We start from the raw sequence: 71,856 nt of genomic DNA, 5'->3' as shown, positions 1-71,856 counted from the left end.
ATTTTGCAAACCAAACAGAACAGAGTGGATGAGAAGCAGCCGGCCAGCATAAGAGAGGTGCTTGCTAGACCAGGTGAAAAGTTTAGTTCTCATTTTTTGAACAATTATCTCACAGTCCGAGTGCTTCCATTTAGTAGGCCTTAGAGGGACCCCAAGATAATGAAGAGGAAAGAACCCTTCAGAAAGGGTCAATAGCTGACAAATCTCTGTTTTATCCTCTACAGGAACTCCTCCAAAATAGACCATAGACTTCAAGGAATTTATTTGTAACCCAGAAGCCTCACTAAACAATCCAAGAGCACCCTTAAGAACACTAACAGCCCCAATGGTGCCTTTGCAAAATAGAATTATGTCATCAGCAAAACACAAGTTAATCAAATTTATGCTCTTACACATCGGGTGAAACCGGAAATGAGGGGACCTGGATGCCCATTGAATGCTTCTAGTCAAATATTCCATAATGATCACAAAAAGGAGCGGTGACATAGGATCCCCTTGACGTAAACCTCTTTTCCCCATAAAACTGCCCTGAACCCGGCCATTTAACAGCAAGAAATAATTGGTATTTCTGATACAGTTCATCACCCAACCTATAAACTTCATAGGAAAACAAAACGACTTCAAGAGGTTTTCCAAAAATAACCAATCAACAATGTCGTACGCCTTGCTTATGTTTATCTTTATAGCACAGCGGGGGGAAGTTATCGCTCTACCATAATTCTTAATAAGATCTTGAAGAATCATGATATTATGAGCAATAGTCCTACCACGAACAAAAGCACCTTGGTTTAACTGAATAAGAGAAGGGAGCACCAAAGCCAACCGAGAACAAAGCAATTTAGCCATGACCTTATAAAGAGTCGAACAACAGGCAATGGACCTGAAATCAGACGCCTTAGCTGGACTAGAGACCTTAGGGATCAAAGAGATAGTCGTTTCATGCAGCTCCTTAGGAAACTTTCCTGTAGTAAATCCATGCTTTACAGCTGAGCAGATGTCCTGACCAATTTCCTTCCAAAGCAGCTTGAAAAAATAAGATTGTTTGAATTTAGTTCAAGAAATAATTAGAAGAAATAAGATTGGAATTGGTGGTTTATTGGAAACTAAATTGCGTGGGAATAAAATTAGGGAGTTTATGGATCTTAAATTTCCTAATTGGGAGTTCTACTCTAGTCCGATAATAGAAGGGCGATTGTTAATTTTGTGGAGAAAGGGGCTAGCTAGATTGACTGTGTTGGAAGATTCGCCTCAGTTAGTTCATTGTCAAGTTCAGATGGTGGGCGACAGGAGATGCTTCTTTGTCACTTTTATTTACGGTTACAACACAGTAGAGAAGAGAAGAAGCCTTTGGACGGATCTAACTCGTATCTCGCTGTCAGTTAAGGCTTGGATTGTTCTTGGAGATTTTAATGCACCCTTTTCTGGTGGAGAGATCTGGGGGTAATGCTATTACTAGTATTGAGCTGGCCGATGCTCTTGGTTGGAAAGTGAATGCCAATGTTGAAACTCTCAAAAGTACAGGGTCATTTTTCACCTGGACTGATAATCAGGAAGGAACAGCCAGGATTTTTTCAAAAATTGATCATGTTTTCATTACTGAGGATTGGTTAGACATCTTCCCTCAGACTTTGGCTAAGTTTCGGTGGGAGGTTGTGTCGGATCACTGCTCTTGTATTGTCTCTAATATACCTTTGGTGACTATGGGAAGCAAGCTGTTTAAATACTATAACTTCTGGTCTAACCATGCTGAATTCAAACAGGTAGTGTTAAGTAGCTGGGAGGTCCATGTTCAAGCAGCTGGTTTGAGAGCTATTTTTATTCGTCTTGTTAGGCTGAAGCACAGACTTAAGAGGTTCAATAGGGACTGTATTGGTGATGTGGGGTATGGTTACCAGTTAGCTTCGATGGATTTCCAAGATGCCCAATTTCAGGCCCAAGCTAATCCGCTTGATATCAGATTACAGGAGGTGGTGAAGGAGAAGGCTGCTGAGTTCCATAAACAAGAACAGATGTATCATAGTTTTCTTGCTCAACGGAGTAAGATTAACTGGATTAGGAAGGGGGATATGAACTCATCTTTTTTCCATGCTTTTCTAAAGAAACGTAAGACAGAGAACACTATCGTTTCTTATATAAATGATCATGGTGTTCTAATTGATGACTTTAAGATGGTAGTGAACCATTTTGTTGAGCACTTTAAGAATCATTTAGGCTCCTCCAGGCCGGCCTCTGGTTCAGTGGACCTGTGCTGTGTTGATATGGGTCCCAAGTTGTCTGTTGATCAACAGCTGTCTCTTTTGTCTCCCTTCTCTAACAGGGAAATAAAGAAAGCTTTTTTCAGTATTCCTTGAACCTTATTTTCAGTATTGTAAATTATTCGAAATTTTTTCTGAAAATTTGCAAGATGCTCTAAATAACTACAATGTACACAGTCATAAAAAAAATCATCAAAAATAATTCTCGAGCCAAAAACACCAAGGGATGCACTGGTGTGCCTCTTTTTAGGAGGTGCACGGGGTATCCTCTTAAGATTTATATATTTTTTTTAATTTTGTGTTTTGTCCATTTACCTATTTGCACTCTATGATAAATTATTTTTTGGACCTTGTGTTTTGTAAAATAATTCAAATAGATCTCTGAATTTGAGTTTGATGAATAAAAAATTAAATATAACAATATAGTTGTTAGCATAGGTGGACCCAGCTAAAGACTGGTTGGGGCCTAGGCACCAGCTAAAAAAAAAATATTACATATATAAGTGTTTGAATTTTTTTTGTTAAAAATAGTAAACAAACAAGTGTGACCCACCTGATTTGAACCTAGGTCGTTAAAGAGAGTGAGAGCCACCTTTGTCATCCCACCAATTGCTTTCTTTTAAATATGTAATTATGCCTAATATTTAATTACATGTAAACATGTTCCTAGCACTAAAATAAAAAAAATTACAAAGTCCCACATTGTTTTTAGAGTTAAAGTTTATCTAATTTTCATCTAAATAATCACCAAATTCGGTTTTAGCTTATCAAAAACACTTCTTTTGAAACTTTTATAGTTTTTAAGAAGTGTAGTTTTTTTTAGTTAATTTTAAATTATTATAATGGTCTAAAAAAATTGTAGTAGAAGAATTATTGGGATTTCGTCATCACTTGAAGAAGAGATATCTCTTCAGGTATGTATGTGTAATTATATAAAAATAAAATTGTTTCTCTATATTTATTTGATATTTTTACCAATATAAATGTGTATTTATGAATACAAATTATGTAAGAAATGTATGTGTATGTGTATGTGTGATTGTTCATAAAAAAAATTGTCCTATAATTATTTGCTATTTTCATCAATATAAATGTGTAATTTATAAATACAAATTATGTAAAACATTTGTTCTATATTTACTTGATAATTTTATTGATATAAATGTGCAATTGCATTTATGCATAAGAATACAAATTATATATAAAAATTTGTGCTATATTTATTTGATATTTTCAATTAATACAAATGTGTGTACTTGCATATATAGCATACATATGAATACAAATTATATAAATTTGATATTTTATAGTTATATTTGACACAGATATGGAAAAATATTATAAAAGAGTTTCAAATGTGTCACATTTTCCTGAGGTGGAGGTGAACAATTCGAAAAGACAAAAAGTTTCAATTATATTACATTTTCGTGAAGTAGATTTGACAATTCAAAAAGAAATTGTACTTCAAGTTCAATTGATATGACTAATCTTCCTATCGATCCTGGGTTGCGACCACCAATTTCCAATTACCACTCAAATATTCAAGTTGAAATTCATAGACATTATTATCTACAGCAAGGGCCTTGTCAACCAAGAAGTCATGAATTTCCTAAGAAATTCTATGGAGCAAAGGAACGTCGATTCAACATTGTATGGTTTGATCAATTTTCTACTTGGTTGGAATATAGCACAAGTAAGAAATCTGCATTTTGTCTGTGTTGCTATCTTTTTAAATCAAGCATTGGAAAACAAGCTGGTGGCAACACATTTGTTAGTAAGGGTTTTTCAAATTGGAAGAAAATGAGCCTACTCGAAGGCCATGTCGGAAATCACAATAGTAGTCATTACAAGTGTTACAAAAAATGTGAAGCTTTAATGGATGGAAAACAGCAAATTGAACACTTTTTTTTTTAAAGAAGAACATCAAAGATCGAATAAGTTACCGTGTTCAATTAATTTCTTCAGTTGATTGTATTTGCTTTCTTATACGACGTGGTCTTGCATTTCATGGTCATGATGAGTCCCAAGAGTCTAATAATCAAGGTAACTTTCTCGAACTTCTAACGTTTCTTGTTGATCATAACGAGGAAGTTAGAGTTGTTGCTTTAAAAAATGCTCCTGAGAATCTTAAATTGACTTCACCAAAGATTCGGAAGGCCATTGTACACACTTGTGCTATGGAAACAATTAATGTTATTATTAGAGATATGGGAGATGCTATTTTTTCTATTTTAGTTGATGAATCACGTGATGTATCCATAAAGGAACAAATTGTCGTAATGTTTCGTTATGGGGAAAAGAGAGGGTGTGTGATTGAGCGATTCATTGGTATTGAACATGCTCCTAATACCACTGCAATCTCACTTAAGATAGCAATTGATAAGTTGTTTTCAAAGCATGGGTTCAACATATCCAAATTACGAGGTTAAGGGTATGATGGAGCTAGTAACATGAGTGGAGAGTTTAATGGGTTGAAAAGTATTATAATGAAGGAGAATGAATGTGCTTTTTTTGTCCATTGTTTTGCTCATCAACTACAATTAGCACTCCTGGGTGTGGCAAAGAAACATGATTTAATATGTATTTTCCTTTTTATTCATGTTCTACTAATACTTGTTTCATAAACAATTTATATATATATAACGATTTATATTTTTATAAAAAAAAATAGGTATTTTTCTCACTGTAGTGTCTAATGTGGTGAATGTTGTTGGAGCCTCATCTAAGTGTCATGACATTCTCTGGGAAAAACAAGCTCTCACAGTCATCGAAGCCTTAAAAGGTGGAGAACTTTTGAGTGGAAGAGGCCAAAATCAAGATATTGGAATCAAGCATCCATGTGATACACGTTGGGGATCACACTTTGGTACTTTGGTAAGCTTTACTATCATGTTTTCGTCTATTATTGATGTGCTTGAGGAAATTACAAATGATAGATTGAATAGTTAGCAAAAATATGAAGCAGCTATTATGTTACGAATGGTGCAAACATATGATTTTCTCTTTAGCTTGCATTTGGTGAAGAATATTCTTGGGATCACAAATGAGTTGTCACAAGTCTTACAAAAAGGTGATCAAGATATTGTGAATGCAATGGATTTAGTCAAAATATGCAAGAAACAACTACAAATGATGAGAGACAATGGATGAGATTCTTTAGTAGAAGAAGTTTCTAATTTTTGCATGAAGTTTGATATTGATGTTCTTGATATGAATCATATGTATTGTCCTCAAGGGAAATCGCAACGCAAGGCTTCAGAGCTTACAAATTTTCACTATTTCCATGTTGATTTTTTCAATACAGTGATAGATTTACAACTACAAGAGCTAAATAGTCATTTTAATGAGGTTAATACTGAGTTGCTACTTTGTTTAGCTTGCTTATCTCCAACTAATTCATTTTCTTCTTTTGACAAGGGAAAGTTAATCTGTCATGCTCAACTTTATCCATGTGATTTTTCTACAATGGATATAAAGGTACTAGAATATCAACTTCAAACCTATGTTGACGATATATGTTCTCATGTCAAGTTTTAAGCTTTGAAAGGGATGGTTGATCTTTCTAAGAAACTAGTTGAGACAAAAAATGATAAGGTACATCCATTGATTTATTTGCTTATTAAATTGGCATTAACGCTTCCAGTTGCAACAACTTCGGTAGAAAGAGCATTATCTGCAATGAACATTGTGAAGAATCAAATGTGTAACAAAATGGGAGATCAATGGTTGAATGATAGACTCATTGTGTATCTTGAGAATGATGCATTTAATGCTATTGATAATGAGCTTATTATCCATCGTTTTCAAAATATGAAATCCGTCTGAGGACAACTTTAAATGTACGAGATGAAAAATTGATTTATTATTCTAAAATTTCATGACAATATGTATTATTTTTAAGTAATGCTTGAGATTTCTTGATAGTCGTTACTCGTAAAAATTAATCTCTAAAATTTTAATTAATTTTTTAACCTATTGTATTATTTGTTTTGAAAAAAAAAATTTGTGCCATTTTAACCAATTATTGGGTCAATCACTAGTTGTTAGGTAGAATGATTATGATTTTATTATGAGTGTTAGTTTGATAAATTATTTGGGAATTTAGTTAAAAAGAAACTCCGATTAAAATTGAATTTAAAGTATATTTGAATCATTTAAAAAAAAATTACAAAACAAACTGTACAAAAATATATACCCATTATAACACCATGTTGAATGCCATAAATGAAGTTTTCTCCCTTCAATAACTAAGCCGTTAGCAAAAAAGAGAACACAATCCGCCGTTAGCAAACTTATCGAACTTATCGCCAAGTGTTTCTTCTGTCTTTCTCTCTTCTCCGTCCCAACAACCAGCTATCCTTCCTCGCCTTCTCAACTGCAAAACCCTAACAATGGCGTCTTCCTCTGTTCTTCCAAATTCACCAAAATCAGAACCCCTCTAGCTCAATCCCAACCTCTGAACACACCTACACAATTCATATCTAGAAACAATGTCCTTTACTTCTCGGCATCTTTTCACTAATTCGCCTCCACGTTTGACCCTTTACTTCAATGCGATTCCTCCTAAGAACCCTACTCTCGTCTCTCTCCCAATCGCCTCCTGTCACCTTACCAACGCCTCGCATTTCCGTATCTCGAAGAAGCTTTCGAACCCTTGCTGTCTTGATTCTCTAAGGACTCAGCGATTTCAACTTAAAGCATTTGAATCCGATGGAGATTTACGGGGCGATGACGTTGATAACGGCATCGATTTCGGCTACTTGCTCGCCGTCATTGAAAGCCTGTGTATTTTCTCATCCGCAATTCTTTCGATTTCATTCGTGGTCAATTTCGCGGTTTCGAGCTCGAAAAAGGCAGTAATGGATGTAATGGGGAGCAAACTCTTTGCTTCTGGGATTGTGGTTCTGGTGGCCGCAGTCGGGATTGGGGCTTGGATTCGAAGGCGGCAGTGGCGGAGGTTCTGCGCCGGGTCGGTAAAAGGTACGCTGGAGGTCAATTTGCTGGAGAGAATTGAGAAATTAGAGGAGGATTTGCAGAATTCCGCGACGATGATTCGGGTTATGTCTAGGCAGCTGGAGAAATTGGGTATTCGGTTTCGGGTTACAAGAAAGACTCTGAAAGATCCCATTGCTGAGGTATTGATATTTTCCAAGCTATTAATAAGTTTAGTGTTTATCTTCGAACCATAGTTCATGCAAGTATATTTTAAGGAATGAAAAATAAAGTTTTTCCTTGAGAATAGTGAGTAGGGATTCTATTAACAAACATTTATACTCCATGGAAAATTCCACAATGTTCTCATATATTTTGAATTTTGTTTATGGCTTGTTCATATAAACATTAAGGGAGTAACCAAAAAAGAGCAAGTTAAATAAGGATGGATTTTTTGTGTGTGAATACAATTAAATATTGCAATTATCATGTTTGGATAGGGAAGAGGGAAACTTGCATCAATATTGTCTGAAATTTTGAATAGATTGGGCATAGTCCCATTCTATGATGTACATTAGGATAGCAGCTTTTGTTTTGCATTTAATTTAGTTAATGATAATGTCAAAGCCAAATTATGATTTTAATGCCTATTCAGATGTTCTTGGTTTGCATGTGTACTTGAGAATCTTTGTCATGTCCTCCTGAAGCCTTTGTTTTCTCATCCTTGTTAGGAGTTAGTTTTTTCAATTCTGTGTTTGTGTTCAGTGATTAAGGCACGGAACCACACTTGCCATGACAGGATTAGAATATAGTTTTGTCAAGAAAATGCTTTAAGATGAGAAGATTAGAGTACAGAATCTTCAGCCTTCACACCCAATTTGGATTGGGGAATATGAATGCTTCAACCTTCTTTTGGGAACTGTATTGCGCTCATCTGATAAAGTTTTATGTTTGTGCCTGAAGACTGCAGCTTTGGCCCAAAAAAATTCAGAGGCGACTCAAGCATTAGCAATCCAAGAGGACAACCTGGAGAAGGAGCTTGGTGAGATGCAAAAGGCATTGCTGGCTATGCAGGTGAGACAACGCTATCTCCTATGGCAATGAACTTAACTACTAGCTTTTTTTAACAATTGGTTTTTAAGATATAATATCTCTGGAAGCACACACCAGTGGGTTGAGAAATTCTTACTTGAGTTTTGGCGTACATAAATACTATTTCCATGAGTAATATATATTTGTGTTTCTAGCTAATGTTTTCCAGTTCTAGTTTGTTTTGTTGATTTATTGTAATATGGGTTGTATGATTTGAATTTGTTGCACTGACTGAAATATGCAGGAGCAGCAGCGAAAACAACTTGAGTTAATCCTAGCAATTGCAAAGACTGGAAAATTATGGGAAACCAAACAAGATCGTAATAAAGAAAAAGAGAGAATTGAAATACAGGATTCACGGGCAGATGGTTTAAAACAGAAGGAAGCCTACCAAGTATAAGCTTTGGATAGGTATTATAAGGGTATCGACTTATATATAATGAACAGTCCAGTTAGTGGATGCAGCTTTCACTGAGGCAATTAGACACTTCAATGTCTATGTTTTGGCGGCCTTGTATTTTCAGTCAAATGAAAATTTATAGTTAGATTTATAATGTATGTGTATATGTCATTCGGGAGGTTAAAAGGGAGCCCAAAGAAATGAGAATAAGCTTTCCTGGTTGGACATAAAATTGTATTTGTACCAATTAATGTACAAATGGTTCTTTTTCTTCCTTTTTCTTTTCATTTCTTTTCCATCCCTCTAAAGGGAATGGCCACTGACCAGGTTTATGTATGTCTTCATCCATACATAAAAAGGCCACTGAAAAAAAAAAAGAGGAAACTCTATTCAGTTTTTGGTTTTTTTTTTAAGAAATAGAAAAAATAGTCAGAAAATCCTATTAAACTTCCTTGTATGTAACAAGTAAATAAAGGGGATGACATTAATTTCATTTTTTTTCTTTTTCTACATCTTTTCTCACTCATTTCTGTACAAGTGCGTATTTTACAATGTAAAGTGTTGTTGCCACTTGAAGAAAAGGAGAAAAAGCTTTACCAAAGAAAGTCATTAAATTTACACCTCTAAATAATTTTTTCAAAAAAAAAGGAAAGAAAGAAATTGCATTACAATGTAAATATCTCAAAACATAAACATTTATTAAAATTCCTGTTTGTATTAAATTAATTTATTAGTTAGTGGAATGAAAGATTTTTTAAAAGCATATAAATATGCACGCTATTCGACATAATTTAGTTACATTAAATATTACAAATTTATGTTTATAAAAAAAATATATATTTGCGGCATAAATTGCATTTAAGTACCTAATATTTTATTTTTGCAACAAAAGTAGCAAATGTTCAATATATGTTAAAAATAAATATTTAATATTTTTTTTTGTCGCAAAAATACTCAAAATTACTAAAACATTGCTTTCGTCATAATCTTTTATGTTAGAGTTGTTAAGTGTTGACTCATCAGATATGTATAACTCCGTAATTTGGGTATTTTTGTCATCAAAATATGTATTTTTTAAATTAGAATTTTTTAAATGTCTTTATAATTAATTTTTCAAATCAATTTTTTTAAAAAAGAAATTATGAAATTGACCGATTACAGAGTGATAAATGTCTGCTCAGTCAACATGTTCAACAACTCTAATAGGGGAGGTACTTACATAAGCAATGTTTTAACAACTTTAGGTATTTTTGTCGCAAAGAAAAAATATTAGGTATTTATCTTTAACATATATTGAACATTGTGTATTTTTTCCATAAAAATAAAAGATTAGGTATTTGACTATAACAAGTGTGAAATATTTTGTATTTATGCCGCAAATACCAAAAAAAAAAAAATTACAAATTCATGATTTTACTATAATGAAAAAAGGAGACCAAAAAGAAGACCAGATGCTATAAATAATAAATAATTTTTTTAAAAAAAATTAACAATGTGTATGTGAAATCTTTTTATACTTATTTTCAACTCAAACAACATAAAAAATGAGGTAATATTCTCACCATTATTCTCTAGCCAAATAAAATAAAAAAAATGATTTTTTTTTTCATATTTAAGGGTTTTTTTTAGGTTGTTTTTAAAAAAATATGGATATTTAATTTTTCTACTTTTTATAGCTTTTTGATTTGGAAGTTCATATTTATGGTATTTTCATTCCTATAAATTTGAAAAAATATATAATTATGCCATATTTTTATCATAGTTATGTTTTATTTGATTTTGAATGTAATTTTTTTTTATTTTTAATTTTTTCCTTCATTTTTTATTATTTTTTTAGTCTTTTTCTTCTTTTTTCCCTTATTTATTTCTTCTTCTTATTCTTCTTATTTTTATTCATTTATCTATTTTTTTTCTTCTTTCATTTGTATTTTTTTTCAGTTTTCTTTCATTTTTTTTCCTTTCATTTTTTTTTTCATTTTTTCCTTCTATTTTTTTTAATTTTGTATTGATTATTTTCTCCTTCTAATTTTTTCTTTCTTTTTTCACACATATGAGCTTTTTTTTTTTCTTTTTTTTCTTCCATTTTTTATGTTTTTTTTTTCTTTTTTTTTCTACTAATTTTTTCCTTCTATTTTTCCATTATTTTTCTTCTTCTTCTTCTTTTTATTTATTCATCTGTTTTTTTTCCCCTCCATCATTTCTTTTGTTTTGTTATTTTTTTCTTCACATTTTTTATTTTTCTTTCCTCTATTTTTTTTCCTTCTTTTTTCTTCATTTTTTTCCTTCCATTTTTTCTTCTTTTTTGTACTTATTCTTTTCTCCTTCTATTTTTTTTTTCTTTTATTCACACATTGATTTTAACATTACATAATTAATTTACTATTTAATTATTTATTATCTTTTATTATTGTAGTTGTTTTTTAATAATTTTTTCTATTATATGTAAAAAAAAAATTCAAATTGGTTTTTTTATTATTTTATTTTACTGTAACCCTTATAGGAATATCCAAATTTGAAAAGAAAAACAATAAAAATATAAAAATATGAATGTGTAACAAGTTACCTTGATGAGAACATTCATATCTAGAAAAAAAAATTATATGAAAATGTGAATGAATAACTAGTTACCCTAGTGGGAACATCCAAATGTGGAATATATATATATATATATATATATAACTTAAATGTGTAACTAGTAACCCTGTAGAAACATCCAAATTCGGAAAGAAAAAAAAAATGAAAATGTGAATAGGTAACCAGTTACCCTAAGGGGAACATTCAAATCTGAAGAAAAAAAAATTTAATGAAAATGTGAATGGGTAATTGTAGATGTGATTTCCTACAATTGATTAGATGGGCACCGACAACCTGTCAAGAACAAAGAGAGAGACAAGAGTTCAATTGGGAGCACCAGTGGGGTGTCAGCCAAAGAGACTCAAACGGTCAAGTTAGTCGGATTGTAATGAAAACTAATTGAAAGTAACAAAACTATAACGAAAATAATGATATAATGATGGATGGATGAGTAGTAGGATGGTCAGAGTGACGACAGAGATGATGGCGAAATTCAACAATCGGGTCAAGTCCGGTCGGGTCAGACTAGGTTGACTGATTCAACTTGCTTGACTGGATCGCCTAGAGAGAGTAGTACTTCGTTTCAGTAAGAGAATAAAGTAGAGTGAAAAAATGGTTGTCTGATATCTCTTCTCAACCCTTGAGGGTCTTCTTTATAGTCTTTCTTTTCTTTCCGTTCTCCACTTGCTTATCTCGCCCGTCTGACCCGTTCTTAGTGGTTCCCTCCGATTTTCATGGGAAGAGGGGCATGTATTTTGACTGCTTCAATGTCCCTGACTGACTGAATGCACCCAGAATCGGGCCTGGGTACTAGCTAGCTCGTTTGGATGGCTGAGCCCATTTACATTGGTTTGGGGGTGTTACTTGCTTATTGGGCCTGGCAAGCTAGTTTGGCTGACTAGTTGGGCTTTAATTGTAGATAAATTTTGTCCACTATAGTTTATCCCTCACTCTCTAGTTAGAATTTATTCTAGCTAGAGAGTCTATAATGTTGAATTCTAAGCACCATGGAACCTTAAGGCTACCTGGCCAAACGGGGCGAGTGTCCAAGTGGCTGAGTGAAATGGTTGGGCCGAGTGGCTAGTGGGATGAGTGGTTGAGTGGGCTGAGAGGCTAGGTGGCCAAGTGGCTGAGTAGGCCGAGTGGGCAGGTGGCCGAGTGGGCAGGTGGCCGAGTGGCTGAGTGATCAAGTAGGCTGAGTGGCCGAGTGGGGCGAGTGGGTCGAGCGGCTGAGTATGCCGAGTGGCTAGGTGGCCGAGTGGCCTAGTGACCGAGTGAAACAGGACGAGTGGATCACACATGCTGGCCGACTGAATTGTGCGCATTAGCCGAGTGGTTTGTCGAGACGCCCATGTGCCTAGGAGAGATGACCTACATGGTCGAGTGGCTAGCCTATTTGGCCGAGTGATTTGTCTAGTGGTCGAGTGGCCTACTTCTCGTGAACTTCATTTGTCTTTGAAACTTTAGGTGTTTCCTAGGGAGAGTTGAGTACCTTTTGGTAAGGCCTTTTGATAGTTAACACTTGGCCCCCATCTAGTGGAGTTATATGACTATATGAGGGGAGTTTGTTTTTTTCACCCTTGCATTCATTTGAGGAAGGCTTGGAGGCTGAGATCCAGTGTCGTGTCGTAATGGCCAGTGAGTTTCGAGATGGTAAGACTAATAGCTGGGATATTCCTAAGTACATTGCAGATTTCGAGGAATTGGAGAGGATGAGGGCTGAAGAGATGACCCGGGCCGAAGAGTTAGCCACTTCTTTTGGCGTCATGACCTAGTTTCGAATGAATGACTCCTCCTTTGTTCAAGTTCCCTGTTGGGGGATGACTAAGTTTATCCATCTTATGTATTTTTAGTTGTTCTATGGACCTTTTCTTATGTAGTGTTGTATTCAAGACTTTTTCTATTATTTTTTTTGTTGTATCCTGACTAGTTGTAGCTTATGTTAGCGTTCTATTTTGTATCGGATGCCAGTTGGCTGTATGACTTATGAAGTATTAGCATCTTATTCCCTCCAATCTAAGTATGATTTTACTTAGTCAATTTATATTTAGATTTGTTATTTAATCTGTTTGTAGTATATGTAAAAAAAAATGGTTGTGATAGGGGGTTGTGCTCCGTGGAGCTGCCTACATACCCTTTGCAGGGATTAAGCCCAAATGTAGTTCTGACACTTCCTGCATGACAGTGTCAGTATGTTGCTTGAATGAAGATCCCGTGAGATCATTGATGAAAGAAAATGAAAGAAGACTGGATTGAGTTAAAAGTGGTACTATTTTAAGTGGATAGCGTTCCAGCTGTTGTTAATTCCGCGTCCCTCTTTAGTTTATAGCTTGTATGCTCCATGTCTGACTACCTTTGTGATCAGGTAGGGACCTTCCCATGTCAGGGCGAGCTTACCTGCTCCCGCTTCCTTATTGTTCTGGAACACTCTTCGTAGTACCCAATCTCTTACTTTGAATGTCCGAGTGCGGATGTTCTTGTTCTTATGTCTGGCTATGCTTTGTTGATAGGCCGAGACTCTTAAGAGTGTTTTGTCCCTTCTTTCATCGAAGGTGTCAAGTTCATGGCACATGTTTTCCCAATTTGCTTCGTCTGTCGCCAGCTTATACCTGGCTATCAGAAATTCACTCTCAGTAGGGATGACTGCTTCCATCCTGTAAGCTAATGAGAAAGGTGTTTCTCCCGTCGAAGTCCTGGTTGTGGTTTGGTAGGACCATAGGACTCCTGGTAACTCGCCAGCCCATCTTCCCTTAGCTTTTTCAAGGCGCTTCCTGATGTTGTTCATGATAGTCTTGTTGGATGACTTTGCTTGTCCATTTGCTTGGGGATACCTTGGCGTGGAGAAGCTGAGTTTGATATTCCAAAATTTGCAGAAGTCTTGGAAGTCGAAACTGATGAATTGAGAGTCATTTTCAGTCACGATCTCTTTTGGTACTCCATACCTGCATATTACATTCTTCCAAATGAAAGCCCTTTACTTCTTTGTCTCTGACTTGGTGCAATGAGTCTGCTTCGATCCACTTTCTGAAGTAGTCAATACTGCAAGCATGTACACCTTCTGTCCTAGTGCGGTTAGAAGCTTGCCTACTATGTCCATCCCCCATTTCATGAATGGCCAAGGGGATGTGATTGAGATGAGACGCTTTGGAGGTTGGTGGGATATTTAAGCGAACATTTTGCATTTGTCGCATCGTCTTGCATAGTCGGAGGAGTCGGCTCGCATAGTTGGCTAATAGTAGTCTTGTGTTAGGGCACGGTGCGCCAAGCTTCGTCCTCCAGAGTGGTTGCCGTACTCTCCTTCATGCAACTCAGCCACTACGTATTTGGCCTCTGCAGGGTTAATGCATCTCAGATATGGACCAGAAAAAGAACGTTTATAGAGTTTACCTCGTATAATAGTGAAGCGGGCTGATTGAGCCTTGACCCGACGTGCTTCGTTCTTATCTTCGGGAAGTATGTCCCGCTCCAAGTACTCGACTATTGGAGTCATCCATGTTCGATTGTTGGAGATGTCACTAACTTGTCCTTCTTCATCTTTCCAGAAAACTAGTCATTGGAGATATACTATTGGTATCATATTAGGGTCGGTTGTCTGGATTGAGGATCCAAGGTTTGCTAATGCATCTACATGATTTTTCTCCCCTCTTGGTACTTAGTTGATAGTGAACTCGTCGAAGTCTGACTGCAACTCTTTGGTCATGTTGAGGTAGGTTGTCATCTTGTTATCCCGAGCTTGATAGCTACCTTGCATTTGGTTGACTACCAACTGGGAATCACTGAAGATCACGATCCTTTTGACTCCCATGTCTTTGGCTAGTCCGAGTCCGGCTATTATTACTTCATATTCGACTACATTATTGGTAGCTTTGAACACACATCAGACTGCTTGTTCGATTACGTCACCTTGGGGTGAAGTCCGGACGAGTCCAAGTCCACTTCCTCTAGTGTTACTTGAGTCGTCTACTTGCAACTTCTAGATTCTGGCTGACTATCCCTCGGTTAGACAACAAAGTTCTTTTTCTGCCTGCACATGCATGTTAGGTGTAAAATCTGCAATGAAGTCAGCTAATACCTGAGATTTGAGGGAAGTCCGTGGCTTATATGTTATGTCGTACTCGCTGAGCTCTACCGCCCACTTAGTAAGTCTGCCTGATAGTTCCGATTTATGAAGGATTGTTTTGAGTGGGAAGGTGGTCAGGATCACTATTGGATGGCACTGGAAGTATGGGCGTAGCTTCCTTGCTGCGTGGATGAGTGCTAGTGCAAGCTTCTCCTGCTGGCTATATCGGGTTTCTGCATCAAGCAAGGCTTTGCTTACATAGTAGACTGGAGATTGCTTGCCTTCCTCTTCTCATACTAGGACCGCACTAACTACCGTCTCGGATACTGCTAGGTAGATGAATAGTGTCTCATTGTCTTTTGGCTTTGAGATGAAAGGCAAGCTGGTTAGGTACTGTTTTAGTTGGGCTAGTGCGTCTTCACATTCAGCTGTCCACTCAAAGGTTTTTTATTTTCTTAATGTATTAAAGAAGAGGTGACATCGTTCTAAAGACTTCGAGATGAATTGGCTGAGCGCTGCGATGCGTTCAATTAACTTATATACGTCTTTTATGCATGTTGGGGAAGGTATCCTTTTGATTGATTCTATCTGTGCTGGATTAGCCTCGATTCCTCTTTGAGTTACTAAGTATCCAAGGAATTTTCCTGCAGTTACACCAAAAGAGCATTTAATAGGATTCAATTTCATGTTATATTTTCTAAGAATGTTAAAAGATTGTTTTAAATGACTGATATGGTCCTCTGCAATGAGGGATTTGACGAGCATGTCATCAATGTAGATTCCATCATCTTCCCCAGCAAGTCGACAAACATCTTGTTGACTAATCTCTGGTAAGTCGCTCCTGCGTTCTTCAGTCCAAATGGCATAACCTTGTAGCAGAATATGCCCAAGTTGGTCATGAAGGCTATCTTTCCTGGTCGTCTGGATGCATCAAGATCTAGTTGTATCCTAAGTATGCATCCATGAAGCTTAGAAGTTCATGACCGGCTATGGCGGCTACCAGCATGTCTATGTGTGGTAATGGAAATGAGTCCTTTGGACAGGCCTTGTTGAGGTTTGTGAAGTCAATGCAGACTCGTCATTTTCCATTCTTATTCTTCACAATGACTACGTTGGCCAACCAGTCGGGATAATGCACCTCCCTCACGAACCCATTATCAATGAGCTTTTGAACTTCTTTGTTAATGGCTTTGTTTCTTTAGAGGGGTGAATTTTCTTCTTTTTTGCTTCCTTGGTGGGTTGTCTAGATCAACATGCAATTTATGGACAATTACTTTGGGGTCAATTCCAGTCATGTCCGCATGGGACCAAGCAAAACAATTATAATGGGCAGATAGAAAATCAATGAGTTTAGTTCCGATGTCAGGGTCCAATCGTGATCCGATTTAGACTTTGTGGTCTGGGAAGTCCGGATGTATCTGAACTTCATCTAGCTCCTCCACGTCTAGTTGGTCCATCTGGGAGTCAATCAATCTGTCTTGCTGTAATTGCTATAACTGAGCGGGTTTGGCATTTATGGTAGTCTGGTAACATGCTCTTGAGTCCTTCTGCTGGCCTTTGATTTCTTTTACTCCCCATTTAGTTGGGAACCTTAGAACTTGGTGGTATGTTGAAGGGACTGCCTCCATTTCATGTATCCATGGTCGACCTAGTATCACGTTAGAACCAGACGGAGAGTCTACTACCAGGAATCTTGTGTGCAGATTGACTCCTTCGGCATAGACAGGTAGCTCGATCTCTCCTAGTGTGTTCTTTTGCTCTCCACTGAAACCGGTGAGGATTGTAGTCTTTTTTATGATCTTTGATTCATCTATCCCCATTTCCCTAAGAGCACTTAAAAATAAAATGTTAACTGAACTGCCATTATCAATAAGTATACGTTTAGTAAGGCAGTTAGCAATGTAAAGTGCAATAACAAGAGCATCGTGATGCGGGCTGAGGAGTCTGGTTAACTTTGTTGTTGAGAAACTGATGGTTTGAGCTGGTAGGTTGATGGTATTCTTCTTTGTCCCACTGGACTCTCCTTTGATCCAATTGGTATGCCTGGCATGTCTTTTGGCTACTGAATGGGTGACTCCGCTTACCTCAGAGCCACCAATTATTACTTTCACTATCCGTTCATGAGTAAGTGGCTTCGGCGGGGTTACTTCTCTTCGGATGACTGACTTGTTTGCCTCCTGCTGGAATGTTCGTTTTCCTTTGTCTGTGAGCAAGTTAGTCAGGTGACCACGTCTTAATGGTTGGATACTTTGAGTCTTAAGGTAATGCACTCATCTGTTTGGTGACCGTGGTCATTGTGGAATTCACACCATCTTGTTTTGTCTCACTGGTCAAATGGAGTCCTCATCATTTCTGACCATTTCACTTTGTCTCCGAGTCCTTTCAGTAAGCCAACGACTTCAATTGGTGAGATTGAAAGATTGTATTCTGGTATCTTTGGTCCATCTCGGAGACGTGTCTCGTACGACTGATTGTACTCCCTCCTTCTGTTCTCAGATCTACTAGGATATGGGTATGGCTCGGATCGTCTCTCACTCTGCCGTCTGTCTACCCTTGAGTCTCTTCGAGTGTCTTTCCTTGGAGAAGAGTGATAATAGTTAGCTTCATCCTCCTCCCATTTGATCTGTGCCCAGGCTTTGGCGAGAACGTCTTCCATCGTCTTCCAAGGATACTTGGTAAGTTCTTTGTATAGGTCTGAGTCGTATCGGAGTCCTTTGCGGAAGGCTGAGATGGCTATGTCCTGATTACAATGGATTATAGACACATTCTCTTTGTTGAAGCAGCCTACGTAATCTCGTAAGGGCTCACCCTGTCGTTGAACTATGATGTAGAGGTTTTCTGCAGACTTTTCAAGTTTCCTACTATTGGCAAACTGCTCAACAAAAGTGTCAATCAATTGTTCAAAAGTAGAAATAGAATTATTAGGTAAATTAGTATACCACTGGAGGGCTGGTCCAATTAGACTGGAACCAAACCCCTTACACATGCATGCTTCCCTCATGTCGCGTGGGATGGCAACGGTGAACATTCTTTGCCTGTGTTGAGCGATATGATCATCGGGATTAGACGTTCCATCAAAAATCTTCATGTGGGGGAAGCTGAACTTTCTCGACATTTCGACCATGGCTATATCATCGACGAAAGGTGAGTCAGTGTAGTAGCATGCTGCACTCTTTTTAATAGGGGCTGACATTCTAGGAATCTGCTAGATGAGTGCTTCCATCTCAACCAATTTACGAGCCAGCTCAAGATCTTGGATTGGAAGTGAGTTATTATTGGTGTGGCGGGCTAGCTCGCTCATGGCTGGGTGATTCAATCCGATTGTCTGCTGCTCAGGTATATTTTAACCAGCTCCAATGATGGTCTGGCTGGCTCCAACGGTAGGCTGACTGACACCTGGAACCTGCTGCTGTCTGGGTCCAGTGGCTGGCTGACTGGCTCCTGGAATCTGCTGCTGTCCAGCTGCTGAGGCTGGCTGGCTGACTCCGGGAATCTACTATGGTCCGGACACAGATGAATGTTGTAATGACGCAACTATTTCTAAAACTTAGATCATTAACCTTACTAGACATAACTTCTACCTTGAAGAGAACATACATGAGAAAAATTCATAACTTTATTGAAAACTTTAAAATAATATTTTTTGTTATCCCCATTTCCTGCATGGGCTTGGGGCCTTCGGCCAGGCCCATTGTCAGGGGCCATGTAGGCACGCGGGCCCGGCCCGAGGCCTCTTGGTATGGAGAGTGTCCAAGGGGAAGGGTATGGACCGGGGATTCATGTCTGGGCCCGTTGGAGGGGTCCGAAATGTCCCTCCGGGTCCGCCCTCCGTGACGATAGTCCGGGCGGTGTACAAAGCGTTCGGACCACCGCGGCCTACGCGTCCAGATCCCGGACCCTGATATGGTCCGGGCCTGTGGTAAACGAAGCGGGACGAAGGTAAATGGACCCGGATCACCTCACCCCCGGTTGAAGGGGCCAAGCGCCCAAGACCCTGAAGCCGCCTCACTCCACGTGGGCGTTGTCCCCACTTTTCACCTGCAGAAAAGGCCACCTCGAGATTGCATGCCAATGTGTCAGGTCTGCGCAGCCAAGTACTCTGACTGGTCTTGTCCCCTGAATCGGCCTCGTGACTCAAAGTGGTCAGACCAAAAGCGCCGTTTTGTCGGGCGATATGTAGCCCTAAGGTCAACCTGTTGGGCCTTAGCTGGCTTGGAATTTATGTATTTTGTACCTTTTGTATTGGGCCTCCACTAGAAAGGCCACAGACATTCATTTCTCCGATGGGCCTGGGTCGGACTCGGCCCAGACCCGGTGTTCCCCTAAGCCTATAAATATAAGCTACAGAACGCTGTAAAAGGGGTCTCTCCTTCCAGAAAAAGGACAGGAACTCTGTCAAAATATAGAGAGAAAACTCCATTGCAAAAGCTTCTTCAAGCTCTAATAATATAGACTCGTGGACTAAGGCTAGTTAACGCCCCAACCACGTAAAAACCCTGTGTTAATCGTCTGCTTTCATTATTATTATCAGTAAATATTAGTTATTAATAAAGTTGTCGAAAATCTCGGTTAACAGTTTGGTGCTTTCATTGAGAGCTGAAGGAAGCTAGTGCTAACGTCAGGCCTTTACTACGATGGTGAACACACGACACACCACCTTCGACCCTACCAATCTAGAGCAGGGCAACGGAGACCCGCTGCCTTCGCAGCATATTCCTCAGGACCTGCCCAAGGACGTGCCTCCTCAAACATCTCACCAAGACGAGTCACAGGACTACGAGGGTGGGACAGAATACGAAGTGGAAAACGAGGATGAGTATTATGAAGAGGAAAATGAAGGGGAATACCACGACGAAGCTGCAGATCCCAAGACCCCCCACGGCGATCAGCAAGACTTGGAGGTGACCAGACTAAGGCAGCAAGTTCTGGATCAGGAAGCCAGGATCGCTGAGCAGGCGGAGGCGCATCGACGGATGCAAGAGTCTCTCTAAGCCCTGCAGGCACTCATGGCCGCGTAGGGTCCGGCAGCCAACCCCACAACTGGCCCACTTCCAGAAACGCATCAACCTGCTCCCCGAGAGCAAGCCGGGGTCCCCAGAGGTGCCAGCCCGGTCCATCCCCCGGAGCCTTTTTCCGAAATGGCTCCGGGAGGCCCGGACGGGGAGCGACGGAAGACCCGGGAGAAGACCACCCCCATCGAGAAAGTCGGGGCACGTTCACGGCCGCTGCCTAGGAAAGAGAAGGTGCGCCCCATCCCAGGACGAGGCCATCCGATCGATCCTCAGGGGACGCGGCCGCGGAATACACAGCCCCGGCACGCCCCAGGGCCAAACGGGCGGGAAAGGCCTTTGCACCCAAGTGCCTCGGTTAACAAGAACCGTCGAGAACGGCCTTGCCGCGAGGAACGTCACGCCCTCAGTTCAGGGGATGACACTTGCCGGATAGATTTACGTGATGGACTGAACGCTCGGAAAGAGCGGGCCCGCAAGGAAAAAATCCTCCCTCGAGACGGCGACCTCAGGAACAACATCAACGACAGGAGGAACGAGAGAATTCCCCTGGAGGATGGCATGGCCAAGATGCTCATGGAGCAGATGGCCGCATTAAAAAAGGTCACTGATCGCCTGGTCCGCAAGCAAGAAGGCGCGGACACTGACTTCGATGAAGAGGATAAAGAGCCATGCGCGAGGCACATCCTGGACGTCGTACTCCCCAAGGGGTTCAAGATGCCAAGCCTCACTGCCTATACTGGAAATACCGACCCCAGGGACCATCTGTCCTGGTACAACCGACTCATGACAGTGGCCCATGTCAGCGACGACGGAAAATGCCTCTACTTCTCGATCACTTTGGGCGGTCCCGCCGAAGAATGGTGGAAGAGGCTTAAACCGGGGTCCATCCAATCCTGGTCCGGGCTACAGTCAGCGTTTCGAAAGCAGTTCGTGGCCGCCATGAGGATGGATATGCAAATTAGCGCCCTCGCAAATATTAAGCAACTCCCCGCAGAGACCCTGAGGGCCTACATCCAGCGCTTTACTGAAGAAGCCTCCAAGACGAAAGTCGACGACGGACAGCGCCTGGTGGCACTGCAGTCCGGGATCTGGGCCGGGTCCCCCCTTTGGGATGACATGCAGCGCAGCAAGGCCGCCACCTTGGAAGAATTCATCAGGAGGGCCCAAGGGTTCATCAACTGGGAGGAAGCCCAGATCCAGGCCTTCGGGTGGCCCCCGGCTCCTCATCCCGCCTCTCAAACGATTCCGGGATATGCGGGACAGTTCCTGGCGCAGTCCTACGCGGCGCCCACCATTGCCCCGGGACAGGCCGTCACTCCCAGAGTCAGTTACACCCCTACGGTATACGACCTTGCCACTTCGGGGTACGCCTTGACCCAGTTAACCCACTTCTCCAGTTATGGCGTCGCGCCGGCGGGACACAGCATGGCCCCCGTCGTGGCCCAACAGTCACAAACGGGAGTAACTGAGGCAAGCGTGAATCCCTCCCAGGGGAAGCGATCAAGCAAAGGCCAGAGTCAGCCCGAGCCGCCCAAAAAGGGGAAGAGGGGCTACGAGCCCCAATATTCAGAATACACCAATTTGGTGGACACTAGGGAAAACATCTATCTGGAAACAGAGAGGGCGGTCCACTACCAGAAGCCTAGCCCCATGTTTAAGGGGGGAAGGAATCCGAGAGACACCAGCAAAAGGTGCGCCTATCACAAGGATGTGGGCCACACCATCGATGAGTGTCGGCAGCTCAAAGATGAGATTGAAAATCTCATCAAACTGGGGCACCTCCACCAGTGGGTGAGGATGCCCGTGGGAGTCCCGGGCATGTCAGCAAGCCCCGGGCAACCCACGGCCCCGAGAACGACTCGGGCATACCCCCCCAAGGAGGGTATGCATAGGGACCTCCAGCGCAGGCCCCTCAGGGGGCCCTCGCCGAGCAAGTTCCCAGCCCCAGAATGCCTTATCCCTCCGGGGTAGCACCCCCTCGAGTTGACGGACATGTGGCAACCATTTCGGGCGGACCCCACCTGGGAGGGCCTTCGAGGAATGACCAAAAGTGCTACCTGAGCGAGCTGGACCACGACCAGGAAGTTTGCGCCCTTGTCCAGGCTCCGGCTCAGCTCCCTAGATTGATAAACCTCCCCATCACCTTCACGGAGGATGACGCCGGCAATGTCCACTTTCCGCACCATGACCCACTGGTCATAGATGCTCAAATCGCCAACAAGTTGGTGTCCCGCGTGTTGGTGGACAACGGAAGTTCCGTCAACCTGTTGTTTAAGCCCGCCTTCACCGCCATTGGCTTGACGGAGGCAGATCTGGCATCCTGCCCGACTCAAATTTACGGCTTCAACGGGGATGCGCTTCTCCCCATGGGAAAGATCCAGCTGCCGGTTACGCTGGGGGGCGAATTGGAGCACTCGTTCAAGTTCTGCACCTTTGTAGTGGTGGATTGCCCCACCGCTCACAACGTCATTTTTGGCCGGCCCGCACTGGTCAAGTTCGGGGCCATCACCTCCATCCGCCATCTTTGCATGAAGTTCCCATGCGACAACGGAGGGGTAGGAACTGTCCGGGGCGACCAACAGAGTGCCAGGAAGTGCTACCATGTCTCCGCCCGACCCATATACATGGTCCGCGAGCAGCCCGTCGAACCAGTTCTCCTCCCGCCCGCTGAGAGGATGGTCCGGGAAGAGGACGACCTGGACCCGCGGATAGGGGACAATTGCGTCCTAGAGCCAATGGATGAAATAGAAGAGGTGTGCATTAGCGAAACAGATCCGACCCGGATCATCCAAGTCGGAAAGAGCCTGCCGGCAGACATCCGGGCCGCCATCATCGCCCAAGTCAAGGGAAACCAGGACCTTCTGGCCTGGTCCCACTCCGACATGACCAGGATAGACCGCAATATCATTTGCCACACGTTGAGTATTGACCCAAATGCAACTCCGGTCCGCCAGAAACGCAGGCCTTTGGGGATAGAGAGGGCCGAGGCCCTTAAACTGGAGGTTGAGAAGCTGTCTTCTATCAACTTCATTCGTGAATTTGTATACCCCGTGTGGCTGGCCAACCCCGTCCTGGTACCAAAGTCGAACGGGACCTGGAGAACGTGCATTGACTTCACGGACCTCAACAAAGCCTGTCCGAAGGACTGTTTCCCGCTTCCCCGGATCAACCAAATGGTGGATGCCACGTCCAGGTACGAGATCTTGAGCTTCATGGACGCTTACTCCGGCTACAATCAGATCTCTATGCACGTGACTGATCAGGAACACACCAGTTTCCAAACCGACAAGGGAATCTATTGCTACATAGTCATGCCTTTCGGACTCAAGAATGCCAGAGCAACGTACCAAAGACTCGTCAATCGGATGTTTCGGGCCCAGTTAGGACGAAACATGGAGGTATACATCGATGATATGCTGGTCAAGTCTAAAACATCCCGGAACCATTCGGACGACCTGGCGGAGGCTTTCGCAGTTATCCGAAAGTACGGGATGAAACTGAATCCTAAAAAGTGCACTTTCGGCGTGGCCTCCGGGAAGTTCCTGGGCTTCATAGTAAGTTTCCGGGGAATAGAGGCCAATCCGGATAAGATCAAGACACTGATCGACATGGCCTCTCCCCGGAAGCACAAGGACGTGCAAAGCCTGACGGGGCGAGTGGCCGCCCTGAGCCGTTTCGTTTCTAAAGCCACGGACAAGTGCGTCCCGTTCTTCAACGTCCTTCGGGGAAGCCAGCGTTTCAAGTGGTCGCCCGAGTGCGAAGAGGCCTTCCGGAAGCTAAAAGATCAGCTGGCCAAAGCCCCGATCCTGGCGAAACCGGTGGAGGGGGAGTCCCTGTATCTATACCTGGCCGTGACCGAGCACGCGATCAGCGCCGCGTTGGTACGAGAGGAAGAAAGGACACAACTCCCGATATACTACGTAAGCAAGCGGTTGCTAGACGCTGAATCTCAATACCCGTTGATCGAAAAGCTGACTTTCTGCCTGCTGATGGTGTCCAGAAAGCTTCGACCTTACTTTCAGGCCCACGCCATAAAGGTCTTAACCAACCATCCCCTGCGGCAGGTATTATAGAAGCCCGATTCATCGGGAAGACTCTTGAAGTGGGCCATGGAGCTAAGCCAGTTCGATATATCTTACGTGCCCAGGGTGTCCATCAAGGGACAGGCCCTGGCCGATTTCATCGTCGAATGTTCCGGGATTTCTCCGGAAGACAGTATTCCCGAAGCCCCCGCGGCGCTCTTGTGGAAAATCTTTGTGGACGGAGCCTCGAACGAGAATGGGGCCGGAGCCGGGATCATCCTGGTGTCACCACAGGGGCACCAGCTGCAAAATTCCCTCCGCTTCCAGTTCAAAGCATCGAACAACGAGGCTGAGCATGAAGCTGTCCTAGCCGGTCTGCGCTTGGCCCGAGAGGTAGGGGCAGCGAACCTGGAAATTTACAGCGATTCCCAGCTAGTCCTCAGACAAATCTCGGGGGAGTATCAGACCAAAGGAGAGAGAATGGCGGCGTACGTGACCCAAGCGAGGGAACTGCTATAGGCGTTCGCAGCACATTCCATCCGCCAGATCCCCCGGGAGCAGAATGTCTTCGCGGATACACTGGCCAAGCTGGCCACCGACGCCGAATCAGAGCTGGCCGGACTGGTCCCCGTCAACCATCTCCCCATCCCGAGCATCAGGGCCCCCGCCGTCCACGCCGTTGACCACTCCATTTCCTGGATGGGACCGCTGATCCGCTATCTGTTTGCCGGGGAAGTCCCCACTGACTGGGCCGCTGCCAGGAAACTCCAATATCAAGTCCACCGCTACGTCATGATGGATGGAAAGCTCTATCGCCGGGGTTTGTCCATGCCTTACCTGAGGTGCGTGTCTGGGACCGAGCTGGGTGCCATCATGCATGAGGTGCATGAAGGTTTTTGCGGAGATCACACTGCCAGGCCCAGTCAGTCCAAAAAGATCCTGCGCCAAGGATACTTCTGGTCAACCATGAAGAAAGACTGTATAAACTACGTCTGCAAGTGCGAACAGAGGTACGCGAAGGTCCCATGGGCCCCCCCGACAGAGATAACCTTGATGAATAGCCCCTGGCCCTTCGCAGTGTGGGGGATCGATCTTGTTGGATCCCTCCCGACCGGGAAAGGAGGGGTAAAGTACGCCATTGTGGCTGTGGACTATTACACAAAATGGGTTGAGGCAGAGCCCATGAACACAATCACTTCCAAAAAGGCCTTAGATTTCGTCATCAACAACATAGTGTGTTGGTATGGCCTCCCCTACAAAATCGTGTCCGAAAACGGGAAGCAGTTCGACAGCGCCCACTTCACGGATTTTTGTGAAAGGCACGGTATAGTGAAGAGCTTCTCCGCGGTTGCCAGACCTCAGGCAAACGGGCAGGCAGAAGCCGTGAACAAAATCCTAAAGGGGACCCTGGAAAAAGCTCCAGGCCTGTAAGAGCAAATGGCCCGAGGAACTCCCCCGCGTACTATGGGCTTACCGGACGACCGAGCGGACGTCAACCGGCCACACCCCCTACTCTATGGTCTATGGATGCAAAGCCGTCATCCCGATCAAAACGACCGTCCCGTCTCACCGACGTGACACGTATGATCCCGCCCAGAACCACGCCTTACTCCAAGAATCCCTAGATCTCATCGAAGAAATCCGGGAAGAGTCGCAGGTGTAGCTGAAGATGTACCAAGACAAGATCGCACGACACTTCAACTCCAAAGTCAGGAGCCGTAAGTTTGAAACCGGCAACTTGTTCTTGCGGAGAGTCTTCCCTGCCACTCAAGATCCGGGAGTGGGGGTTCTGGACCCAAATTGGGAGGGGTCGTATGAGATCCAGCACGAGGTGTGCCTCGGAACGTACCGCTTAAAGCAGCTCGATGGCTCGGAGGTCCCGCGAGCCTGGAATGCGGAGCATCTTCGGAAACACAATCAATAGTCAGGGAGCCTTTCCCAATTTAATATTTTCGTTGTAAACAGTGTACGCCTCAGGGCGAATTTCTTTCAAACAATGGAAATGACATGTGCAAAATGTCATAAAGGGTTATTATCAAAACTGTGCTAATCTTTCTCAAGTGACCCCAGACCTGTCTCCGCTCACTTGCGGGGGGTATCATCCCAGGTATAAGCAAACACCTGGCGGGGCGCAAGCTTAGGCTAGTCCCGGCTCGGACCACAGTCCGGGAGACGCAAACCCCAAGGCCGGTCCCGCCCCGGACGAACAACGTCCAGGGGTATAAAAGAGGACCGTGCCCAAGGCCGGTCCAACCCCGGACGAACGACGGCCGGGTGTGTAAAAGAGGACCATGCCAAGGCCGGTCCCGCCCCGGACGAACGACGTCCGGGGGTATAAAAGAGGATCGTGCCCAAGGCTGGTCCAGCCCCAGACGAATGACGTCCGGAGGTATAAAAGAGGACCGTGCCGAAGGCCGGTCCAACCCCGGACGAACGACGTCCGAGGGTGTAAAAGAGGACCGTGCCAAGGCCGGTCCCGCCCCGGATGAACGATGTTCGGGGGTATAAAATAAAGAGGACTGCGCCAAGGCAGTCCCACCCCGGGGGAACGATGTTCGGGGGTGTAAAATAAAGAGGACCGACCTAAAGGCGGTCCCACCCCGGACGAACGATGTCCGGGGGTATAAAAACGAAGGACCGAGCCTAAAGGCGGTCCCACCCCGGACGAACGATGTCAGGGGGTATAAAAACGAAGGACCGAGCCTAAAGGCGGTCCCACCCCGGACGAACAATGTCCGGGGGTATAAAAACGAAGGACCGAGCCCAAGGCCGGTCCCGCCCCAGACGAACGACGTTCGGGGGTATAAAAGAGGACCGTGCCCAAGGCCGGTCCAGCCCCGGACGAACGACGTCCAGGGGTATAAAAGAGGACCATGCCCAAGGTCGGTCCAGCCCCGGACGAACGACGTCCGGGGGTATAAAAGAGGACCGTGCCCAAGGCCGGTCCCGCCCCGGACGAACAACGTCCAGGGGAATAAAAGAGGACCGTGCCCAAGGCTGGTCCAGCCCCGGACGAACGACGTCCGGGTGTATAAAAGATGACCGTGCCCAAGGCCAGTCCAACCCCGGACGAACGACGTCCGGGGGTGTAAAAGAGGACCGGGCCAAGGCCGGTCCCGCCCCGGACGAATGATGTCCGGGGGTATAAAATAAAGAGGACCGTGCCAAGGCGGTCCCACCTCGGGCGAACGATGTCCGGGGGTGTAAAATAAAGAGGACCGACCTAAAGGCGGTCCCACCCCGGACGAACGATGTCCGGGGGTATAAAAACGAAGGACCGACCCCAAGGCCGGTTCCGCCCCGGACGAACGACGTCCGGGGGTATAAAAGAGGATCGTGCCCAAGGCCGGTCCAGCCCCGGACGAACGACGTTCGGGGGTATAAAAGAGGACCGTGCCCAAGGCCGGTCCAGCCCCGGACGAACGACGTTCGGGGGTATAAAAGAGGACCGTGCCCAAGGCCGGTCCAACTCCGGACGAACGATGTCCGGGGGTGTAAAAGAGGATCGTGCCAAGGCCGGTCCCGCCCCGGACGAACGATGTCCGGGGGTATAAAATAAAGAGGACCATGCCAAGGCGGTCCCACCCTGGGCGAACGATGTCCGGAGGTGTAAACTAAAGAGGACCGACCTAAAGGCGGTCCCATCCCGGACGAACGATGTCCGGGGGTATAAAAACGAAGGACCGAGCCTAAAGGCGGTCCCACCCCGGACGAACGATGTCCCGGGGTATAAAAACAAAGGACCGAGCCCAAGGCCGGTCCCGCCCTGGACGAACGACGTCCGGGGGTATAAAAGAGGACCGTGCCCAAGGCCGGTCCAGCCCCGGACGAACGACGTCCGGGGGTGTAAAAGAGGACCGTGCCAAGGCCGGTCCAGCCCCGGACGAACGACGTCCGGGGATGTAAAAGAGGACCGTGCCAAGGCCGGTCCCGCCCCGGACGAACGATGTTCGGGGGTATAAAATAGAGAGGACCAACCCAATGCCGGTCCCACCCCGGGCGAACGACGTCCGAGGGTATAAAACAGAGGACCAGGCCCAAAGCCGATCCCGCCCTAGACGAACGATGTCCGGGAGTAATGCCGGTCCCGCCCTGGACAAGTGATGTTCGGGGGAGCAAAATAAAGAGGACGGAGCTCAAGGCTCGTCCGGTCCGGACAAATTACGTCCGGGATATAAAAGCATCTGGTTTATCCCAGGGCAAAGCCAGGGCCTAAAACTGATAAAAGGAGAACAGAACTCCGGGTTAAACCAAGCCCCGAGGGCCCTGGACTGGGTGCCAGGATTAGAAACTTGGAAAGTTAAGTCGTTGGGTCTAGTCCAGGCCGTTGGAACCGGAACTAAACCCTTGCAATCAGTTAATCGCGGCAACAAAATGAAATTCCTACTTGGAACAACGAAAGGAAACCTTCATAAAAACCAGAGAAGGTAGCAGTGTTTTAAATTTAATTACAAGCCAAAAACACTAATAAAAACTACAAGGCCGTGGTCCGGGCCTACAACGCATCCGCCCGGAGGTCTGCATCCTCCCTCTCCTTGGCCTCGTACTCGGCCCGCTTTGACTCAGGATCGGGGAAGACAAGGAGATTCATACTCTTATCCTTGCACCAGGCCATGTAGATGGCCTCGTCAAAGGTGACATCTAGTAGGCCCTCGGCCTCCTCCTTTTCTCGACGGGTCGTTTCATGCGCCGCCTTCTCCTGGAGCAAAGAATCGCCCAGCTCGCAGACCCGGGTTTTCAAGGCCTGGATCTCCTCCTTATCCAGGGTGGACTGAACCACGTCCGTCTCCAAGAGCATCGCCCACTCATCGGCCTCCTTTGTCTTCCGGGACAACTCCTCTTCCAACCCGGCCTTGGCTCGGCCGAGCTCCTCGCGCTCTGCCTTTACACGGGCCACCTCTGCCTGAACGCGGGCCGTCTCCCGGCCAAGAGCCTCCTTGGTGGCCTCCCTCTGATTCACGGCTGCCTCCAACTCCAACTTGGTTGTCTCCATCTTTATGTCGAGCTCAGCCACCAGATCGGCACTCCGTTGGGATAGCAGATCAGCCTGGAGCAAAGAACAGTTAGAAAATAAAACTATCATCAACAAGTAAGGGAAGGAGTGTAAGAGAAGTGAAAGTTACTGCGGTGGCCTGGTGGCGGAGAGCTTGAGAGACGAACAGTACGTCCGGGTTGGCTATCGTGGTGTACCCCTTGAGCTGAAGGTTGGACATGGTGCTCCCAACCTGGTCCAGCAGGTCAGCCGCCAGGGGGGCCGTGTCCTGGCCGAGTTTAGGGCGGAAGCCCGCTTCGGCGAATAGCCGGTCCACGATCGGCTGAGGAGCGCTGAACTCGGCAGGACGATCCGAGAATTCAACTTGATGACGGATCGTCAGGGCCTTGTAAGTTTCGTCCCTCCAGCACCGGCCGTTTTCCCAGGTCCGGTTGATAAGCCGGGACTGCTCATCCCGCAGGGCTGACTCCCCCTCCTCAAGAAGAGTCGGGCGCAGGGGAAGAACTGGCAGCACGGGGATTTCCTTTGCGGTCAGCCGACTCTCCCCATGTGACTCTTCAGTCGAGCCGGCCCGCATCGTCCGGGGCCTCTTCCCGGTGTTGCCTCCTCCGACGTCAGCATCCGGGCCCCTCTTCCCGGAGCTCCGGCTGACAGCCGCGCCCGCCTCCAAATCAATCACGGAGGGCAGGTCGGAGGCAAAGTTTGCAGCAGGCTCCACGGCCTGGAAGGGGACCACGGCCAGAGCTTCTTCACCTGGATGGAGTTCCGTCCCGGATAGTTCCCCAGTGAGGTGGGGCTCCGGGCCCGTCACCTCGTTCCTCTTCCTGGTCTCCTTCTTTGCCGCCCTGTCCTTGATGAGCCGCCTCATTTCGCTGGCCAGGTTTGACATGTCGGAGTCCTCTACAAAAGTACAGAACAAGGAGTTAGGACGGTAAACCAAACAGGAAAACACACGAATCAAAGTTAGAAATTACCCAGGACGAACCCTCGTCTAGGCCCCGGGCGAGACCCAATTCCCTTAAAGCAAATGAGTGGACCCGATCCCCTATGTCGTCCGGGTTCAAGAAGCCCCCGTACTGGAGGAACCCAGATAAGAACATGAGGACCTCTGAGCCTACAGGGATGGGAACTGAAGGCCTTATCTCCCCATTGGCCCCAAACGCGGGGCCCGGGGGCACTAGCCTATCCCTAGCTAAGTCCCCGACTCGGGGAGCATACGTCAAGATTAAAGGGGAGCTACCTCGCCCCGATACGCTAGCCCCGGGAGTCCCGGCATTTGGTAGGGCATCTTCGAAGAGCTCCTCCAGCTCTTCTGAGGTGGCCGCTTCCGCCGGGGCCTGGTCCTTCTTGCGCTGGGCCGCGTTGGCCCGCGCCGCTCTTACCACCGTGGCAATGTGGTCCAAGGCCAACTGTTCCCGGACGTCGACGTTCTTCTCGCAGGAGATGCCCCGAAGGTTCGAGATAACAATGGTCTGGGTGGCCGCGAGCATCCCAACCAGTCGGAGATTGTCGTCCGTGACGTAGCCCCCTACGTCCAGATCCTCCGCGGTCAACTTAGAATAAAATCTCCTCCTTTCCAGAATAAACTCGGTAAGGGGAGTTTGAGCGAAAGGTCCTGCCACCCGGAAGATATGATAAGAGACGAGTAGAAAAGATGGATAAAAGAAAGGTCCAGGGGAATACTTACCCACTCGCTGGAAGTCCAGCAACAGTGTGGGGTTCTTGTCCACGAGGAACCCGGACGTCATGAACCAGTAATGCCTGACGTCCGGGGGATGCCTCCAGGAGCTGGTAGGAGCAGGATAGCTGCTCCACAGTTTCAGCCTATAAAAGCCATCCAGGGTCTTGTCCTTGACGTTAACCTGCAGCTCCAGCTTGTAGAAGTACAAGACCTCCGCAGGGGTGGGCTCCGCGATCTCCTTCGCGACGCAAAATACCCGCCATCCAGCGAGTAGACGGTACGCTTGTGGCAGAAGCTGGAACGGTGCGATTCCCACATACGCTAGAAACCGCACGAAAAAGTCATGAAGCGGGAGCTTAGCTCCCGCGCTGATATGGACAGTGCTCCAGGCTCCGAATCCTTCCACGGATGTATGCGCCTGCTCCTCGAGCCTGGCCAGGCGGTTGTGAAAGAAGCCCGGAGTTGATTCGATGCCCAGACGCTGCTCCAGGAGCAACATCATCCGGTAATTCCGGAACGAGTTGGCCGTCATGTCCATTTCTCACCTGTTGCCCTTAGGCGTCTGGGATCCGGGAACGGTGACAGGGGCCCTATTGACCTCTTCTTCAGAATGGAGCGTAACGCCCATTGCCATAGCTGATGATCTGGGAACACAGAAAGAAAGGCCAAGCAGTCAGCACCTAAACCCAAGAAAGTCGGTCAAGGTATGGGGAATATCCTAAGGACTGCTTGGAGTCCCGTCGGATCAGGTCCGGGACTCCGGAGAGCCCTGGGACCCTAATCGGGAGAAAAGACTACTAAGGCCCGCCCCTTGTCCGGGAGGCATCCGAATACGGAGCAACCCGAACCAGGCGGCCTTCCTAGCAATTTCTAAGCACAGAGCCTAAACGCACGCATCAAAAGAACATCACAGGTTCATAAAGTTGTCAAGAGAGTTAGGAGAACTTACTATGAGGTGTCGGCCGTAGAAGGTGATGGTCGTCCGACTGTAAGGACGGCAGAACCTCGTTCTTGAAGTGGCGCAGCCGGTGCAGTAGTTCGTCGACAGGACAAACCCGAGATGCGTCGTCAGGTAGAAGAGCAAAAGTTGGGGTTCCAGGGAACAGGCGGCGGCACAGAGCTAGCAGATGGCAGTGTATGTCGTCGGCAAGGTTGGACATGCAAAGCTCGAGTAGTGTTTGCGTTTTCTTAAGCTGGTTCGAAGAGGTAAAAGTGCAAAATGTGGTTTTCATGGGGTATTTATAATGGCCCCAAGTTCTGGCCCACGATCCAACGGACGGGTGTCTCTTCATCAGACGGTCAGGAATCGCGCAGGGACATTTATGAGTCCTTTCAGGTTGGATCGTTGCCGTCTCAGATCTGACGGCCCAGGAGTGACAGATGCCAAAGGTCGCCCCATCCTACGGTCCACCTCGTTCCAGGGACATTAATGATGGCCCCCCCGTGCAGATGGGACGCCTCGAGACGTGCGCTGACACCCTAGTCTAGGCCTAGCGACCCTTGGGAGGGCTAGGCGACCTTTCAAGACCCGTGCAGCAATCACCTGACGACACGTGTATCCTTGCCGTAAAGCGGGACAAAGGTAAACGTCCCCGGATCATGGTAAGCGATCCGGGCCAAGCATCCAACCAATGCCACGGCCTACTGACCCAGACCCACAAACTCGGGCAGGAACCGGGGAGGAAACCAAGCGGGCACCGTGGAGACGATGCAACCCTCTTCCTGGCAGACCTAGGCGAAGGCTTGGGGGGTAAATGTTATCCCCATTTCCTGCATGGGCTCGGGGCCTTCGGCCAAGCCCATTGTCAGGGGCCATGTAGGCACGCGGGCCCGGCCCGAGGCCTCTTGGTATGGAGAGTGTCCAAGGGGAAGGGTATGGACCGGGGATTCATGTCGGGCCCGTTAGAGGGGTCCGGAATGCCCCTCCGGGTCCGCCCTCCGCGATGATAGTCCGAGCGGTGTACAGAGCGTTCGGACCACCGCGACCTACGCGTCCAGATCCCGGACCCTGATACGGTCCGGGCCTGTGGTAAACGAAGCGGGACGAAGGTAAATGGACCCGGATCACCTCACCCCCGGTTGAAGGGGCCAAGCGCCCAGGACCCTGAAGCCGCCTCACTCCACGTGGGCGTTGTCCCCACTTTTCACCTGCAGAAAAGGCCACCTCGGGATTGCACGCCAATGTGTCAGGTCTGCGCAGCCAAGTACTCTGACTAGTCTTTTCCCCTGAATCGGCCTCGTGACTCGAAGTGGTCAGACCAAAAGCGTTGTTTTGTTGGGCGATATGTAGCCCTAAGGTCAACCTATTGGGCCTTAGCTGGCTTGGAATTTATGTATTTTGTACCTTTTGTATTGGGCCTCCACTAGAAAGGCCACAGACATTCATTTCTCCGATGGGCCTAGGTCGGACCCGGCCCAGACCCGGTGTTCCCCTAAGCCTATAAATATAAGCTACAGAACGCTGTAAAAGGGGTCTCTCCTTCCAGAAAAAGGATAGGAACTCTGTCAAAATATAGAGAGAAAACTCCATTGCACTAAGGCTAGTTAACGCCCCAACCACGTAAAAACCCTGTGTTAATCGTCTGCTTTCATTATTATTATCAGTAAATATTAGTTATTAATAGAGTTGCCGAAAATCTTGGTTAACATTTGTAATACATAAATGAGCTCATTGTTTAAAAAAAACAAAATAAAACATAACTTTAAATGAAATTGATTACATAGCTAAATGAGGAAAAATACATAAAAACGTAATTTAAAGAGACTAAAAAAAATAACGTTGTCCTTGAATTGACACGCAGCCCATCCACTCCATTCACCTCAACACACACACCAAGCTTCCAAGAATCCTTCCGCCCTTGTATCTATTTTCCTGCATCACACTAAAAGTAAAGGAGTGAGCCTAACGCCCAGCAAGGAAAAAAAACTACTAACAACATAAAACATATACATAAATCATATCATAAACATATACTATAAACATATATCTCAACTATAACCCATGTATATGGTAAACATTGGGGTTTGCTAGCTGAGCAACTATAAGCCTCAAAATACAACGAGGTTTGCTAGCTAAGCAACTATAAGCCCCAAGAACATAAAAGTGTTAGGGTTTGCTATTTAAGCAACTATAAGCCCCAAAAACATATATATCATAACACATAATATCATATCATAACATAACATATTATAGCATAATCATAACATATAAGCATTTAAAAGCTATCCTATTTTCCTTACCAAAACTGGGATAATTGAGGACAAATGCGGAACTTGGAACACTCCTAAAACCAACAATAAGAATGGCGAGTATGTCTAAAGAGTAAAGAATAAATGTGGAAACTAAACCTTCAAGACGAAACTTACCAAGAAAGATCTTTAAGTTTCAAAAGCCTAGTCAAAAACCAATATCAAAAGTTAGGATCTGAATAAAAGGACTAAAGAAAACTAAAGAGATTTAAAGGATTGAATTCAAAGAATAAAAGTACCTTAGTTGACCTTATGGATTGGTTTAACTCCAATACCGAAATACACTAAACCTCACTTCCCAAGTATTTTATAAGGCTTAAGAATGACAAAGCTTTTTCACAACCTAAGTGTTTATCACTCTATGGTAGTACTAGCACCTTGGAGTCTGATCACAGCTGAAGAGTGAGTGGAAGGGCTGGGTACTAGATCTTATTTATAAAGTCCTAGGAATAAATATCTTCTTTTTGGCTTGAATAAAAATTAATGAATAAAATTGAAAATAATTGAATATTCATCAATCAGAGGCTGAAGACTCGGTCAAAATGTTCAGAAGTAGGTCTAAGGAGTCAAGGCTTGATTTTAAAATAAAATAAAATAAAATAAAAAACTACTTAGAGCGATATATCGCCCCTATGTGGCGATATATTGGCTCTGCCCTAATCCTAAGCCTCTGTTCGTAGGATCGTGCAACGTCAACATGTTTTCCGTATCCTTCGTCAAGCGATATATCGGCTTCAATGCTGTGATATATTGGTATACGTGAATATTTTAAACACGTAGTTGCACTTTTTCAGCATAATTAAGGTTGGATAACTTCTTTGACTAAGTCAAACTACGACCCTAACAGTTTTAGGTGAAGACTAAAGCTTATATTTCCTTATTTTATCATTAAAATACTAATTCCTTAATAATCATGTTTATGACAAGTGTCATAATCCTATTGGCTCTATCTAAACCTTAGGTTATAATAAATATCATATTTATGACCAGCAATATTAATCAAACCTTATGTTATAATTAATATTCTTAAACTATAGGTTAAACTTATAAAATCCATAACTATTGTTAGGAGTTTCCAACAAAGTCCCGGTTTGAACCAAAATCCACGAAATCTAGAATACTACAACTACTACTAACTAGCTAACTAAGTAAACATTATGGGACTCTACAATTCTCCCCTACTACAAATAATTTCGTCCCCGAAATTTACTTACCAAACAATTCCGGATACCAAGCTTACATGTCCTCCTCCTACTCCCACGTTGCCTCCCGTTCAGAACTATTTCTCCATAGGACTTTTACTATCAGAATACTCTTAGACTGTAATACCTTCATCCCTCTATCTAGGATGCTAACCGGCTGCTCCTCGTAACTCAAGTCTTTCTGGAGTGCTATTGTATCATACTTGAGGACGTGAGATGGGTCTGACACATATCTACGCAGCATCGAGATGTGGAACTCATTGTGACTATCTGCTAGCGTTGGTGGTAGGGCTAATCTATATGCAACTACTCCCACTTTGTCCAATATCTCAAAAGGACCTATAAACCTGAGACTAAGCTTGCCTTTCTTCCCAAACCGCTTCACACCCTTCATAGGAGAAATTCTTAAGAAGACTTGATCTCCGACTTTGAATTCCACATCACGTCGCTTGGCATCCGCATAACTTTTATGACGACTTTGAGTAGCGAGCATACGCTTTCTAATCAGTACTACTGCTTCCTGAGCTTCTCTAACAGCTTCGGGTCCAAGTAGTTGCCTATCCCCTACCTCGTCCCAATGTAATGGCGATCGACACCTCCTTCCATAAAGTAGCTCGTAAGGTGCCATCCCGATCGTTGACTAGTAGCTATTGTTGTAGGAGAATTCTATCAGCGGCAAGTACTTACTCTAGGATTCTCCGAAATCAAGTACACAAGCGCGCAACATATCTTCTAAAATATGTATGGTACGCTCGAACTGACCATCGATCTGTGGATGAAATGATGTACTAAGACTTAACTTGGTGCCCATAACTTGCTGCAAGCTTCTCCAAAATCTCGATGTAAACACCGATCCTCTATCAGACACTATTGTCTTGGGGATTCCATGCAATCTTACTATCTCTTGAACATAAATATCTGCGTATTGTTCTACTGTATATGAAGTCTTGACAGGCAGAAAATGAGCTGACTTGGTTAATCTATCTATTACTACCCAAGCTGAGTCGTGTTGCTTATTCGTTTGAGGCAAACCCGTCACGAAATCCATGGCTGTGTCATCCCATTTCCATTCTGGAATGCTAAGTGGTTGCAATAAACCTGCAGGCTGCTGATGTTCTGCTTTCACTTGCTGGCATACTAGACATTTAGACACGTACTCCGCTATATCTTTCTTCATTCCTGGCCACCAATACATTGCCTTGATGTCGTGAGTCATCTTGGTCGACTCTAGGTGAACTGAGTGTGGGGTATTGTGTGCTTCTTCTAAAATCTTCACCTTAATCCCTTGATCGTTTGGCACGCATACCCGATCCTTATATCTTAATTACCCTTGACTTGATATTGAGAAATCTGTGGCCTTCCCTTCTCTAACTGCATCCATATGTGTTACTAACGTGTCATCATGCACTTGCCCAATCCGTATATCTTCTAACAGACTTGACTGAATGGACAACTTAGCCAGTTTACCAATGACTACTTCTATTCCAGCATTGATCATCTCCTGTTGTAGCGACTTTTCTATTCCGGCTAATGTTGCTATACTTCCATAATTCTTCCTACTTAGCGCATCAGCAACTACGTTTGCCTTTCCTGGGTGGTATAAAATTTCGCAATCATAATCTTTTACTAGTTCTAACCACCTGCGCTGCCTCATGTTAAGCTCCTTTTGCGTGAACAAATACTTTAGGCTTTTATGGTCCGTATAAATCTCACACTATTCTCCATAAAGATAATGGCGCTAGATTTTTAATGCAAAGACCACTGCTACCAACTCCATATCGTGTGTTGGATAGTGTTGCTCATATTCCTTTAGCTGCCGTGAGGCATAGGCTATCACTTTGTCGTTCTGCATTAGCACACAACGCAACCCTTGCTTCGACGCATCGCAATAGACTACAAACTTGTCATTGGGTGTCGGTACACAAAGTACTGGTGTTGAGCATAACCTATCTTTAAGCAACTGGAAACTCTCTTCACACTTATCTGTCCAGTTGAACTTTTGCTGCTTCTGGGTCAGGTTGGTGAGCGGAGTGACTATCTTAGAAAAGCCTTCTACGAACCTCCGATAATAGTCTGCTAGTCCCAGAAAACTTCTTACTTCAGACGCGTTCTTTGGTCTTGGCCAATCCTTCACAGCTTCTACTTTAGATGGGTCTATAGCAATTCCGTCCTTGGATACTATGTGGCCGAGAAATGCTACCTGTGAAAGCCAAAATTCGCACTTCTTGAATTTGGCGTATAGTTGATGCTCCTTTAGTCGCAGCAAGATTAACCTTAAATGTTTCTCATGCTTGACTTTATCCTTTGAGTACACCAAGATATCGTCGATGAATACTACAACAAATTTATCCAAGTAGTCCTTAAAGACCCTATTCATTAAATCCATAAATGCGGCAGGAGTGTTGGTAAGACCGAAAGACATAACTAAAAACTCGCAATGCCCATAACGAGTTCTAAAAGTTGTCTTGGAAATATTCTCTTCCCGTACCTTGAGCTGATGATACCCGGACCGTAAATCAATCTTTAAGAACACGGTCGATCTTCGGAGTTGATCAAACAAGTTGTCAATCCGGGGTAGCGGGTACTTGTTCTTAATCGTCACCTTATTCAGCTCGCGGTAATCTATGCACATCCGCATACTCCCATCCTTCTTCTTCACAAATAGAACTGGTGCTCCCCATGGCGAATGGCTCGGTCTAATGAAACCCAAGTCTAGGAGTTCTTGTAGCTGCGTATTTAACTCCTTGCGTTCGGTAGGTGCCATCCAGTATGGTGCCTTGGAGATAGGCTCGGTGCCCGGTACTAATTCGATTGTGAAGTCAATTTCCCGAGTCGGCAGCAATCCTGACAAGTCATCAGGAAATACCTCTGGAAATTCCTTTACAATGTGCACGTCTCCAACCTTTAGTGGTGTTTCCTTGACCATATCCGTGACGCTAGCTAAGAATGCTTGACATCCTTTTTCTATCATCTTCTGAGCTTTGAGTGACGAAATAAGCGGTGTGCATAGACCTGAAACCTTTCCCATAAAACATAGTCTCTGGCCGTCAGGAGTCTCAAACGTTACTTTCTTATGTTTGCGGTCAATGGTTGCGCCATGCTTTGCTAGCCAGTCCATTCCCAGTATCACGTCGAAGTCTTTAATCTCCAGTTCTATCAGGTCTCCTTCTAATTCTACGTCCTCAATCTTGATTGGTACGCCTCATACTACCCGTGATGATAGGACTATTTCACCCGAAGGTAATTCTGTTTCAAACCTAGTTCTAAATCTTTCACAAGGTTTGTCTAATTTTCCTATCATTCCTAACGAGATATATAAATGAGTGGCTCCCGAATCAAATAATGCAAAACATACATTATTGAGGATAGAAACCTGACCTGTAACCACTTTGTTACTAGCATCAGCTTCTCCTTGGGTTAAAGCAAATACCCTGGCAGGAACCATCTTGTCGTCTCTTTTCCCCTCTGGCTTGAGCTGGGGACACTCTTTCTTTCGGTGACCTTCCTTACCACAGTTGTAGCATCCCTTAGTGTTTGCACGGCACTCACCCGAATGTTTTTTTTGGCATTTAGCACATTGCGGGTACTCTACATAACCTGGCCTATTGCCTCCATTGTTTTTCCATGCCCTTTTATCGTTGTCGGACTGCTTGTTGTCAGGATGCCTTCTTTTCTGACCATTACTATTGTTGCTGGACTGATTGTTGTTGTTGTTGTTCCGACCATTCTGAGGCTGACTCTGATGTTTAGGCTCAGGCTTACTAGCCTCTTCTTTACTAACGTTCGCCTGAAGCCTTTCTACTTCTATTTCCGTTTCTATAACATCAACATAAGTAGTATTTCCCGAATTTGATAGCTTAACCCCTAGCTCAATCTTTGGTCTAAGTCCTCTAACGAACTTGGTCACTCTCAAAAAATCAGTTGGAACCATCTCTGGTGCAAACTTGGCTAATCGGTCGAACTGCCGAGCATACTCTACTACTGTCAAGTTGCCCTGCTTTAGACTAGTGAACTCCTCGACCCTTGAAGCGATGACAGCTGAGTTGTAGTACTTTTTGTGGAACATCTCCACAAATCTGGTCCAAGTCATGGTGGCGACATCGTGAGTCTGTTGTACTAGGTCCCACCATATTCTTGCATCCTTCTTAAGCAGAGACAAAATGCAGGATATGCAGTCCGCGTTGCCGAGATTCATGTGCGTTAGGATTGGCTCCACATTTCTGAGGCATTCTTCCGCCTCGAAGGGGTCTATTGTCCCTTCAAAGTTTGGAGCGTGTTGCTTATGAAATTGCTCGTAAATTGGCTCCATATGCTGAGCTGGGTATGGCGCATAGTTCGCCATTGGCCATCCCCCATAAGAACCTACTTGATGGGGTGCTTGAGCCATATGTTAAGGCTGTTGTTGCGGCTGAGGCTGAGGCTGAGGCTGAGCCTGTTGTCGCTGTTGTTGCAGTAAATCCTTAACTTTCTGCTGTAGCTTGGCAATTTTTGCATCGTTGTCAACCGGCAGCGGCGGCGCACCTTCATTAACAACATCATTGGTTGCACGCCTTCCCCTTCTTTGAACTGGAGGGGCTTCGTTCGTCTCAGGAGCGACGTTGGAGGCATTGGCATTCGTGCGTGCAGACCTTCTGAGCAACATCTTCAGCAAAAGTTCTAACAGTTGAGAACATGTTAGAACTTACCCTAATAGGCTCTAAGGAAAAAATCAATCTAAGCAAACATAACTCGGACCTATTAATTATGACTTCTTATGAAAAATTATATAAGCCTTCTTTATAATTAGGGTGTGTTTCTAAACTTAGAAAAATAAGCCATCTTTATTATTTTCTTAGTGTGTTTCTAATTATCCTATATGACTAAATTCTCAGGCTCAAAACTCATCGTTGTTCCAAAGTTAACCATACCGAGGGAGGGCTGGGATCAGTAAAATCGTTCCCACTACTATGGCCCCCTAAACTCTTAATATAGAACCCAGTCCATTGATTTGTATCCACCCTCACCGAACTTGGTCATTATTTATTATGATTGTAGAAAAAATCAAACTCATACATGTCATTTAAAAATAACAATGATATTCATTTGGAAAAAGGTTTTCACTAAAAACAATCATAAATGCAAAGATAATAAATAAAATAAATAAAGAAAATAAACTAATTTACAAATATTCTTAATTGAAAACATAAGGGCTAAAACGTTAACTAAACACATAATCATAACAACTATAACATAAACACTTACATTGGCAGTGAGATTCGGAGCTTGAGCGTGTGTATCAAGGAGAACTTCATGCAAATGGACCGTTGCTCTGATACCAACTGTAATGACCCAACTATTTCTAAAACTTAGATCATTAACCCTACTAGACATAACTACTACCTTGAAGAGAATATACATGAGAAAAATTCATAACTTTATTGAAAACTTAAAAATAATATTTGTAATACATAAATGAGCTCATTGTTTTAAAAAAATAAAATAAAACATAACTTTAAATGAAATTGTTTACATAGCTAAATGCAGAAAAATACATAAAAATGTAATTTAAAGAGACTAAAGAAAATAACGTTGTCCTCGAATCAACACGCAGCCCATCCACTCCATTCACCTCAACACATACACCAAGCTTCCAAGAATCCTTCCGCATTTGTATCTATTTTCCTGCATCACACTAAAAGTAAAGGAGTGAGCCTAACGCCCAGCAAGGAAAAAAAACTACTAACAACATAAAACATATACATAAATCATATCATAAACATATACTATAAACATATATCTCAACTATAACCCATGTACATGGTAAAAATTGGAGTTTGCTAGCTGAGCAACTATAAGCCTCAAAATACAATGAGGTTTGCTAACTAAGCAACTATAAGCCCCAAGAACATAAAAGTGTTAGGGTTTGCTATTTAAGCAACTATAAGCCCCAAAAACATATATATCATAACACATAATATCATATCATAACATAACATATTATAGCATAATCATAACATATAAGCATTTAAAAACTATCCTATTTTCCTTACAAAAACCGGGATAATTGAGGACAAATGCGGAACTTGGAACACTCCTAAAACCAACAATAAGAAGGGTGAGTATGTCTAATGAGTAAAGAATAAATGTGGAAACTAAATCTTCAAGACGAAACTTACCAAGAAAGATCTTTAAGTTTCAAGAGCCTAGTCAAAAACCAATATCAAAAGTTAGGATCTGACTCCAATACCTTAGTTGAACTTATGCATTGGTCTAACTCCAATACCGAAATACACTAAACCTCACTTCCCATGTATTTTATAAAGCTTAAGAATGGCAAAGCTTTTTCCCAACCCAAGTGTTTATCACTCTATGGTAGTACTAGCACCTTGGAGTCTGATCATAGTTGAAGAGTGAGTGGAAGGGCTAGGTACTAGGTCTTATTTATAGTGTCCTAGGAATAAATATCTTTTTTTTGGCTTGAATAAAAATTAATGAATAAAATTGAAAATAATTTAATATTCGTCAATCAGAGGTTGAAGACTCGGTCAAAATGTTCAGAAGTAGGTCTAAGGAGTCAAGGCTTGATTTTAAAATTAAAAAAAAAACTACTTATGGCGATATATCACCCCTATGTGGTGATATATCGGCTCTGCCCTAATCCCGAGCCTCTGTTAGTACGATCGTGCAACGTCAACGTGTTTTCCGTATCCTTCGTCAAGCGATATATTGGCTCCAATGCTGCGATATATCAGCATACATGAATATTTTAAACACGTAATTGCACTTTTTCAGCATAATTAAGGTTGGAGAACTGCTTTGACTGAGTCAAACTGTAACGCCCTACTTCCTTAGAGCCGTTACCAAGTGAGTTTTAAGACAAAACAGTGTGCACTGAACTCGCTAATCGAGGTTTTTACAACAAAAGTGTGACTAATAAAAAGTTAAGGCTGTAATCTTTGAAAATGCGTCGTTTCATTAAAAACTTCCAGTATTAAACATTTGGGATCCCAAAATAAGGTTTGAAAACTATTTACATCTTAAAATAAGTTTACAATTGATCAGTTATAAAAATCATAGATTATTACAGCCATTTTCAAATAAACCCCCAACCAAAGTAGTCGGGTAGGCCAAACATGTACGCGTCGCTTCACGCTCTCCGTACTCATGGTTGGTTGACTCAGTCATTGCCCTTACCTGCAACACGGAGCACCCGTGAGCCGAAGCCCAGCAAGAAAACTCATGCAGAACATAACATATGCAATATATACAGTTTATCATAACAGATAATCCACAAATAAACAAGTCAACCATTAGACTAAGCAAACACGGCCATGCCGCCCCAGAAGCCTTACAGAAGCCTGGGGTCTCGGTCCTCACCGTAAGGATATCACATGTATCCACCGGGCCCTGCCCTGACTATAAGCATCCCATGTGCTAAGTGTTACTTCCGGCTCCGCTGCCGTACCCGGCCTACGCCGCACTTGGCCCTTGCCGTTCATTCCATTATAATCATATATAGCATAAATCAAGCAACATTCAAACAAATGCCAATTTATTTAAATCTGCACCCTAACATGTAATACAATGTAGGGCCATGCCTGGCAATCATCTCATCATGCAACATGCAATATAGGGCCGTGCCCCGCAATCACACTATGGGCCCATGCCCTATCCTATGGGTGTTATAGTTTTCTTACCTGTATTCCGAGCCTCCTGATGCACTCAAGCCGCGAGCACGGTCCTCTAGCACGAGGCTCTCCAATAACCTAGTCACAACACACAAGAAATATCCCTCAACACTAATCAAATCAAAAACCGCTTCCCGGGACCAATCCCACACTCTCGGGACTCCCAAATTCCTAAAACAATTCATCGGAAACGTCCCCCGAACCCCCGGAGCAAAAGCTCAAAAATGAAATTTTTGGTGCCCTGAAAATGGCCTAGCGCCGCGGCTCAGCCCTACAGGGCCGCGGCGCTTAACAAGTCAGAGGCCACACCTCCCCTGGAACCAGCCTCGCGCTGCGGCGCCCAAGAACAGGGCCGCGGCGCCCCATCGCGAACCCAGAATTCTGGGTTTCCACTTGCGTTTTTTTTTTTCCGAACTTCGACCTCTCCAAATCATCCCAAACAAAACCTAAACCCCCAAAATCATTTCAAGACCCCAAATAAACCCTTTAACAACCTATAAACATTAGTATCAAGATCAAAACACAATCACACTTAAAAAATCTCATCTAGAGTTTCAAATTCCTCAAACTTTAAACCAACCATCCTATCTTTAAATTCCACACTAAAACTTTGAGAAATCAACCTTGAACCCAAGAAATAACAGAATATAAATCTTACCTTGAGTAGTCCTAGCTCAAATCTGGTTTTTGGTTGCTTCAAATCCCTTTGAATCTCCTCCTAGGTCTCAAAACTTCAGCCCCCTCTACACCTCTTCTCCTTTCTTCTCCTTCTCTTCCAATTTTATCAAGGCATCAAATGACCCTAAATACCCAAACCGTGACCCACAAAAACCCAGCTGAGAATTGCCTATTACCCTTGCCAAATGACCATGCTACCCCTCTAAATGATCCTTTCTCAACTAATTCCTCAAGGGTACTCTAGTCCTTTCACTAATATTTCAATTCTACCATTTTCCAACTAAACTTGTTACCCACAGCAGTAACTAATGGTTACCCAAGTTACTAAATCACCAATAACCATTAACTGCTAATTCTCTACTTAACCATAAAATTCCCGAGGTACCCCTAGGCTCCTCCCGAGTCGGGTACAAAATCCCGTTGTGACTCTTAAGTTAATTTGCTCTCTAGGACCGTCTCGGCACGTGCATCACAACAATAACACCACACTCACGTGGTACAATTCACAGAATACAATTATCACATATATGCCCTCAGCGGGCTAAAATTACCAATTTACCCCTATCATGCAAACGGGGTCCACACTCATATTTATTTCACCTAACATGCATACTAACCACGTAGTCATGCATCTCGAATGTTCAATTAGTCATATAACATGCTTTAAATCATAATCATGCATTTAACTCATAAAAACACACATAAATCCCAACATGCCCTCCTGACACACTAATCAAGGCCATTAAGCCTTAATAGCGATTTTGGGTCATTACACAAACTACGACCCTAACCGTTTCTGGTGAAGAGTAAAGCTTATATTTCCTTATTTTATCATTAAAATACTAATTCCTTAATAGTCATGCTTATGACAAGTGTCATAATCCTATTGGCTTTATCTAAACCTTAGGTTATAATAAATATCATATTTATGACCAACAATATTAATCAAACCTTATGTTATAATTAATATTCTTAAACTATAGGTTAAACTTATAAAATCCATAACTATTGCTAGGAGTTTCCAATAAAGTCACGGTTTGAACCAAAATCCAAGAAATCTAGAATACTACAACTACTACTAACTAGCTAACTAGGTAAACATTTTGGGACTCTACAAATGTCCATGTTCAGTCATGGTTACCTGTTCACCTGTATTGACAATAGAATTCTGCATGTTAGACATGGTAGGTGGAGTTTGATAATTCCTTACTAAGGGTGATGGAACTGTCTGACTCAGTCCATCATTGTTAGAGATAGGGGTGAGGTCACCCAAAGGTTGCATAGGGCTAATTGGGCCTTAGAAGTTAGATGGCTGAACCTCGGTGGCTTAAGAGGACATGGCCTCCATTCACACGAGCAGGTCAGCATTCTCAGCTTCAAGCCTCCTCATTTTCGCGCGTTCTTCATTCATCGGGGCAGTAAGAGCAGCGAGTTGGGCAGACAGATCAGGTGTCTCAGTCACATTTGACATGACTCTCAAGTGGACTCCTTGATTTCTTTGTCGATCGTCTGATTGCTAGGGCCCCATGATGGGCGCAAAATTGTAGATGTGATTTCCTACAATTGATTAGATGGGCACCAACAACCTGTCAAGAACAAAGAGAGAGACGAGAGTTCAATTGGGAGCACCAGTGGGGTGTCAGCCAAAGAGACTCCGACGCTCAAGTTAGTCGGATTGTAACGAAAGTTAATTGAAAGTAACAACACTATAACGAAAATAATGATATAATGATATAATGATGGATGGATGAGTAGTAGGATAGTCAGAGTGACGGCAGAGACGATGCCAGAATTCAACGATCGGGTCAAGTCTGGTTGGGTTAGACCAGGTTGACTGATTCAACTTGCTTGACTGGATCGCCTAGAAAGAGTAGTACTTCGTTTCAGTAAGAGAATAAAGTAGAGTGAAAAAATGGTTATCCGATGTCCCTTCTCAACCCCTGAGGGTCTTCTTTATAGTCATTATTTTATTTCCGTTCTCCCCTCGTCTATCTCGCCTGTCTGACCCGTTCTTAGTGGTTCCCTCCGATTTTCATGGGAATAGGGGTGTGTATTTTGACTGTTTCAATGTCCTTGACTGACTGAATGCACCCGGACTCGGGCCTGGGTACCAGCTAGCTCATTTGGATGGCTGAGCCCATTTACATTAGTTTGAGGCCTTACTTGCTTATTGGGCATGGCAAGCCAGTCTGGCTGACTAGTTGGGTTTTAATTGTAGACAAATTTTGTCCACTATTGTAACTAGGAACATCCAAATTTGGAAAAATAATTAGATATGAAAACTTGAATGAGTAATGTTATACCCAAAAATTGGAGAATGCATCCTAGGAGGCTAAGGAGAATGCATTCTAGGAGAGCTAAGGGGAGTGGTCTTAGGAGACCCCAAGGAGGATGTGGTCCTAGGAGACCCCAAGGGAGTGGTCTTAGGAGACCCCAATGAGAAAGTGGTCTTAGGAGACCCCAATGAGAAAGTGGTCTTAGGAGACCCCAAGGGTGTGTAGGAGGCAAGCCTCCCAAGGTTTCCTAAGTGTTGGCTCGAACGTGTCCAAGGTAAGTAGCTAAGGAGGAGTCTCATGCAAGAGGAAGGAGACTTAGATTTTGATAAGGAGAGCCTATACAATGTTCGATCGGACATGTTTGGGAGATGCTAAAGGAGAATGCCTTGATCTTGTCCAAGGTGAGATGTCATGGAGGAGGTTGCCTCAATGTTGTCCAAGGTGAGGTGCCAAGGAGGTTGCCTCGGACCACCTTGGTCCGAGGAGAAGCCAAGGAGATTGGTTCAAGGAGGAACATGGCATGCTAGAGGAGAGTGCCATGTTAGAGGAGAGAAGTGCATGTCCTACCACCATGCACGTTCAACCCACGAAAACATGTCCTACCACCATGCACGTCCGACCAACACTTGCATGGGTGGTCAGTAGGAGGTGGATCAACTAGCTAGAGGAGACTAAGTCAAGATTCCCAGAGACAGCTTCAACAACATACACGGGAATCTCTCATTGTTCCCACAAATGGGGGGTTTGTTACATTTCGAATTTTGAATGTTTAAATGTAATAAATATAATAAAATATCCCTATCATAAGGGGATATCAGTTGAGGATCCCAGGCCTATAAATAGAGAGCTTATGGGATGAGAGAGGGGTCTTCTTCTGCTTCTTCTTTCTAGAGAGAGAAAATTGGGTCTGTCTATTCTAGAGAGAGAAAGTGCTGAAATTAGAGAGAATTCTTGTATTTTCACAATCTGTACTGAAGAAACTCAGTTGGCTCAGTCCATCTGATCTTGAGTACAGGTTTATAAATCACAACTCTAAGTGGATTAGGCTATTACCGACAATCGGGGCTGAACCACTATAAAATCTCTTGTGTTATTTACTTTTTGTTCATTAAACCGTCTGTGTCGTTTTTTTTATTTCTCTTGAAGGCTTTTCGTAATTGACGTTCTCACGTCGTTGGCTAAAAACGCAGTCAACAAGTAATTAGTAACCCTGATAGGAATATCCAAATTTGGAAATAAAAAAATAGATATAAAAAACATGAATGAGTTACCAGTTACCCTGATGTAAACATTCAAATTTGAAAAGAAAAAAATCTGATATGAAAACGTGAATGGGTACCTGGTTACCCTGATGAGAACATCTAAATTTGAAAAAATATCATATATGAAAACTTGATTGTTATTAGTTACTTAACCCAAACAAGGAAAAAAATAATCATGATCTTTTAAAAAAATTAGAACAAAAAATTTGATTTGATTTTTTTTATGTATAGTAAAATAAAATAAGTATAATAATAAAAAATGATAATAAATAATAAAATATTTTGAGTTGAAGAAGAGACGACTTAATAAGAAGATTTCTCTAAAAAAAAGTTTGACAAATAAGGAGGAGAAATAAGACGTCAATGAGATGAGAAGTTGAAGAGATAAAAACTAAGCATATTAAATTAAAAATGTATTTGTGATTTTAAATTGTAACATTAAATAATATAAAAATAATAAAATAGATTAAGTTTCATTTTTAAAATACTAAGTCAATATTGTATAATGAAACTAATATAAAAATAATCAAATGAAAAATACTTAAATGAGTAAAATAATCTCATAATTTAAATAAACTTAATTAGGATTAAAACTATGGTATAAACCAATTTTTATATAAAAATATGGAAACTGAATCCATAAAATTGAAATTTAAAAAAAAAACCTTAAAATAAATTGTTTTAAAAAAAAGCCAAATTTTTGTAAATTTGTTAAATAAAACTAATAAAAGATGGTGGAAATTAGATCTTGTACCCATTTTAAATGATACACTTTAATTTTTACCCACTATTTTTAACTTTTATTTTAGTACCCAAATTTTCAATTGATGTACCCATTATAACCCTTCAATTACATTTTTTTTTTCTTCTTAAACACACTACAATTAGAATGTATTTCCAATTTAACTATAATATGACACATATAATATACATTACAACAACACTTAAAATCATGTGCTCAAATAAGGGTAATTTGAGAAATCTCATGATAATAATGGGTAAAATTCAACTAAATATATTTAGTGTCTAATTTTAGTTAACTACCCCTAAAAATGGGTACTTCTTAACTTTTCCCTGAAAGATGTAATTCCCTCGTATTCTCTCTCTCTACCTTATATATGGGTCCGGCCCATAAAATTACGGGGCCCAGCCCAAGCCAGTTGTAGCAACGACGATGTTACGGGGCCCAGCCCAATCATGCTATTCTTTCACCTGACTTGCAAGTCGCCAGTTCTGAGCTAGCTTCAGAGAACAGAGAAATGGAAAACTTAAGGAAGCTAGAAGAGTTGCAGACAACGATGATGTTAATGCAATCACACGGTATCGTATCCGATTCATCCGACCACGACTCTAATCGCTTCGTCTCCAACCTCATCCGTTTCATGGTAAAACCTTCATAAAAATATCCCCAATCACTGCACACCCTACTAATTTATATGATTTTGATCTCATTGTTACCATTTCTTTTTCCTCCCACGAGTTTTAATTTGCCTATGGTCATTTGTCTCTTTTGGGAACGCGAAACGGTCCAAAGATTCAACCTTGTGGAGAACTTGACTTGGGAAAGAAGTGTGCTTTGGTTTCTGAATTCATTCCAAAGGTAGAGCATTGTTCTTTGCTTGTTTCTCGGATTTACTTTTTCTATTACTCAGCCTTTATTAAGTGAACTGGATTTGACTTCTTTTCGTAGATTTCTTCCGGGTTTCTTGAGAAAGCCGCAACCTGCCTCACTGAAAAAGGTGTTGATTATTTGTTTATTTATAATATAAATATATATATATATATATATATATACACATTTATGTATATAAATCGAGCACATTGGTCGTTGGAATTCTTTTTTTGATCAGTGCTATGTTAACTAGTTAGAACCTTATAAATGTATAGGTAATTGCAATTTGGTGCTTGTGATTGTTTGCATGTAAACATTTATTTATTTGTGTGTTTATGCTTAGTTGCTTTATATTCCATTTCCACATTTGTCCTGCTCTATTCGAAGTCTGCACCTTTAACATTTGTAGGCATAGTTATCTAGAATTCATGAATCTTGAACAGTATTCTCAATTGTTGAGCAGATATGTAACTTGGCTGAGTATCTTTATTGGATTGCCAAGCATTTGGTACTAAGGTTCCTCCTCCGTTTTTAGTAACAAAATGAACCAGAAGTAGGACCAAACTGAGAGTTAGCAGCATAAACAAAGCTGAGATAAAATATGAAACAAAACTATGAGACAAAGGACTAAGACGATCAAAAAAAGTGGATGGCGGAGTATTATTAGAGCAGTTATTTCTGGTCTTAGAAAAAGTACAAAACAGAGTAGCACCTGGTGTATGCTATATTTTTCTTTGTGCCAAAAATGTTTTCTTTTATTTTCCCGAAGATGAAAATCATATGCTTCTCTGAAATCTGGAGATTTGTGCATTTCTACTTCATTATGTTTTATTTTGAAGGTTTAATTTTTCCATTGGAATGAGAAATAAGTATTTTCCCCAAAAGGTCAGGCATCAATATATGCTGTAATCTGCATTCACATATTTCTTTGTTGGACACATTATGATCTTTCACTCTTCTATTTCTAAAGGCTTTCAACATGTCTTTGGAGAGGATTTAGAGCAAAACTGTGTGGACCAGACTGATTATGGAGAGATGGCTGTGATTGGGCTTGACGCAATGCAGCGGGCAAATTCTACCCTTGAAGATTTTGTAAGCAGTTCTCTTTTTTGATGAAGAAGGGACCTGTGTATTTGAATAAGATTGAGAAAATAATTCAGAAGTTCAAATTTAATTTTTAAAAGGCAATTTTCTCGTTTTTGATTTGATTATTAGAATTGAACAAGATTGTTGACCTTCTGCTGTTTTACGCACGCTTTAAAAGTTTGTGTAAAATATACCAGATAAAATTTTATTAGTCTTTGTCCTTAATCATGACTTTGTTTTCATTTTTCTCAAAATTTAATTTAGTTGGAAATACGAATAATGATCTTGCAATCTCATCATCAATGTGCTGTTACTCTTGTCTAGTTTTATTTTTGGGCAAAGAAAACAAATGTTCTAACTTCTGTGCCGAATGATATTCAAGAATGGATACTGTAATTCCGATAATGATTGAACTTTATGGATTTTGCAGTGCAGATCTTATTTTATGTTTCATGGGATGGATGTAAACAAACCACAGGAACTATTCAAATACTTACCTGCGCTTTCATTCACAGAAAGTTATATATATCAGGTAATCCAAGCAGCATATAGTACATTCAGTTCTTGTATCACTGAGTGGAAAAAATAAATTTTAATTGCCTTGGTTTTCATGCAAATTGGTTTTTTAAACAGATTTTCTCAAATTTGTAAGATCTTGAAAAGCTATTTCTGTTTTTTTCTCTGAGGTTGGGGCATATTGATCTTGAAAAGCATGATTGAGCTTGATAATTTTTTAACTTTGGATTTGTTTTCGCAGCTGGATAGTTTGAATGAGAAAATACTGCATGCACCACACAATGGAGAGAAGATTTTAGAAAAAGGATACGAGGTGATTACTCTAACAACTTTTGGAGCACTTACCATAGAAACTTGAAATTTGTAAATATGTTTATAAAATTGCTTTCGTATGATGTTATTTCTGCATTTTTGTAGGAAACAGACCTGGGGTTGATTGTTAAATTTATAAAAGTTTTTAAAAACGATCCATTTAGACCACTAGCTGCTCTACTTGGCTGTCATGGACTTTTTACAGAGAGGTATTATAGTTTTTCTTTTAGTTTCACAATATTTTATGTTAAGAAGTGGGGAAGGGGGAAAAGTATCAGTTTGATGTATTATGTTGTATTTTTCTGTTCCATTTGTTTAGAATAAGAGAAGAATTCAAGCACGGAGAAGAGTATTGGACTCTTGAAAGAAGGCTTTGTTGTTCTCTGGTTGACCATAAGGAGGTATGCGCTTTATTCAAGGGTTTTTATTGATACTGCAATCAGTTCATCCTTTAATTTTATATAATTTGCTATTGTATTCATAGCATCCTCTCACCATCTAGTTTCTAATAAATATCTGCTGTTTGTCAGATATCTGTTGAAGATGTGATAAAGGCAATTCATCTCAAATCTTTCGATTATAGAGTGCTGAACCTTCTTCTGTACCAGTTGAGAGGAATGCAGGTAGCTTGCTTGTGTTTAATTTGTGTATGTAAAGCAGTTTATGCCGTACTTTTCCAAAATGTCAACTCACGTGATTTGTCTTTCTTTTAACAATTTTGAGCTTGATTTCATAGTTTTCAAGTTTGTTCCCACAAATTCCATTTAATTGTATCTTCTTTGAAGCTATTGTGAAGGTTAATGAGGTGCATATGGATTTCCTTTCAATCTCGGAGTTCCTAGTGGAAGTAGCTGATGATCTGTGAGTACATTTTTTTGTATCTTTTATTGTTTATGCTTGGCCATTGGCCTGAATATGATGTCCCACCTCTTAAGGAGCATAAATCCTCTGCTACTTTTTTACTGTTTTTATTTAGGGTTTTCAGCATAAATGACCCTGAGTGTTTCGCTGTTTGGCAATTATGTCCCTGAGAATTTTTTTTGGTAATCAAGCGATTGAGTTTTAAAAACAGTAGCAATGATGTTGTTTTAGTTAATATTTTTAACAAAATTTAAGGTTTTATGGATAGTTTTTACATTTTTCTAAATATTATGCACCTCCCAATATTTTACACTTCATATCATGTTGTATAGAAAAAATCATTCAAAAATTAATAATTTTGTATAACAATTAAGGTTTTAATGGCTACTATTTATAGAGCGTAAGGACTTGATTGCTAATTTTTTTAATGACTGAATTGTCAAATAGGGTAAAACTCAGGGGTATTTATGCAAAATCATTAGAATGTCTGGATTCAGATATATTTACTGCTAACTTTGATGCAATTGTATTGCAGGTTTGACTATGAGGTGGTTCGACTACTTGACAACACTATCTATTCCATTTCAGATTTTTGCTTTCCTATTTTGAACCAATGATTCGTTTCAACGTGCAGGATGATGTTTTAGAGAATAATTTCAATATTCTGCGCATGTTTGTCAGAATTTATGGAACTTCTGCCCCTGCTATGTTGGTAATATTATATCTCTCTGATTTTTTTTTGGTGGGTTAAGAGAGATTTTGAACTGCATTGCCTGAATTTGAACACATGCATGGTGCTTTGTGAACTTTGGTATGCTGCTGATTTTGAAATATTCCAAGTAATTTAGACAATTAATTATTATTTTAATCTAGACACGTACTGGTTTTGCATTTTCTTCTCTAGGCAAAATACATAGCCGAAGCTGAAAAAAAGTACAACTTATTATTAAAGACTTTGGATTCCCAATTGTCCTTGCATTACCATAAAAGATGTGAAGAAGCCACTCGAGAAGGTAATGTCACCACTTAAGATTATTTCTTATGAGAATAGATCTCTCTTTTTTAACTCCCTAGGAAATTTGATCAACTGGAAGTTGAATTTTTCAGGAGGGAGTATGTCAAAACATCCTCTTGGGACATGGAGTATACCGAAACTGATAGTAGACGAAGAATTGTACCGATCAAATGTGATCAAATGTGTTAGATACTAAGTGGGAAATGTAAATGGTTTAAACTCCTGTTAAAATTTGAATCTGGTTTATCTTGTATGGTAGTAAATTAAATGTATACTCAAAGCTGAGGGACAGAATTGTCATGGATACATCATTTAAGTTGAGTCCTAATCTTCCAAACCAAAAGCTTTGTAATGTTTTTGTTCAAAACATTTTATTCGGAGAAACTGCATTTTATATACATGACCCCCCTTATATAGGAATAAGCTTCGTTTTAAATCACTTCTTTTTAGCAATTTCAATATCTCTAAATAAAATCTCATCAATGGTGTTCAAGATATTATATAGGCCTTAATCATTTCTCATTTTAAGACGTCTCCCCTCTCTTGCTAGTTAACGAACATTGTGCTTAATTATAAGCTGTGGTCAGCAACACTGCCACCAAAGTGTATGCCATTTTTTTTCTCCAGTCAAATTTTCGATCCATTGAACAAGGAAAATGAAAGAACATAACAAAGTTTCACAAATTGGCACACAGCAAGCTACATCTTGAGAAGAAGAAAAGACAGTTTACGACAGCTTAGACTACATGGTTCAATATCTAGAATCCTGGAAATCAAAATCCCATCTGGACAGATGATCATAATCGTCCTCCGAAAAACTCTGATGTAAAACGGGATTAGTCACTTTCAGGCCTTGGAACTTCTCCAAAAAACTTGTCATCAATGTCCAATCCATAACAGCCACTAATGTTTAAAAGTTCAAGCTCAGGACAGCCTGCAAGTATCTTGAGTACAGCTTCAGTACCGATACGCATATGGGAAATTTTAAGTTGTTTGAGCTTAGGCATTGTGGCAGCTTTGGCAAAAGCTTTATCATCTTGAGAGCTATGGTCAAAAGTATACTCGTCTATCGTCCTGTTCAAATATGCAAGATGCTTGCAGTTGTTCCCAAATGCCTCTAGTGCAGGGGCACCAATGTACTCGCAGTAGCTCAAATCTAAATGAATCAAGGTGGAGAGTCTACAAGCAACTTGTTCCACTAATGAATTGCTTATTGCGCTCCTTGGCAGCTTTCAATATCGAGAGTGATTGTGCACTAGCAAAAAATGAGTCACAAGTTATCACCACATTGAAAGTCTAATATAAAATATCGAAGACAAACAATTCTAATTATCAATCATTAACTGTGATAAGTGCTACCATATTATGTACTTGCTGGTTAGCTATTAAGGACAAGCTTTGGTCACCAGGGAGAAATTCACAACGGAGTGACTGAAGTTGACCTGAACTTCTTCTTAATAGCATTTGCAGCAATTCATTAAAGGCCTCCTCTGTTAAATCATTAGCTACTCCTTCAAAATCTATCTGCAACCAGCAATCCAAACCAGTAATAACTTTCCTCCATGACTTGCAAAGGCTTGGAATTACACTAACTTTGTCTTTCAATGGCAATTTTACGAAGATCAGTACAAGTGCTTCTGGTATTAGTTCATCCCAGCGTGGCAAGTCATTTTCTTCCTCCATCAGAATGCTGCATACATAGCATATAAACAAAAAGGAAAAAAAATCACAAAAAGAAGAATAAAGAAATTCTAATCCACTTTTTCTTTGGAAATTTAGGTAAAAGCTTTGATGAAAGCAAGATAAAATTGTAGTAGTAATTTACTCACGGCTATAATGAAAAACTACTTGGATTTCAAAATAAAGAAATCACACTCTCAAATTGAGATAAGGGATCAATATTCTTACCTGTTATTCATAATAATTAAGTCACCCCTACAGATTCGATCGATAATTAATATTTTCGCAAGTTACAAGAGTAACAAGAATAGTCATAACACTAATCAAAGAAGTAAACAAGAGACAGCTAGTTTTCTTAGCAATGTGGTTTTAATATCTTCATTTATTTCATTCTTTAATGCAATCTAGTATTCTTTTTTTACTCTTGACTGTGATCTTCACTCGAGCAATATTTATCGTACATAAAATATTTTATTTATATAAACGGTCATCCAATGGAATTTTTTTCTCATTATAATTAGAAAAACTTTAATCTTCCAATTGGGCAACGACAAAACATTTGAACAAGACAAAGCTATATATTAATAAACGTAAATGCAAAACAAATAACCTTAAAAAAAGCTGCAAACGAATAAGAAACAGACTCACAAATCACATGAGTTCATCAGCAGCACAAAAAACATAAGAAAGAAAATTACCAGGACACAATATTAATTCCTAGAACCTCAGGATTGGAGATGTGCCGTTTGTTTGATTGGGAGAAAGTGGTTCAAAGGTAGCTTACAGAAATAGAATGTCTTAGTTACTGTTGAACAAAGATTAAAAGTAAGGGAATACTTAAAAGAGTAAAACATTGGATTGGGAGAACCAAAAAAGTAGTTGTAATAGTAAAGGGAGGGAGTGCTTAAGGAGGGGTTCTAAGTAAAAAAAAAAAATATTACACATTTAAATTATTTTAAAAAAATGCCAAATTTTTTGACAATACCCCAAATATCCATCCCATAATTTTTCCATTTACTTTCTCTTCTCTCTCCCTCAACCCATTCCTCTCAACTATCTCTTTAGAAAAAAATGTAAGGTAAAATATAAAAGAACTCAATGTAATAGCAAATATTCCTTACTTATGACACTAAAATACTGTATTTCGAACAGATCTGGACATGATTTTTGAGTTTTTTTTGCTATTTTATTTTTCAGATATGAAACTTTGAAATTTGTAGAAAATCGACGTGGTTCGATGGTGCTCGATGCTAGCTCGATGAGGCCTTCAAAATCAATATTTTTCATGAAAAAATCGATGATGCTCAATGGTGGTTCGATGGTGTTCGATGCGATTCTTGCATGATACGTAATTTTTCACTCGGGTGTCCGTTTGTGGTGATTTTTTTTATTTTGGACATTTTTTCAAGATCTACACGTTTGAGATGTGTATATACACATTTGGGAAATGTAAATCTTGAAAAAAAATGACAAATGCAAAACATACCTCATGTTCAAGATATGTTTTGGTATGTTTTCAAGTTCTAAACTTTAAAAGTGTGTATGTGAACATCTAAAACTTGTAGATCTCAAAAAATACCAAAAATAAAAAAAGAAAAATAATTCCAAACGGACATCCGAGTGAAAAATTATGTCTCTTATAAGAATTACATTGAACCACCAACGAGCAACCATCGAACCACCATTGAGAAACGTCGATTTTTTTCATGAAACTCTTGATTTTGAAGGCCCCATCGAGGTAGGATCGAACACCATCGAGCAACCATCGAGTTGGGCATGATTTTTTAGTTATTTTTCATATCTGAAACTCTGAAACATGTAGAAAATTGACTTTGCTTGATTGTTGCTCGATGGTGCTCGATACCAGCTCGATGGGGTCTTCAAAATCAAGATTTTTAAGAAAAAATTGACGTTATTTGATGGTGGTTCGATGCAATTCTTGTAAGAGACATAGTTTTTCACTTGGGTGTCTGTTTGATTTTTTTTTTTTATTTTGGGTATTTTTTGAGATCTACACGTTTTAGATGTTTACATACACATTTTTAAAGTTTAGAACTTGAAAACGTACCAAAACATATCTTGAACATTAGGTATGTTTTGCATTTTTCATTTTTTTTAAAGATTTATATTTCCCAAATGTGTATACACATCTCAAACGTGTAGATCTTGAAAAAATACCTAAAATAAAAAAAAATTACCACAAACGGACACCCGAGTGAAAAATTACATATCTTGCAAGAATCGCATTGAACACCATCGAGCAACATCGATTTTTTCATGAAAATCTTGATTTTGAAGGCCCCGTCGAGCTGACATCGAGCACCATCGAACCACGTTGATTTTCTGCAGATTTTAAAGTTTTAGATTTGAAAAAAAAATTGCAAAAAAATCCAAAAATCATGCCCAACTCTGTTCGAAATGTAGTATTTTAGTGTCCTAAGTGAGGAATACTTGCCGTTATATTGATTTCTATTATATTTTACCTTACCCATGAATTTTTTTTTCTAGAGAGGGAGTTGAGAGGAATGGGTTGAGGGAGAGAGAGGGAAGAAAGAAGAGAAAGTGGATAGGAAAAATTATGAGATGAGTATTTTGGATATTGTCAAAAGAATTGACATTATTTTTTAAATGATTTAAATGCCTAACATTTTTTTAACTTAGAACCTATCATTAAGTATAAAAACTCAAATTTTCCATAGTAATTGACTTTGGAGGGAGAATTATTTTCTACTTTTTAGACTTGTAGTACTATTGCCTTCACTGCCCCCTCATACCCTCACAACAATCACAGGGCTCAACGAGTCCCACTTTGATTAGCAGATGTACAAATTCTACTTTGACTAACTAGTTTCCATTTATTAGCGCCAAAGTGAAGTAGTGTGTGGTTAAATGTATGTGATTAAATTATGAATTTTATATTTTGAGTTTAAAATACAAAAATTATTTGAATTGAAAGTATTTAATTTAATATAATTTTTTTTGTTATATTTGAGATTTTGATCACAATTCATAAAAATGAAAATGAAAGTGGAAAATATGCAAAGGAGAAGAGACAATCAACAAGCCTAAGCCATTACTCAGCCATATGTTTAGTAGGGAAGAAAAGTGGAAGGAAATAAAATAGAAGAGAGAAAAGTGAAAAATAAAATAAAATTGAGTTGTTTGGTAAGAAGGAAAAATGAAAAAAAGAAAAGCGAGAGGAAAAATATAGGGTGGGGCCCACCAAATTTTTTTCCTCCAATTTGGAAAGAAAAATAAAGAGAAAAATCTCTTACAAATGAATAAAAGTAGAAAGACTAAAAGATTTCTACAAAAGTTTATAATATTAATATTTTGTAGGATAATATAGTAATTTTATTATATTTCAATTTTCTTTCCTTCCTACATAACAAACGGCTGGCAATGAAATATATTTTCATTTCTTTCTTTCTAATTTTCTATCCCTCACATATTTTCCTTCTTTCCTATTTTCTTTCTTTGCTACGAAACATAGGGTAAGTTGAGTCATCCCAAGGCACCTAAAGCCACCACTTTTCCACCATTACTCACCCTGTAGTTCCACAAGTGAGACACGCGCTCGAATAGTAAGCCTAGGAATGATAATGCGGATCGGGACTGTTTTTCAATTACCACCCCATCCTCATAAATATAAGAACAATTAGTAAATTTACCCTCTAACTTTTGATAAGTGCTGACTCGGATTTTGGTAAACTAATATAAAAATAAATGGAATTTTTTTAGTGCATATATCTTAAAGAGAATATTGCGTGTTGAACAGTAGAAAAAAAGACTGAAAAATAAATACGGGTAATAAATGTAAGAGATAAAGATTTATAGTTGACCATTAATGATACATATGTCCACTTTAGTCAATATTGTTGCAACTGAACTGGTACCAGCAAGAACAATTATAGTGAGGGAAATTTGGGTTCTTGAGGTTGTTGGAGCTACAATTACACTGAGGAAATGCTCTTGAGTAGGGTGAATAGTCTCTACCCATGTAATTATTTACACTGTGATATTTATAGTGGAAATGACAAGAAATATTGCTGATAAAACATACTTCCTGATCCAACTAATTCCTTGAAAATGTAGGAATGTTTTAGGTCTTGTATCATCCAATTTGGGAAATGAAGTCTGTTCTTACTTTTCACATGAAGGACAGAGGACAGGTGGAATGACAAGGTTGTTGGTAACAAATTACTAAGTGCTCAACGGAATGCATGGTGGTGGGCTTAGGGAATAACAAAAAATTATTTTATCCAAAACATCTTTTAAATAACATATCAAATAATCTACATACATTAATTCACACACATAGAAGAAGAAGAAGAAGAAGAAGAAGAAGAAGAAGAAGGAACCTACCAATTGAAGTCTATCAAGTGTCATTGCTTACTTCTCGTATAATTAAACGAATATCCACTCCAAAAGTTTAGATAGAAACTCAAACCAAGATCTTCCGAACCATTTTCTACACCTCAAGATGTGTGGGCACGTAGAGAAACTATGAGTGAGTGATTCACAAGATGTTCTTAACACATGAGATGTTAGAATAAGCTTTGAGAAACTAGGTTTTCACGTTTAAAGAAAATAATACAATACTTTTCTCACTCTGAGAAAAACTGCTAGAAACTTTTTCTAACTTATTATTTATATAAATGAATTAAATCAAATTTAAAACATTATAATTATTAAGATAATATTTAAATAAATAAAACAACAAAAGATTGAGCCATACACTTAGTTACAAGCCAATCATAGTACTGGCGTGTGATACATATGGATTTCAAGAGATGTGTCTTAATCACTTTTATTTATTGATTATATTTAATAATTAATCATTTGAATAAATATTTGAACCAATTAAAATCCAATTTGAGTTTTCAGATTTATCTTTCACATTTAAATAAAGAAAACATAATTAATTTAAAATTAAATATTTTATTAATAATTTCAAAAATTATATATAAAATAAATAAATAATTTTTTAATTAATTAATTTTGGAAATTAATAATTAGTTAATCTCAATTATCATATAATTACATATTTTCCCGAAGAACAATTTTCTTCCAAATATGCCATTTTACAATTTTAACAATGTTTCAACTCTTACCTTGAACAGTGTTGATAGAGCCACCTAGGAGACCTATGAACCTATAATTCCAAGCTCCAATAAATTTAAATTATTAATTAATACTCATTAATACAGTAATCTTAATATATTAATCTTAATATTATTCCACTAAAAATATGAGATTGAACTCTTGCAATTATAGACAATTCATTTACCGAGTACTTTGTAATAAAGTGTCCATTGGTATAGTCATTACAGACAATTTAATCCACTATTAATGGCTCATAGTTAAAGCAATGATAAGTTCATCGTTCGACCTCTTTAATTATCTCTTAATATCCTTAGATACCGTTAACCTTACTAGTGAATAGTTAATTCATAAATTGATTTATGGATTTGAGCTCAATAACCATTGAGTTTCAAAAGTCAACCCTTAAGGGAACCATTATTCAATTCCATATAGGAAAGGTATAGATTCCATATCTGTATACTGTTTCCCCAGCCATCTACTCCAATGAGTCCCCAAAATAAAAAAATTCAGCCTGATCATTTTGACAAACCATAACGAGTTAATCAAATGATATAACACATGAGTTTATGGTAACTTCAGGATTTAATCTATTTACCGAGTTTTCAGAAACTATAAATATATTAAGAAATCAGAGTTAATAAGAAAGGAAAGAAGTATTCAAGGCCAAAGTTTTTACATGGTTGGAGCATTAATGAGCCTTAGTCCATGTGTCAATTGTATTGAGATTTAGAGAGTTTAACAATGGAGGTTTTAAGCAAGTTCAGCAACGTTTTTGCATGCATGAAATAGTCGGATCCTTCCTACAATGCACTAATGGCCCTATTAATAGGTGGCCATGTAGTTTGGGTCGGACTATTCTAGACCCAATAAAGTTACAATCATAATTACCCTCTAATAGAGCTATAATACATGTTGAGAATGTGATACAGAGTGTTTAATCTGGGCCCACTGGGCCGACTTAAGCGTGGTTGAGCACTACAACTGTCCCTTGTATGTTGATACGGACTAGTGCGCGTGAGCCGTCAGGGGGATTCTGGGGACAAGATCTGTCTGAGTAGTGGCAGTACCGATCCCTAGGAACATTGTACGTTCCGTGCGTATCCCTTTTGCAAGTTAGTTGAGGAGACCAACAACCGAATTTCTCGGGGACACATACACCGGGTGAAGTATTGGTCTTGTTCTACTAGGACATATGTGTTGGGAATTGTGCCATTAAAGCAATTGTAGTTGACAATGGTTTTAATGAAATAAATAAATTAATTGAATTATTGTATATATGTAGCTTATGTACTATATTATTGTTAATAATATTAAGTAAATATCAGAAAATTCATAAGTTCATGTATGTGATCTCAATCTCATATTGGTATGAGAGGATCGATATTGAGATTATGAACTTAAATAGTTCGTAGTAAAATAAAGTTATGGAATCTTTAGATTAATTACTGCTAGTACGGTCCACTAGTAATATGAATATATGTGACCTAGATCTGAGTTACTAGTGTAGTAGGACACTTTAGTGGAGGTACTTAGCATGCTGGGAGTATATAGAACTGGACCAGATGTGATTTAATAATACTTGTTTAAATACCGTTTTGTAGTATTATAAAACACATCAACTGATGATCATATACAAACTGATCTTAATCCTAAAGTTACTATGAACTCCTATATATGTCATTTGATCCTTTGATTCATGCGTTACAGTTTGTCAGAATGATCAGGCTAAGAACTATTATTTTGGGGACTCAATTATGTATATGGCTGAGGACATAGCTTAACCGATATGGAATCTATATCTTCATATAGATTGAATGATGGTTCCCTATTGGATTGACTTTTGGAACTGAAAAGGTTATTGACGTCAAATTCATAATCATATTATGAATTAATTTTCACGAGTAAAGTCAATGGTATACTAGGAATCAAGATATAATTAAAGGGTAAAACGATAATTTTATTCCCACTTAATTATGAATCATCAATAAAAGATTAATTTGTATGTAATGATTATATCAATGGACACTTTATGATTACAATAAAGTACTCAGTAAATATATATATTTAATTCTCAAGAGTGTAGTCTCATATTTATAGTGGAATAATCATGAGATTAATAAATATGATTATTGAATCAAAGATTTTTGGTTAATAATCTTTTATTTATTGGAGCTTGGAATTATTGGTCCATAGGTCCTCGGGGCGACTCAATCAACAATATTCAAGGTAAGAGTTGATACAAGGGTAAAACTGTGAATGAGCTATTTGAGAAAATATTTATTTTTTGGGATAAATTTTCAATTATGTGATAATTGAAGTTGCACAATTTATTATTCATTTGTGCAATTTTCGAAATTGTGTAGAAATAAAAGAAATTAATTTTAATCAATTATTTTATTTAAGAGTGAAATGATAAATATGGATAGTCCAAATTAGTTTTGATTATTATATATATTTAATTAATAATAAGATGATGATGGAAATTCAAATTTTGAATTTTGAATTTTGAAATTTAAGTTGTTATATTTTCCTTAAAAAGATGATACCTTATCTGAATTTCTAATTATTAATTAATTAATATAAAAATGCATGAAAAAATCAAATCCCATTTTTAGGGAAAGTGCTACACGCATAGGGCTTCTTGGACTGCCCTATGTGTGTACAACTATTGATGGTGATCAATTATTGGTTTTTTTATTTTTATTTAATTAATTAATAGAACATTTTAAAAAGAGTTTTAAAATGGAATGTAAGATTTTGTCTTTAATCATCATCATCATCATCATTATTATTATTAAAGATGATAATTTTATTATTATCATTATGATAATCATATCTATATATATATATTCTATATGATAGAAAATAGAAGAACACATTATTTTACAGAGAGAAGAAAAACTATCATATTTTTCACAAAAGAAAAACCTTTATCTCTAGCCTATAATCAAGAATCTCATGTGTTGAGAATACTTTTGATTCACGAATATTGATTCTTGTTCTCTATGTTCCCACCCATATCTTGAGGTATAGAGAACGTCTTGGATGATCTAGGTGTGAGTACTCTAGCGAAGATAGGAAGATTGAAATTTATACACGAAAATTCAAGGATTCTTGATAGGATATAAGAGGTAAATCATTTCATATTATTTTTACATATACATATTATATTGATTAACATATTGCATGTTAATGGATCCTCATAAAAATATTGTTGATATGAAAAAAAAATTTGTATACAATACTACCATTACTGCAATGTCCACTACGCACTAGGAACTTTTCCAAACAATTGGTACTAGAGCCATCTTTAATCCCTGCATATGTAATTATTGTGTGGGCATCATATGCATTTTTTATATTGTGTGTAATAAATGAATGGATAGATGTTTATGTATGAATTATTTATGCTCTTAAGGGTTAGTTTTCATGGTGTTTTTGGGTTAGGAAAAATTCTTAAATTTTCTAGATATACAAAAATTGTAAGCCATTTTGGGGCATAGGAATTTTATAATTTATTTTTTAAATTATGGAAAAAATTCTGTTGTGGCCCTCGCCCCGAGAACCTCGAGGCCCGAACCTGCACCTTGCACCCATGTGCACCCGCACCTCGTGCCCATGCGCCCCACGACGCCTGCACCCCTCGCCCATGCCTGCCGCACCCTTGCCAACCACCCATGGCCTGCTGCTGCCGCCCACCATTGACACCCATTAGGGTTTGTGTCATGCAAACACTAGTGGATGTGTAATTATCCATTTGGGACATTTTAAGCCCAATATAATTAAAAATATTTTAATTATAATTTTTGAATTAATTGTGGTGAGTCCAAAATTCAATTGGGCCTCAATAACTTCTTGGGTAATAAAACCCAAAGTTTGATTATTTTCAAGTTGTTTAAAATAATTAAAAGATTATTTAATTCATAATGGATAATTAAAATGGTAATGACCCAAATACCAAAAGAGAAGGTCCAAGATAAAAGGAGATGCTCTCAATTAGGCCTTAGTTAGTTTAATTATTTTTGTGTATTTTTTGCAAGTGTTGTAATTTTCTAGAAATACCCAAAGCACCCAACCCACATTTATTTATTTATTTTCTTGAACATGATTAAATTTTTTAATACTATTATGCATTATAACATGCCATACATATTACCCACTGTACGCCCTGAAAATCAGCACGTATCTTTTTAGGCAGCTCAGGTACAGTTGGCTAGCAAAAGGCTATAATCGATGTTCCACATGTTCACTTTTCATCCGGGGGAATTTAGCACGATTCCCTAGACAAATAGCTCGAGCTGATGAGTTCAAAGCAATATACTGCCTGAAATCATTTGTGGAGTATAGCATCAAAAGGCACGAGCTAACATTATGCTAGCTCGTGGTATGCCAGAGGTCTGACGTACCCCAGGATCTTTATAAATTTGACCACGCAATGTAAACGTGCGTAAACAGACATCACGTGTCTGTTTATTCCTGAGTTTCCAGATATGCAATATAAACGTGCATGATCAGACATCACACGCTTGATTTAGACCATGCGATCCATGATCCATTTTACCTAATGATTAGACCACACTTCAATATAAAATGTAAATGTTAGTCATTAGTGTCACAAGATGATGTGAGGGATCAAGGGATCACGGGATGACCCCAATACCTACCCAGGGATCATTCTCCTATAGATACCAAGACCTTGGATAGAAAGGGGGTTGGGTTTTTCTGGGTGTAATGCAAATATTCTGTCAAAATAGAGAGAGACATACAATAATAATATTGACTCGTGGACTAGGGGATTTTAACCTCCGAACCACGTAAAAAGGAACGAGTGTTCTTACTATATTATTCTAAGTAGCTTGAAGAGTTATTATTCTCCTTACGGTTTACCCTTAAGCACTAGTTTATTCTAGCTAATTTTTGTAATACACTCTTGGCGAAAAACCACGTCAACAGTTTGGTGCTTTCATTGAGATCTGCGAATTAGTGCCATTGAAAAAGATTCAGGAAAAAGTTCATCATGGCGGTCACTCATTCAAGGCACGACAATGAAACAGAACGACATGGTGGGCAGGAGGCTCACCATACAACTGTTTCTAACGAACAAGGCCTAGAGATCCAACAGCGATCGGGAAAACAATCGATGGGCCACGGTGACACCGGAAGTTCAGCACATCTACCGCCAAATCCGAACCCGGATTACTAACTACGGTAGAGATGGAGAACATGCAGTTGAGGAGCCATCTAGCCAAGGCAAATAAGAAAATCTAGGAAGTCTTGGCTCGACTACCCCCTCTTACAACCGACGTTAACGTCGGAAAGAGGCAAGGCAGGACTTGTAAGTCTCGCTAGGATAGCCGACCTAGGCCAAGTCGATCGGTTAGAACCTCAATTCCAAGTTCTACTCTCGTGTCGCCCAATCACCAAGAAACCCCGTTTGGTGGCTTTCTCAGGGATCACCAACGAGTCAGCCGGTCAGTTAGAACCTCGACTCCAAGTTCAATGCCACCGTCGAATGCCCATGGCAACCCATGCAGATGGTCAAGGAAAAAATCACAAAGACGGCATGTCCCCACCGACCTCCCTATACCGCGATCAGATCGCCATGCACAGGGAACCAAAAATGGTGGAGCAGAGCAACCGTGGGCTAGTTTGATCAGACCCGATGGAACGAGAATTTCTTCAGCAATCAGACACCCTCCATCATCGATCAGGCATCCGTCCCCACCTCGTTCTGCTCGAGACGTCCCTGCCTATGGAAACAGCAGGAGGAATCCTCCTCCCGCTGCCCCTGCTCATGTCCCACGAGCATGCGACAACGCTCCAGATCCTCATCCTCGACCGCAAGATTTGAGCTTCTCTAATGGAAGTTATTGGACGGACGATCGTCGAAGTGGTAGGACCAGCGCAGATTTGAGGAATCAGCTAAGTTCAGCTCAAAACCCTTAGGTTGATCCACATACTGATCAGCGAGATCGTCTAAACTCACAAAGGACCAATCCGGTTCGCGATGGAGTCAGCAGCACTCACCACGAGGGAAGTCCTTCCGAAGTACGCGACAACAGGAATGCCCCACCAAACCAAGCTCGAACTTGGAGGTACAATAACTCGTCAAATGCGTACGGTCGAATGGGAGCTGTTGAACAGCCCTAGGGACCAAGGACCCAATCCTCGAGAGGCTGGCCCAGATGGAGGAACTGATGAAAAGAATCCTATCAGAATAGGAAAAAGATAAGTACGACTCAGGGGACGAGCTCAAGCTTTTCGCCCCCAACATCGCAACGACACCATACCCACCAGGTTTCAGGATGCCCCATTTATCAAAATTCGACGGAGATGGAGATCCGTCTGACCACTTGGGGATGTTCAATACCTTGATGATGGCCCATAACATCAGACCCGAATTAAGATGCTTAGTATTTCCTTCGACTTTGGTCGAACAGGCCAGACAATGGTTCAAGCAATACAAGAAGCATTCTATCAGCTCATGGAAGAGCTTCTCCGCTGACTTCAAGGGGGCATTTCGGGCTTCTCAAGTAGCTCGGATAAAGGCAGACTCCTTGGCAAATGTAAAGCAGCAGCCCGGAGAGCCTCTGAAAGCTTACTTGAGTAGGTTTGCCAACATCGCTGCGCGATCTAGAGACGCAGATGAAAGCTCTAGGCTTATGGCGATGAGAACAGGAATCCTTGTCGGAGGCGACCTGTGGAAAGAGATCCAGAGAAAAGGCGTCAACACAGTGGATGAGTTCCTGAACAAGGCTCAGAGATGGATCAACCTGGAAGAGGCGCGGGCTTTGGTCGCAGGAACCAGCCAAGTCCCTGCCCAGCCCGTTGGAGAGGTAACAGGTGTGGCAGCTATGGCTCAAACCGTTACCCAGAATAACCATGGGGGAGGAAGCAAGAGGAAGGGAAATGGTGAAGGTGGCCAGAATGGTTCAAAGAAAAATAGGCCCATGGAGAGATTCAAACCAATCTACGCGACTTACGCCGACCTCACGGATATCAGGGAGCGCATCTTCTTGGCGAACTTTGCCCGCCTTTTGTGGAAGAAGCCAGAGCCTCGAAAAAATCAAAGGGTGAAGAGAGACCCTTCAAAATTTTGTCGATTCCACAATGACATCGGTCACAACACCGATGACTGTAGGCATTTGAAAGATGAGATCGAGATGCTCATCAGGGCCAGGCCCCTGGCTCAGTATGCCCGGAATCGAGTCACTCCTAATCTGCCCGCTAGGCAAAACATTCAATTAGCTCCGGAAGCCCCCGCAAATCAGACCGAAGCCCAGGTGAGTCAGGACACCCCTCCTCCGATAATAGGGGGAAAAATAACCACCATCTCTGGAGGCCCTTATCTGGCAGGCATGAGTAGAAATGCTCAGAAGAGGTATGTCAATGAGCTGAGGTCTCACAATGGAGTTGAGTTCATCCCGGAGCAGCGTTTGTCTAAACAACAACGATTGGAGAAACAACCGATCAGTTTTACTGAAGAAGATGCTAGTCATGTCCAGTTCCCACATAACGACCCTCTAGTCATAACCGTCCAGCTCGCCAATCGGAGAGTTAGGCGGATGTTGGTCGACAACGGGAGCTCTGTGAACCTGCTCTTTAGGTCCACATTGGAGAAAATGGGATTGTCTGTGGCCGAACTAAAGGCAACCTCCATGATGTTGTACGGGTTTTCCGGAGAAGGTTCGACAGCTATCGGAACGATCGAGTTGGTGATAACCCTAGGTGAAGGACCACGAACTGTTTTTAAGCTGCTTGAATTTGTGGTCGTGGATTTTCCGACCGCATATAACGCAATCTTGGGTAGGCCCACGCTAATGGCATTCGAAGCTATAACTTCCATCTACCACCTCGCGATAAAATTCCCTTCATCCACAGGAATATGTACTGTCCGAGGCGATCAACTCGCTGCTATGGAATGCTATAGCATTTCCATGAAGGGAAAATCATAACCCGGGCAGCAGATGATGGCCGTGCAGGATCGAGGAGAGGAATCCCAGGAAGTTAGAGATAATCTTGGGATGGAAGAACCTCAGCTAGTTAGTTGCAGGGGAGCCACCTCGAGTGAGGATATTGATCCCCAAATGGGTGAAGATAGATCCGAGCTGCAGGCTATTGAAGACCTCGAAGAAGTAAACATTGATCCCAAAGATGCTCCAAGGGTTGTTAAGCTCGGGAAAAATCTTGACACCGAATGAAAGGCGGAGCTGGTACCTTTTTTACAAGAAAATATAGGCGTTTTTGCTTGGTCCCATGAAGACATGATAGGAATCAGCCTGAGTGTCATCATGCATATGCTAAATTTGGACAAAAGCATGCCTGCGAAATCCCAGAAACAGAGGCGTCTAGGTACGACCCGAGCTGAGGCACTAGAGGAAGAAGTAGCTAGGATTTTGAAGTGCGGCTTTATCCGTGAGGCTAAGTATCCAATCTGGGTCACCAATCCTGTCCTGATCCCAAAGCCAAATGGAAAATGGAGGATCTGCATCAATTTCTCTGATCTAAATAAAGCCTATCCCAAGGATTGCTTCCCTTTACCAAGGATTGACCAGTTGGTGGACGCCACTGTAGGGCATGAGCTCATGTCCTTCATGGATGCGTACTCTGGATATAACCATATCACCATGAACCCTGCGGACCAGGAACATACTAGCTTGATGACTCCAACCAATGTGTACATGCTATAAAGCCATGCCCTTCGGGTTGAAAAACACTGGGGCGACCTACCAGAGGTTGGTCAACAGAATGTTCACTGATCAGATCGGAAAAAACATGGAAGTGTATGTTGATGATATGCTAGTCAAGTCAAAGACTGCCGATAACCATGTCTCCGATCTGAAGGAATGTTTTGGAATTCTAAGGAAGTATAATATGAGGCTAAACCCCCAGAAATGTACTTTTGGAGTGGCGTCGGGAAAATTCCTGGGATTCATAGTCAACACCAGGGGGATAGAGGCGAACCCGGACAAAATCAGATTGTTGCTAGAGATGCCTTCGCCTAGGTCGCATAAAGATGTCCAGAGTCTGACAGGAAGGGTGGCGACCCTCAATCGGTTTATTTCTAAATCCACTGATAAGTGTTTGCCATTCTACAACCTGCTTCGGGGGAACAAAAAGTTCGAGTGGACTGAGGAGTGCAATCAGGCTTTCATCGACCTGAAGACACATTTGGCCGAGCCACCAATGTTATCTAAACCAAAGGCAGGAGAGCCCCTTTTTCTCTATTTAGCCGTGACCGAAAATGCGGTCAGCGCCGTGTTGGTCTGGGAGGAGGACCGAGTTCAAAAGCCAGTATATTATATAAGCAAAAGACTTCTCAGAGTAGAATCTCGATATCCTCTAATGGAAAAGATGGCGTTCTGCCTTATTACGGCTTCTAGGAAGCTTAGGCCATATTTCCAATCCCATTCAATCCACATCATGACCGATCAACCTTTAAGGTAGGTGTTGCAGAAACCTGAGACATCGGGACGTTTGCTGAAGTGGGCGGTCAAGCTTAGCCAGTTTGAGATATTGTATATACCCCAAACTACGATAAAAAGCCAAGCCTTGGCTGATTTCATGGTGAATGTACTGGATTCCAGGAAGAGCCCTCAAGAGAACCAGTGCGGGAATTATAGAGAATCTTCATAGATGGGTCATCTAATGAGAACGGGTCCGGAGCTGGGATCATCTTAATATCCCCAGAAGGGCATCGTTTCCACTCTGCGCTACGGTTCAGGTTCATGGCATCCAATAATGAAGCCAAATACGAAGCCCTATTGGCCGGGCGTAGAGTGGCAAAGGAGTTGAAGGCCAGGGCTGTCCATTGCTACAATGATTCCCAGCTCGTGGTAAACCAGGTATCTGGGGAATATCAAGCTCGAGGGACCCAAATGGCAGCTTACTTGGCCAAGGTCAAGAAGGAGCTATCAGAGTTTGAGTATAGCCTAGTCGAGCAAATCCCTCGCGAGCAGAATGCCAATGCCGATGCTCTAGCTAGACTCGCTACCTCCAAAGAAGCCAAGACTCTGAGCTTAGTACCAGTGGAATTCTTAGAAAGTCCGAGCGTGGCAGAAAGTGCGATGGAGGTCGAGATGATCGATATCAGACTGACCTAGATGACTCCCATAATAGAGTATCTTACGATAGAAAAATTGTTTGGCAAGCGGAAAGACGCGAGGAGAGTACTCTATCAAGCTCCAAGGTACACAATCATAGACGGGACGCTGTACCGACGTGGCCACTCCTTACCTCTACTACGGTGTGTTGTGCCAGAGGAAGCCAAAACTATTTTGCAGGAGGTACATGAAGGCTTCTGTGGGGATCATGCTGGGGGGCAAAACCTAGCCTTGAAAATATTACGGCAGGGGTATTTTTGGCCCACGTTATCAAAGGACTCCATCTCCTATGTCTAAAAGTGTGATAAGTGCCAGCGGTTTGCCACCATCGCCCGAGCTCCTCCAGTCGAGCTAAAAATGATATCATCCCCCTGCCCATTCGTGGTATGGGAATCGATTTAATTGGAGCCCTGCCCACGAGGAAGGGAGGAGTTTGCTATGCAGTAGTGGCCATCGATTATTTTACAAAATGGGCAGAGGCGGAGCCCGTGGCTACAATCACTGCAAAAGAGTCCTCAACTTTGTGGTCAAGAACATTGTTTGCAGATTCAGATTGCCAAGGAAGATTGTGTCAAACAATGGGACATAGTTCGATAGCGATCTCTTCACTGAATTTTGTGAAAGACACGGTGTAATCAAAAGATTCTCCTCGGTGGCATCCAACAATGAAGCTGAATATGAAGCCCTATTGGTCGGGCTTAGAATGGAGAAGGAGTTGAAGGCCAGAGCTATCCACTGCTATAGTGATTCCGAGCTCGTGGTAAACCAGGTATCTGGGGAATATCATGCTCGAGGGGCCCAAATGGCAGCTTACCTGGCCAAGGTCAAGAGGGAGCTATCAGAGTTTGAGTATAGCCTAGTCGAGCAGATCCCTCGCGAGCAGAACGCCAATGCCGACGCTCTGGCTAGACTCGCTACCTCCAAAGAAGCTGAGACTCTGAGCATAGGACCAGTGGAATTCTTAAAAAGTCCAAGCGTAGCAGAAAGCGCGATGGAGGTCGAGATGATTGATATCAGACCGACCTGGATGACTCCCATAATAGAGTATCTTACGATAGGAAAATTTCCTGGCGAGCGGAAAGACGCGAGGAGAGTACTCTATCAAGCTCCAAGGTACACAATTATAGACGAGACGCTGTACCGACGTGGCCACTCCTTGCCTCTACTACGGTGTGTTCTGCCAGAGGAAGCCAAAACTATTTTGCAGGAGGTGCATGAAGGGTTCTGTGGGATCATGCTGGGGGGCAAAACCTGGCCTTGAAAATATTACGGCAGGGGTATTTTTTGCCCACGTTATCAAAGGACTCCATCTCCTAAGTCCAAAAGTGTGATAAGTGCCAGTGGTTTGCCACCATCGCCCGAGCTCCTCCAATCGAGCTAAAAATGATATCATCCCCCTGGCCATTTGCGGTATGGGGAATCGATTTAATTGGAGCCCTGCCCACAGAGAAGGGAGGAGTTTGCTATGCAGTAGTGCCCATCGATTATTTCACAAAATGGGCGGAGGCGGAGCCCCTGGTTGCAATCACCGCAAAAAGATTCCTCGACTTCATGGTAAAGAATATTGTTTGTCGATTTGGATTGCTAAGAAAGATTGTATCATACAATGGGACGCAGTTCGATAACGATCTCTTCATCAAAATTTTTGAAAAACACGGCGTAATCAAAAGCTTCTCCTCGGTGGCCTACCCGCAGGCCAACAGACAGGTCGAGGATGTAAATAAAACCCTCAAAGCAAACCTTAAGATGAGGTTGGATGAGGCCAAGGGAGTATGGCCCGAGTAGCTCTCGCATGTGCTGTGGGCTTACCAGACCTCCCATCGAACTTCCACGGGGCATACTCCTTTCTCCTTAACTTTCAGAAGTGAGGCCGTCCTCCCTGTCGAAACAAAGGTAGCCACACATAGGCTCCAGACCTTTAGCCCAGAGCGGAATGACGAACTACTCAGCGTGTCCCTCCACCTAATTGATGAGAAACGAGAAGATTCACAGCTACGGCTCGCGCATTATCAACAAAAACTCACTCGTTATTTTAATTCAAAGGTCAAAAAGCGTGTCTTTGGGCAAGGAACCCAAAGATGGTGCCTTAGGCTCGAGCTGGGAAGGGCCCTATCAGATAGTGGAAATCATACAGGAAGGTACTTTTAAATTTGCCCGACTTAGTGGAGAAACGGTACCACTCGGACCTGGAATGCTATGCATTTGAAAAA

The 71,856-nt window shown here is 41.6% G+C and overlaps 3 protein-coding genes and 1 long non-coding RNA gene across 8 annotated transcripts; 2 read left to right on the top strand and 2 right to left on the bottom strand.

The window, feature by feature from the left end:
* The first annotated feature begins 6,483 nt into the window (after positions 1–6,483).
* LOC133805679 (uncharacterized) lies at positions 6,484–8,950 on the top strand. The gene is made up of 3 exons (XM_062243846.1): positions 6,484–7,390; positions 8,151–8,261; positions 8,524–8,950. Exons 1-3 carry the CDS (start codon positions 6,746–6,748, stop codon positions 8,677–8,679), a joined length of 912 nt encoding a protein of 303 aa, XP_062099830.1. The 5' UTR covers positions 6,484–6,745; the 3' UTR covers positions 8,680–8,950.
* Positions 8,951–16,803: 7,853 nt separating this feature from the next.
* LOC133832597 (uncharacterized) lies at positions 16,804–18,506 on the bottom strand. Its single transcript, XM_062262918.1, has 2 exons — positions 17,641–18,506; positions 16,804–17,545 (listed from the first exon to the last, which is right to left on the bottom strand). Exons 1-2 carry the CDS (start codon positions 18,504–18,506, stop codon positions 16,804–16,806), a joined length of 1,608 nt encoding a protein of 535 aa, XP_062118902.1.
* A 30,057-nt stretch (positions 18,507–48,563) lies between these two features.
* On the top strand, positions 48,564–53,153 carry LOC133805662 (uncharacterized). Of its 5 annotated transcripts, none has more exons than XM_062243836.1 (14): positions 48,567–48,740; positions 48,890–48,955; positions 49,046–49,094; positions 49,938–50,059; positions 50,484–50,585; positions 50,811–50,882; positions 50,987–51,090; positions 51,201–51,282; positions 51,412–51,504; positions 51,678–51,742; positions 52,278–52,290; positions 52,377–52,454; positions 52,647–52,755; positions 52,850–53,153. In XM_062243836.1, the coding sequence occupies exons 1-14, from the start codon at positions 48,615–48,617 to the stop codon at positions 52,951–52,953; spliced, it is 1,185 nt and encodes a 394-aa protein (XP_062099820.1). In that variant the 5' UTR covers positions 48,567–48,614; the 3' UTR covers positions 52,954–53,153. The 5 variants fall into 5 exon arrangements, 2 of the variants coding, with proteins under 2 accessions (XP_062099820.1, XP_062099816.1); XM_062243832.1 differs by having other exon boundaries at positions 52,278–52,293; XR_009878994.1 differs by lacking the exon at positions 52,850–53,153 and having other exon boundaries at positions 48,564–48,740; positions 52,278–52,293; positions 52,377–52,553.
* Positions 53,154–53,371: 218 nt separating this feature from the next.
* Positions 53,372–55,273, bottom strand: LOC133805658 (uncharacterized). Its single transcript, XR_009878993.1, has 3 exons — positions 55,136–55,273; positions 54,117–54,447; positions 53,372–54,012 (listed from the first exon to the last, which is right to left on the bottom strand). It is a non-coding gene; the product is annotated as an uncharacterized LOC133805658 (long non-coding RNA).
* Positions 55,274–71,856: the final 16,583 nt, after the last annotated feature.

This window comes from Humulus lupulus, chromosome 1, assembly GCF_963169125.1.
Source record: "Humulus lupulus chromosome 1, drHumLupu1.1, whole genome shotgun sequence".
NCBI lineage: Eukaryota > Viridiplantae > Streptophyta > Magnoliopsida > Rosales > Cannabaceae > Humulus > Humulus lupulus.
This window is presented reverse-complemented; position numbering and strand designations above follow the sequence as displayed.

Excerpts from the sequence above, each read along its gene's own strand:
- LOC133832597 (XM_062262918.1), bottom strand. The coding sequence starts at position 18,506 with ATGTCAGCCCCTATTAAAAAGAGTGCAGCATGCTACTACACTGACTCA. Across the intron at positions 17,546-17,640 it reads ATGAGGACTCCATTTGACCA|ACGTGGTCACCTGACTAACT; the intron begins GTGAGACAAAAC and ends CCAACCATTAAG.
- LOC133805662 (XM_062243832.1), top strand. The coding sequence starts at position 48,615 with ATGGAAAACTTAAGGAAGCTAGAAGAGTTGCAGACAACGATGATGTTA. Across the intron at positions 50,060-50,483 it reads ATTCTACCCTTGAAGATTTT|TGCAGATCTTATTTTATGTT; the intron begins GTAAGCAGTTCT and ends TGGATTTTGCAG. Across the intron at positions 50,883-50,986 it reads TTTTAGAAAAAGGATACGAG|GAAACAGACCTGGGGTTGAT; the intron begins GTGATTACTCTA and ends GCATTTTTGTAG.
- LOC133805679 (XM_062243846.1), top strand. The coding sequence starts at position 6,746 with ATGTCCTTTACTTCTCGGCATCTTTTCACTAATTCGCCTCCACGTTTG. Across the intron at positions 7,391-8,150 it reads TGAAAGATCCCATTGCTGAG|ACTGCAGCTTTGGCCCAAAA; the intron begins GTATTGATATTT and ends TTGTGCCTGAAG. Across the intron at positions 8,262-8,523 it reads AGGCATTGCTGGCTATGCAG|GAGCAGCAGCGAAAACAACT; the intron begins GTGAGACAACGC and ends TGAAATATGCAG.